The sequence below is a fragment of the Pieris rapae genome, chromosome 6, assembly GCF_905147795.1.
Source record: "Pieris rapae chromosome 6, ilPieRapa1.1, whole genome shotgun sequence".
NCBI classification, from domain to species: domain Eukaryota; kingdom Metazoa; phylum Arthropoda; class Insecta; order Lepidoptera; family Pieridae; genus Pieris; species Pieris rapae.
In genome coordinates, this window is record NC_059514.1 from 4,599,206 (window position 1) to 4,671,294 (window position 72,089).

The 72,089-nt window shown below is 31.5% G+C and overlaps 5 non-coding genes across 5 annotated transcripts; 3 read left to right on the forward strand and 2 right to left on the reverse strand.

Annotated features, from left to right (window-relative positions):
• Window positions 1-18,752: 18,752 nt before the first annotated feature.
• Window positions 18,753-18,871, reverse strand: LOC123689317. The gene has a single exon (XR_006750320.1). It is a non-coding gene; the product is annotated as a 5S ribosomal RNA (ribosomal RNA).
• Window positions 18,872-21,219: 2,348 nt separating this feature from the next.
• Window positions 21,220-21,307, forward strand: Trnay-gua. Its single transcript is given in 2 exon segments — window positions 21,220-21,256; window positions 21,272-21,307. It is a non-coding gene; the product is annotated as a tRNA-Tyr (tRNA).
• A 4,002-nt stretch (window positions 21,308-25,309) lies between these two features.
• Window positions 25,310-25,428, reverse strand: LOC123689315. The gene has a single exon (XR_006750318.1). It is a non-coding gene; the product is annotated as a 5S ribosomal RNA (ribosomal RNA).
• Window positions 25,429-28,996: 3,568 nt separating this feature from the next.
• On the forward strand, window positions 28,997-29,115 carry LOC123689307. Its single transcript, XR_006750310.1, has one exon. It is a non-coding gene; the product is annotated as a 5S ribosomal RNA (ribosomal RNA).
• Window positions 29,116-29,820: 705 nt separating this feature from the next.
• Window positions 29,821-29,892, forward strand: Trnah-gug. The gene has a single exon. It is a non-coding gene; the product is annotated as a tRNA-His (tRNA).
• The last annotated feature ends 42,197 nt before the right edge of the window (window positions 29,893-72,089 follow it).

Here is a 72,089-nt window from a genome sequence, read left to right on the forward strand (position 1 = left end):
GATTTTTATTATGTAAATGTTTTGTATGCAATAGTATCGAAGTGAATAAAAGTAAGTTTAGGTCTTGGCCTCAGATTTCTGAAACTGTTACATGATCATTTTTATATCTATGTAATAGGAAAGTAGGTGATCAGCCTCCAGTGCCTGACACACGTCATCGACTTTTTTCAGTTGGTTTCCTCACGATTCGAGCAAATATTAAATACACACATAGAAAGAAAGTCCATTGGTGCACAGACAGGGATCGAACCTAAGACCTCAGGTAAGAGAGTCGCACGCTGAAGCCACTAGGCCAACACTGCTCGATGATAAAACTAATTCATATTAAATTAACGACTGAATAAAAACCACAAAAACTTCATAGCAAAGGAATTTAGGTGTGTTCCTTTATAAAACATATGACTCGACATATTATTTACACCTTATGTTATTCTAGCTAATTTACTATGCACATAATTAATGTTGTCAAAACATAAAATGTCTATTAATATTTCATTTAATTAAGGAACAAAGCGTTTTTATAGCTGGCAATAAAAATCCGCGGATATCAAACCGAAGTAGAAAATAGGGTAATAAAATTTTAAGTAGTTTGGACTCACTCAAAAATATGAACGATACAGATCGTAAATGTGGGTAAATAATACAAAATACAATAAGTGGCAATATTGAAGACGGTGGCGTGTCCTGTCCCATAAAGATTGAGATACAATGAGCTACTTCAAGAACTAATTCAAGTTTTATTTCAGTCTTCATATTTTATTATTTTCATGGGCTTCAACAATTCCATAGACAGTTTTAAATGAAATATTGACAGACACATAGATTATTAATTTTTAATAATCTCATCTTTCTTGCTCTTCCTATCTCTCTTATGTACTTTCCATAATTATTTTGAAAATACTAATATTATTAATAGTTTAGCAGTTAGTTCATTTCAGTTTAACTTCAGTTTCTTAAAATATTTTTTTAAAAAGGCACCGGTGATTATGTAGGTTGACACAAAAGTTAACACCTAGGGTTTGAAATCGCCTGACCGCTATCACTCCTAAACATAGGAGTTACAATCAGGCGATATATATTAAAAATAATTCTAGGCCCCAATGCGGCATCACCCTAATCTACCATTGACACAGACCTAGGCGTCATAAGGCCGTGTTCACACCGCGACGAGGCCCGCTCGTAAACATTTACGACTCCCGCAGGATTAAACGTTCTTCCTTTAGCTTTTATTAAAAAACATCTATCTATAAGCTCTGATAAATACGTCACGTTATGGTAATATGACGTTTATAGTTCTGATCCTATTATTGCGATCGTAAAACTAGAAATATAAGTCAACAGATGTGTTACACTTAACACAGCTTAATATGTAGTTCTGTAAGTTTAAAAGCGCCGATACAGAGCGGCTATAATAATCACAACACTGACTTATAAATTAACAACTTAATATAGAGAAGAGAAACAGAAGCAGTCATATTTGGTCATTGCTCTAACGGCTTACTAAACTTCAGACATCTGAACAACTGGTTTAACTTATGGGTAAATAAGGTGACTTAAAGAGTCGTTAAAATTTTTGCATAATTTCAAAAATCCTTAATAGATAGCTAGCTTCTCTTTGAAACTCGATTTTGTTATGTAATAGGAGGCAAACGGTCAGGAGGCTCACTTGATATTACGTGATACCATCGCTAATGGTCAGAGAGAGCTCAGATTGCTAGAAGGCTCGCAAGTGGGTTGCTGGCCTTTTGAGTATGCTCTTTTCTTGAAGGAACCTAAGATGTTTATAATTATATAAATATAGATTTACCAAAACACATTGTAAATGCATTTTAAATTTGACGCATTTGTCAAAATGTCAATTGTAAAATTTGATTGGCGTATTTTTTATCTGCTAATTAACTGGTAATCATGTTCAACACAAATGAAATGAAATTTTTGAAATGAAATACGTTTGTTATCTGTTAGATTTAGTCAAATATGACGCAATAATTTTGTTGCATACCTTACATAGCTTACGTGAAGTATATTACAATCACATTTTATTTAAGCCTTTGTCATTTTGTATGTCAGGGTTTTATATTCAATAGTATCGTCGTAAGTGAAAGAAATCTTCAAAATATTCGTAAAAGTATAATAATAACAAAACTATTTATAACAAATCTTCGTTGTGCCTATAATCATATCAATGACCTATTAATTAACTAATGTATTTAGCTGGTAGGTATACGTTAATCTAAGCTGATAGTTAAATCTCTCCAAAAATTTAATGAAACAGAAGCTGTCATATTTGGTCCATGCGGCATATGCAAGGCTTACTAGACTCCATATAAGTAATAAAGTAACTTGTATAGGCGGTAAATTTTTTGTATATTGTTTTATATTCTGGTAATGCTAGGAGGATTTAAAAATGCAATTGGCTTCCGCGAACAAATATTTAATAAGTAACAACTTACAGCACTGTACATACTAACTCAATTTAACAAAGCTCTATGGGAAATTCAGATATTACGGTTCACACTCGCCAGTGGTCAGTTAAATTCATTTCGCTCTGACACCAGAGACAATCCAATTACTGACCACTGGTCACTCCGACAGCTATGCATTTAATCCGTATAATATTTTGATAAGGACCAATGGCTAATTTGACACGGTGATATACGAATTTTTTCGACCTGATATAGTTTAATATCCTAGGAAATAAAACCTATGAAAACGAAAGACGTTTTCCCAGTTTTTTTCCTCTTCATCCTCCTAGTGTTGTAGTCCATATATTGATGAAAATGAATGTTTCAGTAAACTGAAACCAGATTAAATATTATCCATCTAATACCATAATGTTTTAAATTATTACTAAAGGAAAACCATTTATAAAGATAATTTTCCTCATTGTCGATAAAACGCAGAAAAAGTCCACAAAATGTGTTAACAAACAAAAAAGATTTATTTTCAAGTGCCTGATAAGTTCCTTTAGAATTTCCTGTGACGTTAAATAAATATAGTGGAAAACCCAATAAAAGTATATGGCCTAATCTCTATCCAATATTTTCTTAGAATTTCGATAGAAGTTTTCCTCAAAGGATGTGTGAATTTATAAGGATACGCCTTGTAACTATTTATGAAAAAGTCGATCATTTATTTAATGTTTTAAATTTAATTCTTGATTATTATTAAAAAAAATAATACTGCAAATATAATTATACAAAAAATAATATGATTTAAAAATGTCTAATAATTCTTTTCTTTCTTCTTTCGTTTAAGTTTCTTACACGGTAATGTCAACTATTGGGGTGTAGTGAGGACAAAACCAGTAGGAAAGAAATGGAAATAGTTCAGAAGAATCTCTATTCTAAGACACTCTTGTCTTAGAATAGAGGTATAGAGACTATAAGTAGTCTCATTGATTTTTATTAGTCATAACTTAGGCTTAGATCGTTATGTAAATGGTGTCTCAGTGCAGAGACAATTTATAAATAAAAATAAAATATTAAGAATCCACATTACTCTGTCCTAAGTTTCCGTAAAAGCACCTTCTGCTTTTATCGCAGTTGCACAAGCGTTATTGTTAGCGATATTCTCTCTTATCTACGAATTATTTAGAGGTCTGCCAAATGAAATAAACACTCGCCTAATGGAAGCGTTTGTGATCTGTGACGGAATGTTACTAAATATGTATTGGTTTGGTTAGTAGTTGCTATTTGTATTTGTCTTAATTTCACTTCTTGATATGTTGTATTGTACAACCATCAGATTTTAGTCGGTAGGGTAGTTAATTAATTTTGCACATAGATAACAGCATTTTCTAAAGTAAAAAAAAATATTTTCATTATTAGCGAACAAGAATCTATAGTTTTACAAAAATCTAACCATAATGCTAAACTTCAAGCTTCTAATACTTGAAAGATGTAGTTATTATGCGTCTTCAGAGTTTATTAAAATCGATATTCACCATGTAAATAGTATCAATAGTGGTCCATTCACTGCAATAATCTCTTGTACATCAAACCACAACAAATAGAACGGAAGCGTATCGTAAAATTTTACGATAACATCCGCACGTGTATGCCGATGGATGGCCTTTATGATTCTGTACATTATGGTTATTGTGGCATTGATTGACCTCAAGATGTTAAGAAAAACTGCGGTCTGTATATTTACATTTTCGTGTTTGAAATTCGTACTGAACAATTCATATATACAAACGGAAGGGAAAATAACTCATCCAATACAATGCTATATGTACCTACGTATGCAACAATAACGTCATTTACTATGTATATATGCAAAAAATAGAAGATTAAACAAAGTTACTAAAATCCGTAATATAGTTTTAAGTCTTTTTACTAACCCAAACAGAATAGTAACAATAGCTTTTTGTTTGAAATAATTAAGGAGAATGGATAGCCGTTGAAATAATATGAAGCACAAATCACAACTTCTTAACTTAACTTATATAGATCTATAACAATAATAGCCTTTATTCAGATACATTTTATATTATATATTTTATAAACATTTAAACAAATTTCCATTTTAATTCAATTCTTGTGCATCAGTGTGCCCTTTTTTGGAAAAGGCCTCATCCAAATCCCGCCATTCCTTTTGCACTGTGCCACTCTCTGCCATTTACCACCTGCCGTTTCTTTAATGTGGTCAATGCACCTTTTTCTGTTGTCTACCTCTTTTGCGTTTGCCGTATCTTGGGCACCAGTTAAGCAGTTTTTTGCTCCACTTTTCTGTACCTCTTGCGATGTGTCCCACCCTTATGCTAATTCTATATGTTTAGTTTATAGATCTATATTGGCTATCAAATAAATTTGAATTAATCCAAACCAACCATTTTTAACGTCATAAATCTACCTAATTAAAGTGTCAAAACCCAATTTAACAAACGTGACAAATGCATGCCGTGATTATATCCTAACAGGTAAACGATTATTCTAACAAAATGCAACATATGCGCCTAATTCTGATAGCGAATGGAAATTAGCTATTACGTCGGCTTTGTCACGACATTATCACGTAAACACCGGCTATTCATGGTAATTATTGATTGTTTGATGCTATCTAAGCGTAAATTGGTTAGAAAACTTGTAACTTTCTAACTAAATTTGTTACATAGTTTTAGTAAAATTATTCAGACATGCCTGCCTTAGTGATGTATAGAACTAAGTTTCATATTGTAAATTAGAAGCATCTACAAAATTTTTAGTTGACGTAGTTTTATCGATAATATTTTATACTGAAAATAGGTATAAACTAAACTAAGAATTGTAACCCAACCATCATAGATATATATTGTTTGATACCTAATCATATAACAAGAACTTAATCAAAAGTGAAGTTGTTACATTACTAAAAGAATGAAATGCTTAATAGGGCACATGAAGTTTCCTAATGTTAGCCTTTTTCAATTACCATCGTGATATATATGTATCGATGGGTAAATAACCACTTCACCCAGAATATCCGTACAATCGAATTATCACGCCATTTCACCCACATTATGTTACAGGCTTAACTCACTACATTATTCGGAATGGAAACAAATTAGATTACAGTTTCTTTGGTTCTAAAAACATGAGAATCCCATTGAAAATAGTTTTGTTGACAGCATGAATTTTTTTATTGTTTTCATTTTGATTGATACATAAGACAACTTTTTAAATGTATTAAAAGTAGTTGGTGCATACAGTGAAATAAAAGTACATAATATAATGATTTTATGTATAAGATGTGAAAAGCGTAAGTAAAATGATTTTTTAAATGAAAATATAATAAGGAAATACTAGAAGGGACGAAAATTACTGTAATTATTTCCTCCCAGATTGGAAGATAACCAATTATAGGGGCTGTGTCAAGCGAACACCTTTTTTGTAGGGAACGAATTTTTTAATTAATTGTGTTATGGTTTCTGTATATTTATTACCAAATAAAGATCAAAGGTCCATTCAATGAGATGAGATTGGTATGTAATTTGTGGAAATGTTGAAAAATTTGTCAATTCAAGGTACATTTGATTAAAATATTGGTCGTGTTTAAGATATGGAGGGAATTTTGTCAAAAGAAATCTTGTATCGTCAGATTCGAATTCGCTTGGTTAAGCCTTATAAAGCAAGGAGTAAACAACCTTAGGTTTATAAATAAAAAGGAAATAAAAAGGAGTTACGACAGAAGTCGTTACGACATCTGGTGGACTTAATTCGTATTTACGTAATGTTTTGCGGGGGTAATGAAATTGTCAGTGTTTTACAACCTCTGGCGGGTTCTGGACAGTGATTAATAACAACAAACTTAGTAGCTTCTGGCACCGGTTTGCAATTAGCTTTGTGACTTGTAGAGTTAAATTATTATTTATAACTTATATATCAATTTACAAAATGTATACATAATTGATGTTAGTTTGAATCATAACTTTTTATTACCTTAATTTAAATATTAAGATAATAAATTATTTACTACTCTTAACATACCTAATCGTAGTAAAAACTAATGTAAGCATGGTCCCTGTAGCAGTGTACCCTTACCAATTCGTCGCTGTATTGCGATACTTATTCGTATCATAGTATATATATATTTATATATATATGTACTATATATACTATGATACGAATAAGTATCGTAAGTGACTTTGAATTATTGATCTTTTCTCCACAACGTTTTTATTTCAAATTTTTTACATGCTTAAAGAGGTAGGTTTTTAATTTGTGTACATCGATATAAATTTCTAATACTAATAATTTTAATATTTCATAATATGTAGAATGTGTTGTGTATTTTTTTAACAAAAATTAACGACATAATTTTGCTTATTAATTAATATACAAATAGTAAAATTAAAAACTTTTAAATTAAAAGATACGCTTTACTCCAGGGATAGACAGTCACATAATTTTTATGTAAACTACCTTAATGCACTATAAACAATATAAATTTTGCTTATGACGTTCCTAATTAATTTAGTAATTAAGTAATTATCAGTCAGTGCCCTCTAATCAAATAATTTCATAAACTGCAACTATACAACCCTTTCTTCGCATTAAAACCTCCCTTGGGCGAGGAACAAAGGACAATGTTTTACTGTTATTGTTACAGTACAATTATGTTATCTACAAATGTTGAGGATATCTATGGTAAATTTCACATTACTTAATAAGTATAATTGGTGTCTTATAATAGATACGATTTTGTTAATTCTGTTAAGTAATGCATAAATTTAAACACGGCAACGACCACGTTATATTTCATTCTTTTTTGGTTTTGTTATCATTTTTTGGTAGAGGCATTTGTCACTTTAATTTTATTTATTAATGATGCCCTCAATAATATATGATTGCGTGCTATGTTTTTGTACGGAAAGTCAAACCATATTTATTATATTAGTATCACGTAATTCTTTTCGTATTGTGTGCCTTTTGCGTATTATTGAGTTAAATCAAGCATATATCGTATGTATGTATGTAGTAATACATACATACGATATATGCTTGTTTTAGCCCTTATGGGCTTAATAATAATAGAAATTGTGTATCAACGCTCACCGTTGTTCTTTTGTGGTCTTGTGCAATAGTTTTAAGCTAATATCTAATATCTAAAGGTTTAAAATAATTTATCCCAAATTGAAATGTATAGTTCTAAATGCTTCTATGGATCTAATTTTTATGGTTACCATTCTTTAAATTGAAAACGTGATCGTTAGTTTACGCACAAACGACGAAACCATAACTATTTTTCTACTTTTTATATGTCTTTACTTTCTGTTCCTTATTATGTAAACCATAACTTAGAACGTTATATTAACTTCCGTTTTAAGGATTTAACAATGGCTAGTTCTTTAAACTGTCATCTAGACCAAGCATGCGTTTAATTAACTTAATGGATTCGTCTCGCTTTGCATTGAACGATATGAAATTCGCACGAGTTTCAATTATACACACACTTCAACTGTCACTCTTGCTTGATGCAATGCAAGTAGTCGCTTTGTCGCACCAACCATAACAAATTTTGACGAGACTTTGAAAAAGTTTAAAACCAACCCGTTGAAGCCCGTGGGAACGATAATAAAATTTTATTAGACGTTTAATTGTTGATAACAGCGATTTGAATTTTAAACCGCAGATGCGAGGTTATTTTTTATCGCCAATACATCACAGAAAGCGTAAACGTCATTCCTTTCATCATTAGTCGTTAACTTGTCACTTTTCTATTGTAGACCGTGATTATGCAAATCACCTATTAACAAATCAACCGTTACAAATTAATGTTTACTGTCATTAACATATTTTTCAATGAAAACGCGTGTCATCAGCGCCAAACTCCCAACTAATGCGAGCGTCATTAACTTTTTTATTTTCATCACATTTTACGACATATCGATCAATAAACGTCTCTTATGCAAATTTCTTCAAATTATTATTTTAAATTAATTCATTAGGGTTGTCTGCAAGCGTTCGATCATAAATTGCTATTTTATGCCGACGTTTGACAAAAATTCTGACACCCGGCAGTCGAAGTAATATCTTCTACATGAATGCGTTCCTTGATGATTTTAAAAGCAATATTTTTAATGGTATGTCAAATTAATGTCGATGCCATTGTGCGTTTTATATTGACAAAACGTCGATAGGGTTTAGACCCTAAGATATATTTGGTGTTGTACTCTCGAACCCTTTAAAATTTCATGCTAAGTCTTTATGTTACAAATTGAATAAACTCAACAATGCAATGTAAAATTGACAATCGTTGTGTTTTGATATGACCATGGCAAGAATATTTTTATAACATTACTATTTACAAAATCAATATTAAATGATTTCAGGTTTTAATAATTAGGTAAAGGAAAACAGTTTTTCAACGAATTGAAGCTACTTATTTATTATAGATTATAAAAAATAAATTAATAATTATTTTACATAATATAATATATACATAGCTTCAATCCGTTGCAAAGTTTTTTCTTTAAATGTGTAAAAGTTATGTTAATAATAGAAAATCAGGTAAAGAGCTATTCAAAAATTAATGTCAACATATGTACGTTATGGCTTCATAACGCAATTAATTAAACGTATTACGTACAATTAAGTAAACAGAAGCAGATTAATACAGATACAAATACAATTCGTTCCAAAAACAAGACACCATATTCTCTTGATACATAGATAACAGATGAAATGAAAGAAAAATACTTCAAGAAATGTGTCTTTCTATTGTATTACGTTATAATAACAAATATAGCAGTGTTGCGCGTAATATTTGGTATTATTGACTATTTTCTTTATTGAATTTCTCTTTGAAATGTTACTATGATATTAATATTGAGATAAAGTATTTAAAATTTTGTTTAACTCCGTATTTTCTACATATTCACTTAATTAATTTTCAAGATATAGAGTGCGATTAAGTATGCGGGCACTTTATATAATCGAATGAAGATGGTAAATGTTAAGAAACGCGTCAATCAACTTTATTAAACTCAAATGGTTAAAACGTTAAATGGAGCAATCACTACATTTTTGTATTCAAAACAATTCTTTGCAGGTTTTGTTTGGATTTAAAATCAACAATGCTAGGAAAATAATTAAAACTTTTTTCTAAGTAATTTTGGTATTTTATTTATTTATTATAATGTTTCTTTCTAAGTTTCGGTCTTGATATAGATGTTTACCGGCGTAACAAAAGAAGAAATTGTTATAAAATTTACCAAATATTCTAACATAAAGATTATTTGTCAATTCGTGTGAAACCTATAATTTAAAGTACAGTATATGTTTTACTGGCATTGGTTAATCTTAATATATATATTTCTTGTGTGCCTGTGTATGTGACTGAACTCCTCCTAAACGACTGGACCAATTTTGATGAAATTTTTTGTGTGTGTTCGTGGAGATTCGAGAATGGTTTAGATTCACAATTAAATGTTTTTTTTTTTAATTAATTAGTAGTTGTTGATTTTGGAATGTTTTACATTGGATCCGACAGACGACGCTACCATCGCACTGTCAAATTTTAAATAATATTCGAATTTTAATTTTAGTCTGTCCCGACAGTTAGCGCTGCGATCAAATTAAAAAAAAGTTTTGTTATCATTGTGTTATTGTAGACCATGTGCTGGATCGTTAGATATTGTCATAACATTTGAATAATAATTTTCATCAAAATGGTCCAGAATGTTTTAGCTTATTAAAAAAAGTTTGAAATTTTCAAATTAAAGACGTATAGACAGGACAACGTCTGTCGGATCCGCTAGTCTTAATATATATATTTCTTGTGTGCGTGTGTATGTGACTGAACTCCTCCTAAACGACTGGACCGATTTAGACGAAATTTTTTGTGTGTGTTCAAGGAGATCTGGATTCACAATTTTGTCCGCTGGACAATGTTTTTTTAATTAATTTTCAATTTATTAGTTGTTGTTAATTTTGGAATGTTTTACATTGGATCCGACAGACGGCGCTACCATCGCAGTGTCAAATTTTAAATAATAATCGAATTTTAATTTTAGTCTGTCCCGAAATTTAAAAAAAGTTTTGTTATCATTGTGTTATATCGTGTGTGACTATGTGCTGGATCGTTAGATATTGTCATAACATTTGAATAATAATTTTCATCAAAATGGCTTATTAAAAATTGAGATTTTGAAATTAAAGACGTGTAGACAGGACAACGTCTGTCGGATCCGCTAGTGTATATGTAAAAATGCTTCTGCTTAAAGAATCTGAGCACCTCTTTAACGTCAGAATTTAATACACAATATAACGAAAAATTAAATATAACATATTGAAATAATATTTATGTGCTTTTGATGTTAAATATTCACACGAGAGAAATTCTAAAGGTCCAAAATCATGGTACTTGTGAAACAAAAAACCCATATCCTAAATCAAATCTCAAGTGCGAGGATGTGACAACGAAATTTGCATACAATTTCAAAAGCCAGCATTGACGAAGACGTATGAGGGCTAAGTCAAGTATGGTCCTTGAGTATGGAGAATCTTTGAATTATAAAAGTTTTATCGTTAGATGTTTTTGAGGTTCCATTAGCAGTTGATTTCTGTGTCTAATACAGTGATAACTTATAAAGAAGGTTTTTTAACTACACAACCTAGCCAAACCAGGAATACAAATTTTTAACACAATCGTAACACACAGTTACAAACCTATATACAAAGCAACCCAAAAAGCGCACTTTCTTCGCCCAATGCTTTTACTACTTCCGAGGCTCTTTCATTTTTAACCACTTCATTAAAAACATCATATTATCATTTCAAATATTTCAAAAATGACATTATATAATTTAGTAAAAATCTTAAACAATATCTTGATAACCTGTTCTATACTGATACAGAAATTATTCTTATTGTACGAAAATAGTTTAAATATAAATGTGTTATGCAGAAATAATTAAGTGAAATAATGTTTACATGTGAAAAGGAAGAGACTGGCTACAATACAGGGAATCCTAGAGTGCACTCTACTTTATCTAAATATTCCTGTATATTGTGTACACCAACAACATTTTTATATTTGATTTAATAAAAGGTTATATTTTTTTTGTTAGCACACAAAGCCTAAAAGATAAACAGCACAAAGTTTCTGGTTTCAGTTACAGGTGAAACAAATTTATGATGGGTTGGTATGATTTGAACCATAAGACGGAGAGGCAGTTTAAAAATATAAAAAAATGTACTTGCAATTGTATATAGTTCGACAATAATTTAGTTTTTCTATCAATTGAAAGAAAAAATTGAATAAATATGATCGCATTATTAAGGTAATCGTAACGTTAAAAGGCTATGACATTATTAGGAACATTTCTTAATTTTTATCTGAAATTTAACCTGTTTGCCACTATGAGTTGGAGAGGAAAACTTTTTACAATTTATTCTTAACAGTTTATGAAATTCTATAGAATCTTTAAAAAGTATTCCCATATATGTTTAAAATCAACAATATCAATGCCTCTGGTACCAATGTGAAGTGTCAAAGGGGTGTTGAGGCGTCAAAAGCAATGTGAATTCGGGTACAAAGGGTTTGCCTTTTCAATCCAACCCGGATTTCAAGTGCGGTTAGTTTTGAAAGGAATTGAATTGTTTTGACATAGGCGAGAAATGTAATAAATAATCGAATGTAGAAAAATAGCTAACGGCTATCTCAATCCATGTTTCACCATCAGAGATAGATATATTAATCCAAATATTGATAAAAGTCTGCCAATAGCCATCTGTCGATACAAGCTATCCATGGCAAGTCGGATCGGTGTATGGATAGACCTTTGTATGAAAATGATAGTTCAACGGTGCCAATCTCTTAAGATTTTAACTTACACCAGTTTTTAAAATAATTAAAAAGCTATTTCTTAGGTTTTGAACATTGACATGTATATTTTAATATTATTTGTACGGTTTTATTTGCTTTATTTGGTTTATATTGATTATCAATCAACGAACGGATTGCATTCTATCCGTCGCCAAAAAAATTATTTTATTTATTTATTCCACTACTGGATTATCTTCGTGGGGTTTGGTTATTGGGATGCAGATATACTGCCACTGTCTGATATCAGACAACCTCACCATAAAAATAGCAAAATACATGCAAAACAAAGTCGTATTAGGTACTAACTCAAGATCGGCTGGACTGACATTAGTTATCTATTTTATATTAGATTCTTCCCTACATAAAAAGATGTTGTTTATCAAAAAGTGCCTTAACACATATCGCGAATTATAAGCGCTAGTGAGAAGAGGCCTAGTGTAAAGCAGACATTTTACTTTTGCAATTGCATGAAATAAAACATTTCTGTATTTGCAAAAAAAGTTGTATTACTGTTAATTAAACACCGTTAAAAACCGTTAATTTAAGTTACTAATTTCAGTTTTTCTTAACACGATAATATTAGACTATTAGACGGAACGAATTTCGCCGGGTCAGCTAGTTATTAATATAAGAAAATTATTTTATATGTACACTTAACAGCAAATAATTCTAAAAAGTTTTCAAATTATAATTCACAATTGCTTCTTCATTTATTTTCACATAATTAACTTGCCAATTAGCACAAGTCAAGGGTTGGTAGGGTTAGACATAATCTCCGATGTCTTCCGAATAATTATTTTGATAGGGCTTATGTCCCGCAGGAGGCCATGGGCTGAGCGTGTGTTTTAATTAGTTTCGGATTAGTACGCTGATTAATTGAGGATTTAGTTGGTTATAATTACTATAAGCTATACCTTAAAGCGAATCGCGATGAGTCTAGGTTGAAAATGTTAAGAGCGTAACTTACTAAGAAACAGTAGGTACGTATTTTATATACTATATACGTATTGTACTGTCATCTCAATTCTCCTAAGTCTCTCCGTTTCCATGTCTGGACAATTTAAATACAACTGCAATACTGGAAGTTCTTTGTGAAATATAAAAGGAAAGTAAGAAAAAAGAAAGAAAGAAAGTCAACAGTAAAAAACAGTGTAAATATAGGCAATATTTTAAGCTAGCTCTGTTATTACATAAACTACAAGGTAAACACATTAATTTAAAACTTCTTGCTAAATGTCACAGCTAGTTCATATTTATCCAAATGCGAAGTTGGAAGTAAAACAGATTCCATGTCGCATAAACTGGCGAGATGTATGAAGTTTGTTCTGTAAATATTCCTAAGAGACGAGTCTAGCTAAGAACTAGACGTTACAATCCACTACTATACTTTCTAGAAAAAAAAAACTATTACAGTAGTATAGTTAACAGTAAATTCTGAAATTGATATACCAAGCAACTTGATACAAACCGAAGGAAGAGGTTCTTAATTGCACGTGTGATTGTTTGAAAATAAATTATTAATGTATTTGAAAAAGTCAGCTTAGTTCGAAAACCTTTTTGTGTAACAGTGATATAATACTGCTCCCCGTAAGTTTATTATTTGTACACAATATTTACGTACTTAATAATTTTAATTGAATGGAATATAAGTATGAGTTAAGTTTACCCATTATTTGCTAATGTCTATAACATATATTTAAATATTTTTTTATAGAACAGGGGGCAAACGGGCAGGAGGCTCACCTGATGTTAAGTGATACCGCCGCCCATGAACACTCAATGCCAGAGGGCTCGCATATGTTAGCATTGTCGTATCGTTAAACTGATACGATAAATATTATTCATATTATCTTGTTCAAAGTTACTTTTCTCGCGCTCCTCAAAAGAACAAGAAACAAAAATGCTTACGTTTTCAGACGTTTGACGATGTTGAATGACAGTAGTAAGGGCCACCATTACCATGTGTCCTTAGGGAACAAAACGTTTGTCTTTTTAGCACATTTGTTTAAGTTGTATTTCTTAGTCAGCATTTTCTTTGCGCAAAAATACTGTATCTCAGTATTACTTCGCGGAAGCATACATTAGGTACGATATAAGTTATTGCATGTGGAATAATATTTTGAGTGTGGTTCGTGAATACATGTGAGTTCAAAATTCAAAATTAACTTTTGAAATTCGAGCTATTTTTTATTTACAATCTTTGTCTTATAATTAACAATCGAGGTTTTATCATCTATTAAAATGTATGACTCATTTTGCCATAGAGAAGTCTAACACATAACTGTCCGGATTCAGGCGCGATTGCCGATAATTCGGCTTATTCGAACTTCTTTCTTACTTACCTTGCTACGATATAGTCACAGACACAAAATTTGTAATAGCTACTGGCCTCTACTGTATTTCAACATCTTTTTCAGAATTGGCATCAATTTTGGGTCTAAGCCATGCCGTTTTTTTTCGTACAAGCGAGTGTTAAATGTGCACTATGGTGCAAAACAGATATTTGAACCTGTTTCCTATATTCATGGGACTTCAAACAATAAGTTATAGATTACAGATAATATTTAGTAGACTTAATGCGATAACCTATACATACTTGTGTACATAGGATATATCAATAACATTATTCTCCTATACTTTTACAATCATCATTAACAGTAGTCGCGATTAATGTAGGGTGACCATGATTCGGACCATTCAATCAACACGGGGACATAATCATAAACCGGACTATAAATACTCGGCGGCGATCGTCTGTCCCGACATTTATTGCGAGATATGAACGTGTGGTTGAAATCGCTTAGGGTGGATGTAATTGGAGATGAGTTTGTGTTTTACATACATGTACATAGGAAGAGTTATGTAATTGGTTTTTTACTGTAGAATTTGATTTTATTTTAGCATAATTATTTTAAAAAGTTGATAACTAATTATCTCGTCCATTCTGAATCATACTGTCTTGTCGTACGTATTACTTTGTCGTTTAATTACTTAATTGTCAATTATTTAATTCTTGTTATATTACGTAAATGATTCAAATATGTATAATAAAAACTAGAGAATGTTTGCAGCATTTATTTGTTTTAAATGTTTTTGTATGTGTTTATTATGAATTTATGTTTAGATCTCTATTTAGCCATAGTAAATAACACTTAGCTTTTACAAAACTTTTAATTTATTTAACACCGGGCCAAAACAATTTTGGAAGCTTTGGTATGGTAAATGTATAAAGGTATAAAGTATGCTTTTCATATTACGATGGATGGATATAATATATATTTATCATTAAAACTATGTTTATTATCAAAAAACTTATTGTTGCGTAAATTATGTCTATCGATAAACTCTTAAAATGAACAGTGCAGACGTCCAATAAACGTCACTAGGATAATGACGTCACGCTCCTGGCACTTCCGAATTTTTACGAATGCGCGACGCATGGCTCGTAAAAAGTTTACGATCTGAGGGAACCTGGGTTTATTAATCCTTGCTATTTATTATAAATGGTAACCCTATTGTAATGTTTGTTAATAGATTTACTGATATCAGGAGTTCCGTCATTTATTTTATTAAACTGTGACAGTTCATTTCATAAACTGTATATTGAAAGCTACTGTAGCGACATTTATAATGTACATCTACAACCACTGCGATGACATCGTATCCTAAAACGCCCTAACAAAGTTATCCGGGCTAAATATAGATAAATCATCTTGATTTTAGCCTCGTGAGCCTTCGGCGCAGTCAGTGGTTAGACTAATCGAGGAACCTGCCTTTACATTGGAGGAACTGGCTGAGCTAAGCTCGACAAAACAAAACAAAAATTGGAGGAACTATTTACTAAATACTACGTATAACGCCAGATCTGAGACTTACTTTACGATATGTATCAGGCATAATATGATGATTACTTATAAAGACTGATTAATTAGATCTATGAAATCTAAGGTCAGGACTTATATAGATTTGTTATTGTCACTTAGCGCTACTGGTGTTTATGATTTGGATTGAATCGTTAAAATACTATTTATAGATTTTGATCATTGTAAAACTGATAAATACAACTTGCCTTATAAACTAATAAAGCAATCACGGCACGTCACTAATGTAGTTTGTACAGATTTTTAAATCAAGGCATAACTTATTATTATTATTAATAATAAGTTATGCCTATTAAAAATAAGTAAACTTATAAGTGACATGTTACACATAGCTTTTGTGGCCCTAGATTTGCTGGTAAAACAATTACTGCTTGCGTATAGATTTCGATCACTGTAAAACTGATTAATACAATTGCCTAAAAGAAATAAAGCAATCACGGTAATGTGTCAGACAGTTAGTACATATTTTTACAAAATCAGACATGACTTATTATTATGAATTCAAACTAAGTAAACTTATAAATATAATCTCATCATCATCTCGACTAAGTGTTCCCTAAAGTGGAGTGGAGAATGCGTGGTCAAAACCACGTGATAAATATTCATAGGTTGCCCTTAATTACTGGCTATCAATTGCAAGATGGAAAAAATTCACTCAATTTAACCGGACCAATGAGTTTTAGGAATTTTTGTTTAAAAATCTGTGGAGTAGCACATTAATTTTTTTACAAGCAAACTTATAAAAGATTATTATGCCCTTAATTATATTGTTATCAGCGTCAAGCGAATTTTTTTTGTATGAATAGTTAATTTAATTGAAGCTATGCTAATAAAGCTAATGTTTAAATATTTTTAAAGAAATAAAAATTGGGTTACTTTTAATTATAATCTTATATTTTATTATTTTTTAGCTTAGTTATATTACCTAGACATTATATCTACAGATTTAATTTGTACACAATTAAAAAAAGCCTTTCACTAAAAAATATTCATAACACTGTCAATCCCAAACATTTATTATTTAAAATTGAGGCTCCATTCCATCACAATTCGTCAATGAAAGGGTGCGCAGTCAAATACTCTTTTGTCCTACACAAATGACCCCAAATAATCATCATCTATTCACTGGACGCTCCAGTTTCCCATAGAAGATACGGGCATTTTGATTTGCGACCGGATTTGAATACGATCATAGTCTGAATTACACTTAATTAAGCAAGGAATCGCCGGACGCTATTCGGGCAATGGCTATTTACTAATTTTAGAAGAGAAATTAAAGGGGGTTTGAGATTCTCATACAGATTGTTAATGTTAATAATTATAATTATATTTTATAATTAAAGGCACGTTTATCCTTTTGACCATATCACGGAATAGATAAATAAAGATTTGGTAGAATTATCTAATATCGCGGTCATTACTAATTGAAATTGATATTTCTTTTTTGTTAAAAATCTAGTTAGTACTCGGCAGTAGTTCGTACCTTACCTGATGACTAATTTATCGTATCTACTATCTATAAATCGTGAGGTCAAACGATGTATGGGCATCACAAGAACGGCGATGGATAAGATGCAAAAATCATGGAGAAACAGGAATATAACAAAAGCCATGAAGACCAGGTTCGTGAAGACACTTATATTTCCCATATTTCTGTAGGCAGCTGAAACCTTGCGAGATGTGGAAAGTCAGAAAATAGATGCTCCGGAAATGTGCTGCTGTAGGAGAATGCTTGGGGTTTCGTGGACCAAGTTTCGTAGCTAAACGCCTCGATACTTCAAGAAAACCAAATACCGAGTGGTTTGTCATCCATCATTCATGTTTTCTACCATGTTAAGTTTTTTCATCATTAGACTAGATGGCTAGATACACGTATGCTGTACTAAAGATAGACAAATAATATGTTTTCAAAGTTACGTACATTAATAATATTATATGGGGACTAGAGACGCATTAAAATAAATATGTACTCCAAATTATTAGATTCTCTCTAATAAATTAACTATTATTGGTTATTACGCCTCAGAATCTTCATTCAATACATATATTTCAAAACGTTTACATATACGTGACAAATAATTACATAACGCATAACGGTTGACGAACTGAACTGAAGTTTTTGTTTGCGGAATTAAATTAATGAGTAATAAAGGAAAAATGCAATAGACACAATAAAAAATAGAGCACGTGTTAGATGAGTCACAGGTCACCCTTCCTGTCTTCGGTCTGTTGACCATAAATGCACCTGGTACAGTCAAACACGTTTTTTCTTAAACGCGTGGCATTTATTATTTTATTTAAAAAATATGATACTCACTTAAAACGAACTAAGTAATTTATTTGTGCATTTTTTTCATGTGCCAAATTATTCTAATACTATTTATAATTCAGTAAACCAATGGCACGCGTAAAATAATCCAGGTGCAATGAGAAAAAGTTTAACTGTCTTCTACTCGTGCGTAACCAGTGCAAATACATCGCAGGTCAACCGTTACAGTAAGCAATATGGTGTATCTGACATTTACAGAAAACACCTTTGAAATGAAAAAAAAAACAAAATGCCAACATCACGCGGTGTTCCCAGGCGGTCACCCATCCAAGTACTGACCGCGCCCGACGTTGCTTAACTTCGGTGATCGGACGAGAACCGGTGTATTCAACGTGGTATGGACGTTGGCGATAAATTTATCAAAACACATATTCAGATTTTATTTGGTGTATGAGAACACTAAAGTAGTTTTTCCTAATAATTATTATAAATATTAAATATAAGTTGATCTCTGATTGACTCCAAGTTAGGGGTAGGACTTCGGAAGGGTCACCATTTGGTTTGAATGCATAAATTTCCTAGCATTATTACGTACGATTAATTAGGTTTTTAATTAATTTTGCTAATGTCATTAACTGACAAAACCTAGGTGTACTGGAGCATACCTAGGTAACATTACTGGTCCCTGCACATCTGTCGTCTGACCTTTAAGTGACCACACCTTGAGGGTGTTGCCCGTATGTGGGCAAAAAATAATCAGAGTAATACTAGTAACGTCGCTAACTGTATAGCGTAGTATAGGTTAAACAATCAGATGATTTTCAAAAATCCTCGATTTTATATATCTTAAAATCACTCACTGTGCCTAAAATGTGTAAGGTTCATATCTAGAGAAATAGTGTTATTATTTCGATCGCTTTTTATATTATGATTGTACCAGTCTTAGTGGATTATTTACGACATTTATTTCTGGATTTTTAAAGGAACCATGGCTCTTATGGTGTAGGAAAAGATCGGCTGATCACATGTTGCTCAATTATTAAAAAAAAAACAGAAATCAAGGCCTATTTCTGTCTTTGTTATTTTGAACAGTAGAAAGTATCTGGAATTAGTCTATACTAGTTAACAGTAAATGCAAAACAGCAGATGTGCATAGTTAATAACTCCGTGACTCGCGATTTATGCGGGGTCCGCTATTGCATAGTTTTACTATGAAACATTGCCAATTATGAAGCCGTATTTATTAGTAGTACACTATCATTAATTCTAATTCAACGTTGACGTGTAGCGAAATTAATCTTTCTAAAAGATTAAAATAAATTCTACATTAAACTTAGAAATTAAATAAACATCCAAATTCTTATATGAATCTTTTGTGATTATAATTTCCATCGCGACTTATATTATGTACATTAAACAGTTTATACAATATATACTTGCTGTTGAAGCTCTGGATAACCTCTAAAACGGGATGAGGTAACAAAAGTACGAAATAAGTGGACAAACCTCTTTTCATTGCAATTTTTTTTCACATAATCGAATATCCCATTTTTAAACATATTAAACAACAAATCGTAATATAATCAAAACCCCAAATTCCATCAAGATTCGCCGAACAATCAGCAGTTCCACAGATTATCCGCTCGGCTGCGATCCTAAATTAAATCCAGGATTGTGACAAACGCGATCTGTCATCCGAACCCCTCATTTGCATGAGAAAAACTGTTGAAGAACAACTATTTATCAAACGGCGAGAGGACTTCCGGCGTCCATGACAGGCGCGACGCATTTCCGCTTTGTCTCTCTAAATGCTAGATTGGGCCTACTGGTTTAGAGAATAATAATAATTCTACCATAAAAACCATACCATGTTGCGGCTTCGCACTTAGGCTTCTAATATCAATACCATACCAATATCATACCAATCTTACAAGTCGGTCCAGTATTTTTAAATTTATACAAAAAATAAGTTTTTCCTCTTAATAATATTAGTATGGTATACACATTTTTTTAAATATTGCTGTTATGTTATGGTCATGTGAGCTGGTGGGCTATTCTAATAAGACCTGAACTGTCTAGGTAGTAGGAAGTACCAAGAGTATCTTACTACTATGATCTGATATTATGACGAGTGGGTTCCAGTTGGAATACTTACTATCCTTCTTTTCAGTATAATTAGTTCTAGTATTAATTCCATTAATATTCAAATATCAAAGTCTGCTATTTTAAAATTCCAATTTAATTCAATATATTATCAACCAAATACGCAAATAATCCCGAATATGAAAGAAATCGATAAAATAGATAACTACGACTCATCTAGTCTACTAAATCCTTGAAACTGATTCCCGTGATTGTGAGGGTGATCTTTCAGATAATTTAGTGGTTCACTCGAAATGAAATATTTCAGTCCCGTCTTCTCATTATCCTGATAGACGCCATTTTGTTTACCTGATAACCTTAATCGCTACAGACAGATTTCCTAGGTAATTTACTTGATTGACATATTATTTGGGTTAAAAATGAAATCTACTAAGCCCATTTAATAAAGTTACACGGAGAGTAAATACAAACTTAGTTTTTATTCTACTTATTATTATTCGTAATATTTATGTAACCAAACTTGATTACATATGTGATACGGTACAGGCATAAGTGTGCGACATAACAAATAATCTGTAATCGCATTATGTAAAGAATTTCGTAATCATAATTATGTTTTGGAACTTCATTGTTAATTTGGACCATTTAACTGTACCTTCGATAGCTCAGTTGGTAGAGCGGTGGACTGTAGAGGTATTCAGCTGTCATCCATAGGTCGCTGGTTCAAATCCGGCTCGAAGGAAACTTTTTATATTTTAGAAAAGCATTTTACTTCTTGTTTATTATGTTTTAAACAAAACAAGATCTACAAAAGGAAGTTAAACGCTAGTAGCAAACTCAGATAATTGTCCTTCATTATTTATTTCACCCGAATCTAATATTGCTCAAAGAAAAATCTACACTTTGAATGATATGGGTGGATAATATTTTTGGAAGAAATATAATAAACCGTTAATTTAAAAATTTGGCACCAGATAATTTTTTGGACCAGAAAATGTAATAAAGTAAAATTCAATTTGTATTCGGATACAATTGAGGGCCCTTGAGCACTGAATCAATTACAAGATGTCTTTTGTGTGGTAGACAACAGGTAAAAAGTACAATATTTTTTAGTTTTTAGCCGTTTACAAGAAACGATTAAATAATACATTTGCTGATTCTTTAATTTTATTTAGCTTACATAAAAACTTTATGTATAAAAAGAAAAATAATGCCATGACCGCCTACTTTAATGAAATATTATCTACATATAGGTCTAGTGTATGTATCAGTGTATGTGTGGGTGTTTGAGATAGTATATTGTATATCTTTTAATAAGTCGATAAGTCAATTCTGTGTATCTTGCTGTTACGTTCAAAACTTACATTACTTATTAAACAAGCAACTTCAATGACATCAATCCAAAATAAAGTAGGGCTTCACTGGAATTAAAAGCTTGTCCTTGCCACAGTGAATACTGACCATGCCGTCCCTGGAACCAGTTCTAAAACTTTGATATGTACTTAATATGATAATTATTGGCGTTAGTATATACAATATTCTTATTAATTGTAATACACTTTCATTACGATATCGTAATCGTACACCCAAAATAGTCTTCTAGTGGGTGAACAAGACCAATTATACGCAAATAAAGTTAACCCTTCAGCGCTGTGGAACTTTTTAATTGACGCTAAATCGAAAAGGGATCACAAAAACGACTTAGCCCATTGTTGCTCTGAAATGTCATTAATCTATGTGGGTGGTGTATCTTTGCCAGCAACTTTACGAGATTTTATTTGTACAAAACTGACAAATAAATTGTGGCGAGCGTTTTTAAAGATTGATAAAGATTATTTAATAAGTCTGCGAGGTATGTTGCCTAATATTATTTAATAAGCGACGTGTATTGCCTGTTGCGGTAATACGCATCTTCGGTGTTTTCTTCTAATTGGGTTATCTCCTTTCGAACGTTGGCGATCGTCATGGCTAGTTTAATTTTGTAAGCCGCGCTTCTAAACAATAATTTGGTGCATTTACTAAACCATTCCACATTCGGTGTACTAATTATTAAAAGCCGGCAATGCACTGGCGAGTTCTAGCATTGTGACCATGCGTATGATATAAAATAATATCATCTGATTTTTCAAATTTATAGAAAAATATTTTTACGATACACTTCCAAAAAACCAATATCACGCGGTGTTCCCAGCTGGACAACCATCCAAGTACTGACCACGCCCGACGGTCCTTAACTTCGGGGATAGAATCAGTGTATTCAACCGGGTATGTACGTTAGCGATATAGTGAATTAATAATGCCAAAAATATTTGAGAAATCATTTTACTAATAAAAATATTAGAGACCTATCCTCTTTTGACTAACTGAAGCGAATATCGTAATTAATGGCTTAACCCTTTGTGATATCAAATCAGTGTCAAATCTCGAGGGTTCTCAAAGATATTTTATATACAATTTAATGTTATTTATAAATATATTTACAGTTCCAGATCTTGGGAGGAGCACCGATGAATATTACACCAAGTCATGCCATAAGGGTTTGATTTCAAATATTGTTTTGGTATAGAAAAGATCTACAAAAAATATGACGCAACGTCTCTAATCGCACGTTTATATTGTATCATGAAACTTAAAGGGTCATTGTCTCATCTCCTCTCTTTTTCCTTTTTAGGTAAGTGATTTAGGATAACCGTCATAAATTTGTGCTTCTTCTTCTACATAAACACCTCTTATCCATATCCTATCCTGCACAATCCTGACTTTTGCAATTGATGCATTTTTCTTGTTATTTTTTATTGTATTTTGATCATGATGCAATAAACTTAAGATTATCTTTTAGTCCTTTTTTATTTAATTAAATATTTTATATTTAATACAAGTTTTCATTAGGGTTGCCTGGAAGAGATCGCTCAACGGCGCTATTCGTTGCATCTGTAATAGTTTATATTTTGCTTTTATTTGTAATACAAAAAAACCAAAAAAATATTTTTCTTGTTGAGGTGTCGGCTTTAGTTTGTAGAACATACTTCTCGTGTACGTTTAGAATTTTATTACGAAAGTGCTTCAATTCAACGCTGCTCAGTTAAAATCTATATCCTTATCTACAATCGTCAATCACAAACTAATACCACAATTTAACATATGACTTAACTTTGAATACCCTAACCCTATGACATTGATTCATCTTAACCCGTCAACTGGTGATGGATCAAGTTATTAATACCGGGAGCGTGCCGAATCTGCCCACTAACCCTTTCTATGCATACTTAATTATTCTGCGACCATTTTTGGGCTGAGATTTTCCTTAAATGTGAGCGTAATTAATTGTTTTGTTTCGCTGATGATGCTGCGTTCTAAATTATTTTTTGTAAAAGTTAGTAAAATCTATGTTTCTATTATGGAGGAGTTGCTTTTCTTCTGACCTTTCTCGACCAGCATCACTGGCCGGCCCAAAGGCCCCAATGATTAAGATCTATATATCTTTAGCAACACCTAAAGATACAACTTCCCGTTAGATCTTCCGTTAGCACTGTTTAGGGTATGACGTCATCATAACTATGAACGTTAATATTTACCGTTACAGTTACATAAAGAAATTAATTTAAATTGCTCTTACTACCAGTTCCCAAATCAATGGAGCAGGACAGGCATGTAGAACTAGCGTTAAACTCTTTGATACATTAGTATTTGTTCTTCAATTCAAAGTTCTTTGTTTGTTTAATTATCTGAAGCTATACTGAGTATCCAATAGTCAGCAACATGAAACATCATCGGTGACTATTATTAGATTGAGTAAAATTAATAGCTCCTGTTGTAATATTCTTAGCAATACAGGAGCTAGATGTAACTACATATATTATTAAAAATAATTGTGACCCATTTCATGGCTTTTACAAGTATTAAAAAAGAATTAAAATATTCGCACGCAATAGTGACCACCTCTTTCTGATTCATAATTGCCCGCATAGCTAATAATTTCGAGATCAGATACCTCTTGGTATTCCAATTTTGTACAGACATACACAAAAGCGCATAACAATATTTACGTTTATAGTATCTAATAATTAATACTTTTATTATAATATTTGTTTCTGGTTTGCAAAAAAAATGTAAATTGGAGAGTTTTTAGATTTTGGACACATTTATAGACCATCTTTTATCAACAATGTCCATTTATGATGCATAAGAGAAAGAGAATCATGTGCATGATATAGTACAGGTAGTAGGTAGGAAAATCCTAATAGATACTATTTACTTATTAAGTCCGGTTTTCGTAAATAGAGAACGCTACCGTGAAAATTTTTAAAATGTTAATATTAAACATCTTTTTACACAACTGTACAACAAATTTAAAACCCTTGCTTATTAAGGCCATGCGCACAATGAATTAGTATGCAGATGAGCTAAATTATGTGAAGTTTGATCGATTAGACGCTAGACGACTGCGGTACAATGTGCCCGCATCGCATTCGCGGGTTGAGTGTTAGGTGTCCACTTGATGTTGAAGGAAAATTGTGCGCAGTCTTTAACTAATAAAAACATAATTATGGCTTAACTGATTAATAAAATATCTCAATTTCAAAGAGCTACTAGAGCTAGTTAGTGACGCCATTTAGCTATTTTTTTTATTAAATTAAGTTTAATTTTCAAAGGAAAATAACAAAAATTAAAGAGTGACAACATACTTTTAACATTTATAATTATTCATAACATAGTTATTTTCTAAGACTAAAAATATACAAAAAGCCAACATCACGCGGTGTTCCCAGGCGGTCACCCATCCAAGTACTGACCGCGCCCGACGTTGCTTAACTTCGGTGATCGGACGAGAACCGGTGTATTCAACGTGGTATGGACGTTGGCAATAGCCGTTATTAAAATTATAATTTGTATCAATACAAATTAATATAACAATAGTATAGATACTTTTTTAATGAGGCATTCGCCACAAAAATCTAATTCAATAACAAGCAGTGATGTCTTAGAGCCTGCAAGTTAGATAAGATTGCTTAATTAGAAGCAATTAAGCGTTATCGCTGAACTAATTAGCGGAAGATAACAGTGTTGATTAACAATAACGTAATTACACATAATAATGTACGCGACGGTCACTGGCAGTTAATTATTATAGATTCTATTACGATTTACGATAAGAGATCACTAAATATATGCAATATATACAATGTACATACTATAGGAAACTACATGTAAGTATAATATGTAAATGTATGTTATAATCGTAACATTATTACCGAATGAAACTTTATATCGACTCGATTGAGTTTTTAGTTTCTATACTAACATGTATTACACACACTTAAATAACTGTAATATATTGTATGCCGTAGAAGTATGTTTCAGGTTCATAGAATTAGATTTAATCACCATACATTTACGTGTTTCTGAATCTTCTTAGTTCATATTATATTCCCATAGCAAACACTTTATGAAAGTTTATTTGTGTGTTCTTATAACTAAATAATGTTAATTTATTGCCACAAATTTGTAAGCATTTATAATAAGTAGGTATGTATTTCTGTATTTCTTACATGTGGATTATTGGTTTTGACAATTTTCAAATTGGAATATATTCACCCCAATTCTTATAACATGGTGTTAGAAACGATTGTAAATATGTGAAAGTTATACACCTCAATGCAAATATTTTATTACATGCAATCTGTGCGCTTATCAATATACCTTACCTTAAACAAATAGAACTAGAGAAAATCAAAACTGATCTTACCATATCGGCCGTTACTAGACTAAAAACCAAGCCATTATAATCTAACTAATGATTACTTATATATTTAGATTGTATCAAAAATAACGGAATTAGTTAGATTTTAATACCCGATTTTCTCTTCTACGCCCTTGATTTGAGAACTGCAGTAACGATAATTTTTAATATAAGCATAATAATAATTTAAAATAAGCATTAATGTTTTACTAATGATCATAAGTTAACATTAAGTTACATACAAAAATAAATGATATTTTGATTTGAAGACTGTTAATGTGCAAGTATTAACGATAGGCTCATGTCTTTAGCCGAAATCTTTGATATTAACCCTTCCATGCATCGCGGGGTCTCTAAAGCCGTTCGGGGTATTAATTACCGAATCGTTCACGCGTTGCTGGCTTCGACGCGACACTCTTTCAATGTATTCACCCCTTTATCTGCTACTCGACTGAATATTAATAATTTTCACTACAAGGATAATCTTTGACAATTAATATTTTGGCTCGCATTAGGATTATGTTTTGCGTTTGTAAATTTGAATCTGAAATTTCTTTAAAATATTTTGTGCAAAAATTATCTTAGATATATCCAATACTCTCATCACTTATAGGTTGAAATAAATACGATAAAAATAAATTAGATAATATAAGTTCTTAAATATTTCCAAGGCTATAAAACCTTAATAAGTTTTCACGAATGTCCATATGAGACATCTCTGTTTATTATAAACAATAAGAAGAATATCACCTATAAATTTTACGACCGCCATTAACACAAAGCATTGTGATCGGTAAAAGTGTAATCAAATAAAAATATCGCAGACAGATCTTCAATATTCATGAAGACATAACCACGAATCATTGGAACGGGTACGAGAGCAATATTTTTCCCAATCACCATTAGTACGTATCTGCTTGCCTACCGACCTTTACACAGTGCTCGATAGCCACATACTTCCAGCTTGTCACCCAAAAATATATCATCATTCTCATCTAGGTTTATGGAAATTTATACCCTGCCATCATTTATTTAAGAGTGACATTTGTTTATTACAGCACCAACAATTTGGTCAATCATTCTTGCAGTAATTTCGCAGTAGAATGCGGAATATGTCGACACTTCACTTTTATTGTATCAAATAATAGGGGTGTTCTTATAGCAGTTATCGCGTGTTTGATCTAAAATGATACTTGCCTCGCTCACTTCGAGGGGTGTATTTTCTATAGAGCATGGTGCTAAAAATCAACCGATATCAGAAATAGAATCGCTCAAATAAAAACGGTAGGTTCGAGCTTGATTTGTCTTCTTTGTTCGCGGTTTTATAATACCGTGGCCGTCAGAGTGATGTATATGATGATATGATTCTAAAAAAATCTAAGGGGATCTCTAAGCTCGACTATCGTTCAATCTTTATGACAGGTTGAGATGATTGAAGGAGTATTGCAATTGAAATTGTCAGATACAGAAAAATATTACAGATTACTGGTAAGAAGGAATTAGCAAAAGCATGGATTTAAATATATTTTAATATCTTAGTTTATATGTATATTCGCTATCTTTTCGTCGTAAAATTTTCACATCCAAAACACTTTCCGCCGATTTACCACCCAAATAAATCCGAGTGAAAAATATTTCGTGTCTCTATAAGACGTAGATTTTACGCTTGAAGGATTCTTGAAGACAATAAACTCAGCAAACGTAGCGAGCGATAACAGCCAGCCATTTGGACATTTCAAACTTAGCTCGGATCTCAAGACATAACCATTTCCTATTCTCGTATGAGTATCATCCATCGAATACAACTAGTCTGCGAACTGACGTGCACAATCAAAACACAATACGTTATAAATGGCTCACATTATATTAGAACCAGAATATATATGCCTTTGCTGTGAATGAGTTTCAAACAATTTTGGCTTTATTGGCTAAGAAATAGAGTTGAGTATTTTATGAAACGATGTTTTGGTATTTTTGTAAATTATATGTTCTGACTTCTCAACTTTGGCCCATAACCATCCCGCTGTGATAGGTAAAGAGAAGCAATGGCTTTCGATAAATTTTGCTTTATTATTTATGCCGGTAGCTTTTCGTGGCATCATCTACGTCACAATAAAATATGAAACTGCGATACATTTATAGTTCACGTATCAATTTAAAGTTATGTTAAAATGCATAGTCATTTTAATGAATACATGTATATGTTATAAGTGATTTTGTTATCCTCCTATATAAAATGTATTTATGTAATACATTAAGATAATGTCTATTATATCTATAGGACATGGTTTTAGTACCCTATGAATGTCCGAGTCTTGTTTAAAATATCTTTGCATAGCATTCTTTAAATTGACAATTATTTAAATGAATTAAAAATAAAACAGTTGCGCTACGACCTTTTAAGATCTGGGCCCCAGATTTCAGTTTTATGTTATTTTGTAAATCTAATAGGCAAGTAGGTTATCAGCCTCCCGTGCTTGACACGCGCCGTCGACTTTTTAGTTCTAAGGCAAGCCGGTTTCCTCACGATGGTTTCTTTTTTAATGTTCATGCGCATTTAACTTTCAAGTGATGCTCAATACTATACAAATACATATACAAAAAGCTTTTAATTGACAATTATTCATTTACATTAAATAAGTTTAAAATTCAAATTTTATTATAGTTATAATATTTTTGATTATGTCTTTCGCCAACGTCCATACCACGTTGAATACACCGGTTCTCGTCCGATCACCGAAGTTAAGCAACGTCGGGCGTGGTCAGTACTTGGATGGGTGACCGCCTGGGAACACCACGTGATGTTGGCTTTTTATCGACTTTTTTATTTTTAGCTTAATTTATTTTAAGCATTTTGTTATTAATTGCATAAGTACTAAAATTAAAGCATTGTAATTTCTATAAATTATGCTTCACAATGTCTTACAACCATAAAGTATTATTACTACAATTGGTCCAAAAATGTCATTAAATTATTTACCTGACCACACTAATGAAGGAAATTACGTAATTGTCGACACAAGCACCGATGTCAACCAAAATATATTATTGTTTCATGTTTGACCAGCAATCAAATCGTCAATTACTGAAATACAACATGGAATAACAAGGGACTTTTTAAATGAATGAGGTTTATAACAAATTGATGGGGAATAAGTGACCCAGACTGCACGCGAACGGTTAAATAATAATTGTTACTTTAGAAATATTAGTCTGGTATTTATGTGGTAATAAGATAAATATTATTTTTTGTAAAGTTCCATTTAATGTAATAAGATTCTTAACTGTTCTATTATTAATATTATAGACATTTTGATAAATTATCTTTATGTTATATATTGAGTTCAATGCTTACAGGAGACAGTTAATTAAATAAATAATAACATATTTATGCTTTTGCGTACATTAGGATTTTTTATTTAAGAATATGAAAGTACTATAATATTATCGTAAATGTAATATTATCAATAAAGTAACTATATAAGTATTTCAACTTAGTATGCATCGCCTCGATAGCCGTGATCGTCTAGTGGTTAGGACCCTACGTTGTGGCCGTAGTAACCCAGGTTCGAATCCTGGTCACGGCAGTGTTAAACACTGTTACGGCGGGGCTATCTTTTTGTTTTTTATATATTAGATGCATTATAACTTCAAAGTATTTTAATGTTATTGATATTTTTAATTTTTTGAACAGTATGAAAATATTTATGTATTCAAAGTATATTTACTAATAATAATAAAACTCACTTTCATTATAGTCATCTAAATATTTTTTTTTAATTAAGCGCTCATACGGTTAAAACAATAACATTTAATGTCAAACCCATACAATAAAACTGGACGTAAATCCTAACGTATTATCCTCATTGTATTATTAAGCAAATTGTGAAATTACTGTCCAAGTTTCAATAGTACCCAAAAACCAAAAACACCACCCTAAGGAGTGCTTTGAATAAAGACCAGCGTACATAAAATCTTACGACGACACTAAACAATTTAAATATTTAAGCTCATACCAATCATGTAAGAAATTGTCAACCTTATGCCTTTCAAATAAAGTACAAAAGTCAAAAACTGACGATATAGTTACGTTTGCCGTAATTATGCGAAATCATTACAACATTCTATTATCTAACAAAGCACAAACACAAAATTGTATACTTGCAACTGTGGCAAATCCATTGCAGTTTTAATACAAACATGTAAGCGCCTTTGAAAATTAACAGAGCAATGTTTGTGCTATTCATCGCTGTCTCGTTCAGTGAAATTCACGCAGGATACTCTAATCAATTCACCGAAAACGCTCCCTTTAATTTAAACAGGACAATGGTCAGTGGTCGGTATAACTGCCTTGATCCTAAGTTATGTTAGGATTAGCTCTATCTTAATATCTGGAGCATTAACAGGGGTCAACTTGGAGATACGGGTGTGATTGAGTTAATAAAGCTGTCTTGTTTTGTCGCCTAGAGGCTATAATGTGTTAAGATTAAATTTTGAATTTGGAAGCATACATCGTGAATATTTTTTATTCTTAATTTAAAGGTACATACATGACTTCTCGTGTTGTTATTATTGACATTCAAGACGAATTTTGAATTAATCTGACATAAACTATAGAGTATAAAATATAGAAGCTGTCTGACATGGCATGAGCCTCCCGCAGCGCAGTCATATATTTTTCTCAAGACGACGAAAATCCAATTGATCTGAAATACTACTATTTCACTATTACAGATACAGATTACTATTTCCTGATTTATTAAATTAATAAATACTTTATAAATAAGCCTATTTGTCTAATAATAGGGTTTATAAATATTAACGTCTACAAGAAAACTCTTCACGATGCTTTTATTATTCAGATTTAATGTTAAACTTAAATTAAACCAATGTTATCTATCACATCCTCTCAACCATTGCATATCTCCAAAACATCAGAGTCCTTATTAACATGCTAACGTGGGATTTGTACACAAAAGCCGCGCGAAACAGATATTAATGAGAGCAATTTATAAACCATTGTTAGTAAATGTCATCACTTTTGCAGTAGGGTACAAAATATAATTTATGCTCGTAAGATACTGTCCAGAAGTTAATAATCAAAATAACAAGTTTCTTTGAAGCGAAATAAATTAGTAGCATATTTTATCTCTAAGTGACTGTCAGTGAAGCATAGATTATCTTGGTAGGGTAAGAATGTGGGGCAAATAAATACATATAGAATTCTTTTTCATAGGAAGACCTTTTATTCGCAGGTATTAAATCGTACTCTTTGAAGTGACTAGTCTTAGTAACATATGTACAATATAACCTATAAACTATAGAATTTGGCATCGATTTGGAACTCAGAAGTTAGGCTAAGAATAATACATTATTTGGTAACAATGTCCTTCGTAGTAAATTTATATAAATAGAAATGAATTGCAAAATATGTTTCTAAGCTCAAAACTAGAATCCGAGTAGTTTTTTTATTTAGTATGGTGAGAAAATTTTGAAAAGTACATATTTAAAAAAAGTTAGTTAATAGTTAGGCTATTTCTGAAAATCGAAACGGTCTGTATGGGGTACAATAGTTAAATTTGCCACAATATGTTAGTATGTAACTACTATAAAGTTGGTTTAAAATATAATATATTAAGACGAAAGAAAGCGGAAAAGGTAGAGAAAAAAGCTGAGAAGGTAGCTAGTACAATAATAATTAGTTATAATCTGATTTTCTTCGCATATTTAGTCATACACAATGCACATGAGGCGTGTAAAGTCTTATTACAAATTATTTGGTAGAATTTTCAAATGACGTATGACGTATATCACATAAATTATTACATTATTTTATAACTACAAATGTTTTTTCTTACTTATTTCGTCTTTTGTATTTTCAAAGTAAAGGTGATTTTCACACGATGCTTCTAATCTAATCTGAGGGGATTAGTACACACAATATGACAAAATAAATAGTTTAATAAATAAACAATTATATACTAGTACGACATAGCTGATTTTTTTAAATTCATTCATAACTATTGCCACTTTTAATGGAAATAATGGATTTATTTATTTAGTCTTGCCAGTAGCGCGACAATTTTTGTAACTCTCACTTCACATTTATGTGTTTGCTGGATGATCTTTCTATACATAATCGCTGTCGTTCCGTCAAAATTTAATCCTCTTATTAGCGAGTTACAGTTTTAGTGAGTTACAGAGATTGTAAAATCACCCCAAGATAGAGACGTACTGATAATTCAGTAATCCTGGTAACAAATGGTGTTAATAAGAAACCTGTCGCGAGATTAGATTGCGTTAATTGTGGTTGTCAACGCGTTGCTAGTGTTGTGCTATAGCCTATTATAGATTAAAATTTAGTGAATATTATATTTATATGATTAAAACTTAAAAAATTATTTCCCATAAACAATTCGAATGGAAGTATCAATAATATATGCCGCGTATGAAAAATATTAACATGTATCCAATATCCTAACAAAAATATTATTTATATTTGTAAATACTTATTAAATACTGAATTGATTAAGGTTTAGATTATGGACTGCCAGTGTTCCCTGTGCTGTGCCACTTTGGTTTAACTAATTATATATTATTATTTATTGTAATGAATAACAAACATAACAGGTACAGATTATTATCATACATTACATATCTAAAAAAGTAATATCATTTAGGTTACACACTTTCGCTACAAATCGATATTAATTTGGCACATCACTACTATTTAATACGACTGCGCTATTTCGCGGTGTTGTAAGCGGATTAGTTTTAAAATTAAAATGGCTAACGCGGTTCGTAATTAAAATATGTCATAATATTGAGGGTTGGGGTGTTCAAGAAAATTATATACATAATATAGCGGCATAGAATAAAGCGGCTTCCTAGTTTATGATCGTCATCAATAATAATAATTAACTTTTAAATAATATGAGGATTAATGAGGTATCTGCGTTGAACAGTAATATCGAAAATACTTTTGTTGCGTAGCCTTAATAGTTTAGAAATTATTTTATTCTACTACACTTAAGTAAGTTACTTAACGTGTATGTAATGTAGTCAAAAGTATTACTTTCTACTTTTTATATGTTTCTCTAACTATATTTAAAAAGTCGGTTAAAACTGAGTCGTGTCTGAGAGCTGAGTATGCTCTCAGACATCACACGTGTTAAAATGAGTACAGTAACATACAAAAAAGTTATATTCACGCTTGAATATATTTATTAATTTATTTGCAAAACACATACATTATTGTATGTGTTTACAATCCCCAATGTGTTTATTTTATGTTTATATATAAAACATAAAATAAACACATTGGATGTATCCACAATAGGTTTCACTAATATAACTTTATGATACAGAGCAAAGCAAAACAAAACAAAACATGACAACGACACATATACATGTACGAGTTAGATTATTTTTAAATAAAGCAGTAGAGGAGTGCGAAAAAGGGTCAATGTTTTTGACAGAATCATGACATGACACCATTGACATGAGAACTAATAAGGCGCTGCGCTACCAGATCCATGCAACTTCCTTACAATCGAGTTGACCGAAATATCACAGCATGCAACTTAACTGATTTAATCGCAGTTTTTCTAGATAGTTGGGAGAAACATTTAGGTTTGTTCATAAAGTTCGTCAAACAATTACCTTAACTGTGTTTTAATAAAGCAAATGCTCGGACAGCAATGAAATCTAATTGTCATGTGAAGTATCAGCTAAAACAAACGATTTCATGTAGTTTATGATAGTAGTTAGGCCCTACTCTGAGACAAATATGTCCATTTAGGTTTCCGAGGGCGGCATTTATCTCGGTCAGTGAAACAGAGGCGCTCATTTGTTATTAAGATGGTTATGCCTTCATTAATTCAACAGATTGCGTATTTGTTACCGCTAATAATTTTAAAGTTGATCTATATATCTTACATAATATATACTAAACAAAATGTTGATTCTAGTAAAGTTAATGAATTAATACCTTTCTTTTGTTAAGAAGTATACAAAAGAATGTAAGCGCTACATTCTACTACGCCGTAGTGCGCATTAAAGGAATTCTATAAGTTGGAAACACAACAAACAGAAATTGTGTGTGTACATGTAAAGTGTACGTAGAATTAAAATCAGTGTAGAATCAAAACCAAATTATTTAAATGATATCAATGCTCCAATCGTCTCATTACCAGGCTTTCAGCTTCGTCCAGAATTTATTTTAACTAATACAGCGCTATAAGTTGTTCTTCGCAAACTAATGTAATGATATTTTTCGATCTACATAAAAAAACTACATATGTTATAAATAATTCATTTTATGATATATAAATATGCGTGCATTCTTTGCGTCTTTTTAAAACGACTGCAATCTTAGTTTAATTTGGATTTTCGGAAGTGATTAAACATTTTAATGATTCTACGATTTTATACTTTTGTCCTTAAATATTTCAGTTTATAGTGTATTTTCATTAACACGGACACTGTACTATAGAGTATCGTAGTAACACCACAAAAGTTTCTTCTACCATGTAAACCCATCTAATTCAAGTTAATGATGTACCAAACTGGACATTGCATTGAAAAGGGTACAAAACAAACTTTCAATAGGACACGGACCCCTGTCAGCGAAACAAAACACTTTAAGAATGAAAAATGAAATCAAGTGGACAGTGCGTATGTGATTGACTGCTTAAACTTTGAACTTGAAGTAATAAACTTAATTGAGTCCGTATTATTGCTGCTATGTGTATACTTCAGAATCGTAATTTTAGTAAGGCGATAGATATAAATACTGAGAAGAAGTACAATTTTTGTAACCTCACTATAATTTAAGAAAGAGGGTGTGTCCATGAGCTGGCTCTTTAGAGTACTTTGGGGATAGTAAACACGAATCTAATCTATAAATAAAAGCAAAAAATTACCCATAATTTATGGCATACAAATAAGTTATTAAACATGACACGTAATCTCAGTTAACTAATTCAGAAACTTTTGTTGATAGTATAGATTCCTCCCATAGTAAACGGCATAGTGCGAGTCCAATAAACTTAATAACCTTAAAAAATAACAATTTTTACCCAAAAGTGGGCTCATTATTAAAGGAACCTAACGTACAGTTGTCTAACTACTACTACATCTATGTTTGTTTCCACGGTGACGATTTTTTATTAAAACACATAATTATAGCGGTCAACCCGGTACTTGCCCAGAATCTTTGGCCTATACGTATTAATACGTCACAGGGTGAAAAAGTCATCGTATTTTGTTGATTTTGAAGAATATTTTATTGTGTTAAGTTCACGCATATCGTGGGTACAATCATGGCTGCTTGACCATCCATTTATCAGTAGCACTTAACCGAATTTACATAAAATCCGACGCATGATTAATGCCCGCGCGTGATACGGTGCCTGAATGAGGATTATTCTGTTTATTTAATGTATAGTTGATAAATTATACCGCGAAATAGGACATGAGATAAAGCTAAATTAACCACTGGTGTCATGAAAACCTGATAGTGTAAATTCTCAAATCTATTGTTCTAAATGTTACTAATGTTTTTATCTGTCTGATTTCAAATAAATGTATAATCAGAAAAGATTCATAAACTGTTTACCCCAGTGATATAATAATATAAATATTGATGTTCCTGTCCACACACACATAATTCGTGCGTGCGTGAATGAGATTCTAAGTGTGACTATTCACTTAATATTGATTATCGTGTACATCATTCCTATGGAAAGCCTTTGATTTAATAAAAATCTCAAGAAACGTAGTACATGTCATAAGTTAAATAAACTTTTTTTTATTAATAAGATAAATAAATAATGCAGTGGCTTCAGCATGCACTTTCATGCCTGAGATTGTAGGTGCGAACCCCGGCTGTCCGTCAATAGTCTTCTATCTATGTGTGCATTTGCTCGAACGGCGAAAGAAAACATCGCGAGGAAACCGTGTTGCCTTAGACAACTTAGACCTTAGAAACAAATACGACAAATACGACATCATGTCTATTTAGTAACTTAAATAATAAGGGTAACACTTAAATAAATTTATTGAATTTGCTAGTGCTTTTATTGATATTAATATAACTCAATAATTAAACTTGATTCCAATTAATTATGTTTTCGATAAAATTCTTCAGTATCTTATACAGATAACTCATAAAAAGTGTCAAATCCTCGAACCCGACGCGTCTGTAAAGGGAAATCGTAAATCTACCGTGAAGCCTTAAATAATGGATGAGCTTAAACATTGAATTATCGAGATGTGCGATAAGAGATATCCAATATAAATTCCTGATTTCTGTGGATGTAAACATATTATCATATTTTCTTTCTTGATTTTATAATTTTACATTGAATGTAATTTTTATTAAAAAAATGCTTATTAGGAAAGGCTGATACTATAGTTTAATTATAAGGATGTCACAGTCACAGTTTAAAGTTGTGATTTTTTAATGAGTCATTGAATAAAGAAACACATACATATAATATTGTGGAAGTGATAATTGATTAGTATCGAAATAAGGCACTATAATAATGTTTTCTTACCGCAATGAATGAAATTAAGGAAACTTTTTTCTACACATATTCTAGAATACGTAACAGGTATGTATGGAATGAACTCTACATTAGACAGATTTGCTTCATTGGCGCAGTGACCCAAAACGTCTTGTCTTTTAATTAGATATTTGTACTGTTTTATATTCATTGAGGAATACAAATAAATTAAACGTTAAGAAACAGTAATCGTTTTATTGAAATATTGTGGATTAAAAGATCTCTGGATCTCGTTTCATAAAAATTACCAATTAAGCGGCAACATAATGAAAACTAATCCGCGTCGCCAGAAAACAGATGACATTCGTTTTTCCCATCCGTTCTGTATTCAAATTTGACATTGACAGATCTTTGGTCATTTCCGGTTGCGGTTCGGATGTTCATATCATTTGTATTCATTCAGGGCGAGAAGATGTTTTATATTTGGGGGTGTAAATTTAATAAATTCAACTTTGACTGATTGTATTTCTAGTTGTATTTGGTATCTGTTTTTCATCACTTAAAATGATAGTAAATCTCTTTTTACTTAAAATAAAAGATATAACTATAGAATGGTTTGGAGAATCACTAATATATTATTCATTATATATTGGTGATTTGTTTTATAACTAAGACAGACCAATTTTATTAATAATTTGATGATTTCGTTGTCATAAGTGATTTTAATTAGCCGTTAAAGGTTAACCAAAAATGTAGTCAAAAAAAAAAAAATATAGTTATTTTATCCCCTTTAATTTATATCTGACAAGCTTGGCATCTTTAATATTCCAACACCTGACCAACAAACCAGCTAACCGAAATAAATTCAAAAATATATTGTCAAAAGCTGGTCAAGTACTTTCAAAATAATCAATTCATTTTTCACAATACACTTAATTATTATAAAGAACAATACGTTTTCCAGGCACTTCATCATAAGAAAACAATATGGCAGAGCGCCAGGCTTTCTCATAAATCATCATTAGCTTTTGTTTCTTATGCACCAGACTTGCATTTTGTCAATTTACTTTAAAGTTTAAGAGACTAAAATATTTTTACTTCATGTATTTTAAAGATACTGTAAAAGTATATAATTAACTGTATTATATGTAGAGTAGGTATGTAGTAACAGTAACTTTTTTACATTTATTCAATCAAATTATAAACATTTGTAACAATAGGTATTGTAATAGTATTTATTTATAAAAGATTGAAATGAAACTTTGAAATACAAAATTCATAATGTTACGCGCCACTGAAACCTAATAAAAATGTATAGAATTCATCTTTAAATAATTATTAGGACAAAAAGGTAAACTATACAAATTTAACTCTTGGACTATATCTTATATTTATTATTACGTCAAACAAATACCAGAAATTAAGTTTAATAAAGCAAGCAACGTGGATTTCTCTTCGTCTCGTTCTCTGCAATCAGTTTTCATTTAGCAGCATATTACCTTCAATTTCTAAATGAAAAGCAATCAGAAAATACGTCTTTTGTTTAATATTACCAACCAAAATTAATTGAGCTTTCGATACTTCAAAGTTACAAACGAGTTGAATTTAGGCAGTCGTTTATCAGGGGTCTTAGTATTGTGGACGTTTTGGAGGAAAATCCTCGAAGCATATTTTGGGAAACTGAGAATCTTGGATATCACTTAGAGTTATAACAATAAATTCGCGATAACATTTACATGCGGGAGTTGTAGGGCGATACGGATGGCTTGGTACGCTAATGTATCGAGGCTTTTCCTGTTTGTCAGATTCTTACATTTAGTCATGAATATTGAAGCTATATATATATTTTTTCCTTTAATAAAGTTCACAAAAAGATTGCACTTTACATAAATTAAAATCTAACCTGTACAAGAATTATTGGCTTATAAGTATTATTATGATGACTTCATTTTATACAATACTAATACAGCTTAAACTAAGATAATGTTCGTTAACTGTCTTAGTGTTCTAAAATGCTTTGACAATATGTTCTTGTGTCTGATATCACACTTGCACTTATATATTCACTACACTAGGTTTTTTAACTCAAAAGGTTTAGTTCTCTTTAGGCGTCATATTTGTGTCGTGTCAAGAAGTTGGATTGCCACGGTATTCACATTGCTATGTAGCCTGTTTAAGTGATCTACGACAGATTGTTTCGTCGTTTTTAGGACAGTATCCATATTAAAACCCTTGAGGATACTTTCTTTTTTAATATACCATGTTGTATTGACAATGTCCTGAAGAAACTTATTCTGAAACCTTTATGTCTTCACTGTCAAGAACAAGATGCAAGAAGCTATGAAGCGAATGCTCTATTAAAAATATTCATGCTATAATGCTTTTTGGACTGGCAAATAATTATTTTTATGAATAGTACATTATTATTCTATTGTAATGTATATATGTTTTATATCGCGCATATAGAACAGTTACATATACAAAATGACAATGAATTCCTTTTTTTTAAGTAAATCGAAGATCTCAAGCAGAAGTTAAGGTATTTTATGGTCACAATCTTAAATTTTTCAATGATTATAAAATATGACCGGATATTTGAGTCGTCGCAAAGAAGTCGTGATCATTATAATGCCAAACGTTAAAAAAACGCCCAGCCTAAAACTAACTGCACATTTTACGATAACCTTAAATTTGAATGCCTACGGATTGAAGAAGTGAATATTGAAAACATCAAGTGCTATTTTCCTATGAATTGCAAATAAAACGCTTTCAACGAGTTTTCGGCAATAAATTAAAGGCAATACACATGTTAATAGCTTAAGAAAATCTAATACTTCCCCTTTGCGACAATAATTCGGGTATGAAATGTATTGGAGAAGGTATTGAAAGCCTTTAGAGCAGTGTTGGCCTAGTGACTTCAGTGTGAGACTCTCATACCTGAGGTCGTAGGTTCGATCCCCACATAGAAAGAAAGTCTATTGGTGCAAAACCAATAGACTTTCTTTCTATGTGCGCATTTAACATTTGCTCGAACGGTGAAGGAAAACATCGTGAGGAAACCGACATGTCTTTTATGTTATTGTATATCGAAATACAAACAAATATTTTGGTAGATTCAATCAATCTAAGACATGTTTTTTTCTAAAAGATATTAATAATAAATGAGTGCTAATGCTTAAAGTTTGTTTATCTTTCCGTTAAATGTTGACAGGCTCATATCGTAATTATGATACAATTGACTACTACAAAAATGTTTGGAAATATTATTAATTAGAATAACTACTGGAGAAAAGCCGCTCTTAAAAACAACTTCTATATATGTATCTCAACTGTATTTACTGTGATAATATCTTAACCTCTTATTTTACTTTTAATTATATGTAAATAATAATACATGTATTAATAAAAATCAGTTTATGCCGTATCCAATATTACGACGCAGTCTGAAACGTGTGAGACAGTCACCGGAGCGAGTCTAAAAGCATTGTAAATTTCATACAAACATTGCATTTGAATCCCGCCAAGATCTACTGCTCCCTGATGTGCAGTTTTACACTTTAAACGGTTTCAATACACTTAGTGCAACATCATATATTATATGATTTTTTTATTAAAGTTTTGTTTTCTTAATTTGTACCTTTTTTAAGGTTTAATTAGGGTACTTTTGGTGTAGAAGTCTAAATTTAACAACAACAAGCCTTTACCTCATAAGAAAAATGACTAAGATAATATCAAATCGTCTAAGATTCTATATGGGTTTTAACTTATATAGCAGAATCATGTTAATACTTTGAAAAGTATTTTTTAATTTAAAAATCGGTTGGTTGGCCTATGCGTCAAAATTAAGGCATATTTCAAGGATAAGCCTGACTTTCGCACGTCAAAAATTAATTATATTTTGACATATGGAAATAGTTGTTCGCCCTAAGTCTCGTTTGTGAATCTTTCCTTTAGGGTCGATTCGACCAAACTAAAAACTAAAAAATCTAAATAAAATGAAATAAAACTAAATTACTTGAATGACCCTTAGCCTTAGCCCTAAGTATGACTCTCGGATACGTCTTGTCATATTGTTACATATAGTCTCGATTCTGAATAATTTATTTATTTATTCACACTTCGTTGCTAGAAAGAAACACAGATAACACAATACATATAAATTACAAGGGATGCACCGGGCGGCCTTATCGCTAACAAGCGATCTCTTCCAGGCAACAATAATCGTTATGCATATACAATATTTTGTCTCGCTTCAATGCAAGTCTCAATTTGATTTATTTACGCAACACTAATTAAAAGAACACGCCAAAGACAATATCCATTGGTGGCCATTGATGCGTTTAGCCGCCAGATGTCAGCAGTAATTACGTGTCGCCGGTAGCATTCCGACGAAATTGGTTTGCGATTGGTGAAACTAATCCATTTAATTAGTGCGTATAGTGCTGATGCATGTGGCAGGTGCATGGCCATTGTAATCAAATTAAATATAAGTGAAATACAAATAATAACTATAAATTCAATAAGAACGGTCATAGCTACCAAGTTAAAAAATAGACGGGTTGCACTCCGGGAGTGCCGACAGAAGTGAAAACTTGAATATTAACGTTGTGAATTTTTGATATTTTGATATGGTTAGGGAAATATTTTGCACAAATTGCTTTAGTTATCAGTATAAAAGTAGTAGTATAAAAGTACTATCATTTATGTGGTAGAATACAATATTCATTTATTGCGCTATCGTATACAAACATGACAATCTATATTAAATAGGCTTGAGGCATTATAAGTACGACGAATCATCGAACTTCGTCTTCGTGAATGCGTTACCGACCTTTTAGGCATCAAGACACTCTTATACATTTTTTGATCCAAGACATCGATATTTATACGAAGTTTGAATAAACAATTTATTCTACAAATAACATAACACATGCACCATCACTGGACACTATTTAGTAATTCATCATATGTAATAGAATTGCAGCGAGAATGTACACAATTAGAGATGTATGTATGTATGTCAGTAATGAGCTATCGACACGTCACGCTATTACTAATGAGATCAATTGCAGGTAGCCGTTTCGATTATTAGGATAATGAATGTGTTATTGGATGGAATTGCATTAAATATTTATACATCTAAAAATATTTTAATACATTTAAAATTAGAATTAATTATTTTTAGATGGCATTTCGATGACTCGAAGTAGAAGCTGTCCCATCCAGTTGAGCGATTATATTTAAAGTTGTAGTAATGCATAAAGTTACACTGTGTTACATGTAGAATAATCCTGATAAAGATTTACTATAATTTATTGGTTTTCAAATATTTACGCGTGTATTTAGTAATTTATTTTATTTAATCTAAGGAAAATATATACATAACAAATTAAGGCACATTGTGACGTTGAATTAGCGGTGATAGAAATGAACTTACTATTTATTTTGAAATCATTGTATTACTTTCATAAAACCTAAATTAAGTTTCGCTTCTCCGGATCAGCTAGTTTGTTAAATCAATATTTATAATATCAGTAATACTCCTACTTATTACAGCATTATCCTACAATCTTTTCTTGACCAATAAAATATATGAAATAATATTTTCCGTAGTCCTAAACCATATAAGACATACGGAAACAAACTAAGTATGAATTACTTTAGCTACAATTAATCCTCGCCTCAATAAAAGTAGATTAACAGACGGCCACTCGGACAAATTGTGTATTAATATTTTATATGTTCACAACATCACGCCGGGTGCGTGTCATAAAAGTGTCATCGTGGAAGATTCATGGCGATGGGAAATAGTGATTTAGGATTAGTAGGCTATAGTTTTGGTAGTACTTACTGGATGCTTTCGTCATAAAAATAGAACCTTCAGTTTTTTCAAATACTATGCATTGCTATGCAACATAATGTACATCTATAACAAGTATACTCTATTTTTTATAGAACCGGGGGAAACGGGCAGGTGAAAAAATTATTTCCCAGTTATTGATTCTTTAAACTTATGTAGAAGATTTTAAAGAAGATGATGATGAATTTTTAAACATGGTTCAGGAAACTATTAAAGCAGGCGACGTTCCAACGATGTCTTCCGAACTACTTGAAGGTAAAAAATAATAATAATAAAATATGTTACTATTTAAATCCACGAGAATTCAAAGTATATTAAATCAGTCATAGTTAAATAGCGAAACATAATACCGTAGAGCTTAAAGTGTGATTCTCAACTCTGAGGTTATGTCAGAGAAGCAATCGGCGAAAACATGAATTTTCATAAGTATTCTAAACTGATTGCGACAAATTTAACAGAACTTTTTATTATTAAAGTTTACCACATCATGCATAGTACTAAAATCTACGGCATTTGTTAAAACTCTTTTATATAAAATGGATGACAATTAAGGAGAATATTAATGTTTTATTAATATTCTCCTTAATTGTCCTCAAATAAATTTTAATTAAATAATGCAATCAAAAAAGGTAATACATGTTTTATGATGTTGTTATTACATAAATAATATATTTCATATTTACAATCAAGACTACAGTAATTACAATTTTCATAAACTACAAAGTAATCATAAAAAATATTAAAGTATTAAAAAAGGCAAAACAAATTTAAAAAGTTAGGCCCCTTTGGCAATGTACCTTTAACGCTGGCAGCATTTCCTCGCTGTATTCCGATACTAATACTGTAGTGTACTTGATTGTAAATATGCAATATTATATCTCTAAGATATTATATGCTATAAGTACAATAAAATAAAATAGAACCAATTTAGCCAAACCTTTGATGGGTGAATATTTTTCATTAATATTAAAGATATTACGTATTTAAATAAACATATTTACTGTTACTAATAAGTTGTACCTACCATCGGACATTACCCTCATACGTTTCTTCCCATCTTCCTATATTTACCCCACAATTATCACAAATCGATGAAACAAACGGATGTCAATTACGCCCCAGGCGTGACGTTAATTAAATGTCTCTACACAGTACCTAATGCACTATTCTCCTGTCTAGATTTGTTCCACCTAACTAATATCTAATGAAGGCTAAGCTTAGGCCCGAAGGCATACAGGCTTCCAGGCATGTAATAACGGTAAGCTTTGTTACATATGAAGTCACATAATTTAATGATAGTAATTATAAAATTATGAAAGTTATAAATATAACCAAAAGAATTCGTAATGTTAAAATTATTTAGAATCTTTAGATAATTATATAATTTGTTTTGGTTTTAAAACAGTCTTTTATTACAACGGAACTTTAATTCCGTCACACTTTAAACAATCTAAAGTCTTAATAATTAATGCCATTAATACCAATACACACTACAACAACTCTAAGTATAATTTAGTGTATTTATGGAGAATTTAATTGTAATAAATTGATGGACAATTCACGAATATTCCTAAATACTTATTAAACCAATCAAGCAGAAACATGCCCATAACAGTCCAGCGTATCAAATGTCTCATACACGAAAACCACATTCTGTTCCTATTCCATAATTCCCCTTACATCTGGTACGGACCGGATATAACCAGCTTTACCTGGTATCAGCCGATTCGTACTTTACGAACCGAAATGAACGCTACTGGGGGTAATAAATTGAATGACAAGGGTCAGTTTTAGCTGGTCAAGTTATTGTAGCCTCTGGCTAAGTGGACAATAGTTAGGCTGAACTGAAAGCACGCTTTGAAACAAAGCAGCTTTATTATGGATTTCGATATGACAGTTGGAATGAGCTTAAGGAATGTCTCTTTGTATGTTTTGTACGGATTTGATTAAAGGATGAATGGGACTTACCTTTGTGTCTGTTTTTGAGATGACGAGATTGGTTTTGTTTATTAGTTGGCGGCTGTGCGGTCTAACATAGTTGTACGGAGGATAATTTCGATGACACAAAAGCATATGTCAGTTAATGTACGAGCTAGGGATATTAGTGTATTTCTGCATAGAGGCTTTTAAGTATCTTCGACATTTTCATCGCCATCGTTTGAAACTTGAGCCTATCGCTAGCACTCTTCATAGCATTTTATTAATTACTATTGTTTTAGAACATTTTTATATTTCTGACATTTAATCAGCTTCCTGAACCACGATGACGCTTTATTGTTAAAAGAACAGGATTTTAATCCTGTTCTTTTAACTAACATTAACATTTATAATTTACAGTCAACCAATAACAAAATGATTGTAATAATAATAATTAATAAATAAATAATAAATTTGCATGTCAAATATGTTTGCAAAATATACATACTTTGAATTACTGTGCTACCTCTTTATAACGTCATGTAGTCCTTATAACGCAATAGCCATTATTTATATTAACATATATTTTCAGACTCCCAGAACCAACATTGGGTTCCGCCAGCCTCTTCACAGGATGTGTTCTTCTTTAGATTCTATCAAAAACATTGACCCTTTTTCGCACTCTACTACTGCTTTGTTTAAGGAGAAAATAAAGCGACTGTTAATGTCTTAACTCTGCCATGTATATGTGTTGTTGTCATGTTTTGTCTTGTTTGTATCATATGGTTGTATAAGTGTAACCTATTGTGGATGCATCTAATGTGTTTGTTTTGTGTTTTATTTTTGTTTTTATGGTAAGGATGTTTCTGTTTGGTTTCCGAATAAATAAATAAATAAAATAGCCGTCTCGTCTTTGTTATTGTTAATTGCATTAACAAGTGTGCTATTCTTAAATAGATGCATTAGAAGTAGTTTTTCCAATGAGTTATGTACTTGATGCTAAAGTTTTTGTTTGATCTATTTAAGAGGTTAGGCGCTGTTTGCTGAAATACAGATTCACAGTTAGTTCTGCTTCAGATAAACCTGACCAATTTTGTTTATATAACTAGCGCAAGAGGAAAAAACAAATCTTAAATTACATTGCCTGTTGCAAACTTTGGTCTCAGTTACGAAACGCACCATCGCCACCTAATGAGTATTATCAGTTGTAAACAAACTTTGAGCAGTGTTGGCCTAGTTGCTTCAGCGTGCGACTCGTATACCTGTGGTCGTAGGCCCGATCCCGGGATGTGCACGGTGAAGGAAATCATCGTGAGGAAACCGACATGTCGACCAAAAAGTCGACATATACACGCCGTATTTGCGTTAATTTCCGTTTATTTTCGTGTATTTCCGTTAATTTTCGTTAATTTACGTTTATTTTCGTGTATCTTCGGTTATCTTCGTTTATTTTCGTGTATTTTCGGTTAGCTTCGTTTATCTTCGTTAATTTCTGTTTATTTTTCTTAATTTCCGTTTATCTTCGGTAAAATCCGTTTATTTTCGTATATTCTCGTGTATTTGCGTTAATTTCCGTTAATTTTCGGGTATCTTCGCTTATGTTCGTTAATTTCCGTATATTCTCGTGTATTTTCGTTAATATTCGGTTATATTCATTTATTTTCGTGTATTTTCGGTTATCTTCCTTAATTTCCGTTTATCTTCGTTAATTTCCGTTTACTTTCGTTACTTTCTGTTTAATTTCGTGTATCTTCAGTTATCTTCGTATTTATTCAGATCTACTTACACATAAACAAACAAACATTATATTAAAACAAAATTAAATTAAAGAAACATTTTAATATTAAATTAGATATAAGAAGGTTGAAAAAAACTATTGTAATATTTGAATCTTCCTTGATTTCTGCAGATCTGTTTGCCAGTCGGCAAAGGCCTCCTCCAACCTTTTCTATTCATATCTTTCTTGGGCCAGTCTGTTCCACATCACTCCTGCCACTTGTCTGATGTCGCCTTCCCTTATTTTTTATTATCAATATTTAAGTAAGCACAATTTAACCTATATAATTACAATTTAACACCCCCCCAAGTACAGTTAAAGTGAGTTCACTAAGTGACCGTGTTTCACATTTGCATCTTCACGCAGTTAGTGCGGCCGTTATTGAAATTTTATGCGATTTTGATTATTATTCACTAGACCGCTCTTAGTGGACAGGGATCCCGTGGTTGGAAAGTGTGGAAATGATTTTGTAATAAAAATTGAAACGTAAAGAAATTAATCTTTGATATAATTTGTAGTTCAATTTGTAGACGGTTTAATTGTTACGGGGTCGTAGCTCGACATAAGTTAAGGACTGATATTTATCAAAGGCAAACAAAACAATGTATTAAAACAAAAAATAATTCAATAATTAGCACTTCATTGGATACAGAAATATGAAAAGGAGGGTAACTGGGGGCTTGTCGCTTTGGAGCGATCTCTTTCAGGCAACCAATTAATAATTAAAATGTTAAAGTAATAATGTTTAGCTTAAACAATTAATGTAAACTCTTACATTCTTATTCGAAAATAATATAAAAATTTTATAAAATAGGTTATGTATTTTATACTTATATAATATATTTTTTAAACTATGAATGATATATTTAGATAATATTTTTGGAAATTTGAAGAAAAAAGTGCGGTACATTTAAACAATAAAAGTTGACTCCATATTATGTTATCTCTCTATGTGTGAAATCATCGCTGAGTTATGTAATGGAAACCTGGTAATTGCTTTCAAAGTGCTAACATACATAATTTATACTCTGAATACATAATAATATATGTAGCGTGAGATCCGGATTAGTCATATATATATTGTGTATACGTCCTATATGGGTCTTTTTGTTTATGATTACGCATAACTAAAAAATCCCTCCGTAATAATATCATACCCATATATAAATTGAGTAACCATATTCCATAAACAAAAACAGCGGTAAAAACCCAAATTAGGACAATAAACATTTTTATTTTAATGAGGGTATAGAATTCCGTTTTAATTGGCAGATTACCCTGACATCTGACGCTTTTGAATTACAAATAAAATCCTTATTCTAACGAAAAGCCAATAGATAAGTCTGAAGTAATTGCTCTCGTTTTTTAAAATTTTATCTGATTTTTCCACAGTCAAGATTGCTATCTCAATAGAACGCAATTTATTGAAATGTGATCCTTATTTTAGTGAAATAGGGTTTATAGTAGATTGTTTGAATGTAGGATGTGGTGTTTTCAGCGTTTTTGAACATGTGGGCATCCATCAGGATGGACAACCGGTTTGTGGAATAGGAAACGGATGAATCGTTTATATCTGGACGATTTACGAGTTTACGCTTTTCAGAGATTTTCCCATTTGTAAGTACTTAAACGTCTTCAATTGCTTTAAATCTATTTCAGATTCTTTGAACTTAGAAAAATAACAAAACTCAATTATTACTAACTATGTATGTATTTCTTAAATACATACATAGCTAGTTCTATTATTGACGGTATAAAGTAAGTTCTTTAAGACTTTTCTAGAAAAAATAATAATTTCTGTTATAAATTTTAATGCATACAAAATTCCCGCATATGTTTAAAGGACAATGTTGCATGAGTGATGACCGCGGACACATAATAATGGATGACCCACTGGTTCGCTAGATGTATTGAAATTTGCATAGCCAAGATTAATGACACTGTCCATGGTTTTTGTTGCTTAGCGACTTAATGGTTGTCCACGTCGGATTGGGTGGACATTTTTTGATGAAATGTTACAATGACGTATTTGACTTTTATACTGTCAAATGGTGTTTGTCCGTATACAAACATATATAAAGTGTTGAATTAAAAGCACAAAGTTGATTTAAAATTGTTGATCTTGAATATATAACATTCGAAAGTCAAATTTGTGAACACTGAATTTTTTATTTTCATATATTAATTACTGAATTTAACCTCCATTATTTGCTTTGCTAGCACCCTGCCTACGCATTATATATTTCTGTCTTTTTCTAGTATCAAATACTATGGAACTAGAGAATAATTGAGGGGGTTAGGGCGCGTAGCTTCCGGTAATATAATATAGGTAATATTATAATTAAATAAATAAATTTATTTTTTTATAGTTATATAAAACTATCTTACTTGCTGAACTTCACACCGCCTAACATGGCAGTTACAAAATTTAGTATTAGAATTTTTTTACCTCGATTTTTCAATATTTTTTTAGTTATTGGTAGTCGGGATGGAACTTTACATAAATAATGAAATAATGTTATGTTAAATTTATAATATTTGTATATTACAAATTAAACCATTAAAAATCGTCCAGCCGGTCTCGACTATATACGATGATTGTTTATGTAGTACGAACAAACCCACCTTGTTTTATATTACGAAAAAGTAAAAAGGCAGCAAAGATGGAAGAATGCAAATTTTTATTATTTAGCGTATTAAACGGAAATCTTTATTTTTAAAATGAAGAATATTTCTCACAGTACATGCATATACTATCAATTATTGAATAAAACAATTACAGATAGAAGCAGACGCCCGAATAGCGCACATTCAAAGACAAGATCAAAGGATACACCGACATTCCACTAATTGGATTATTCAACTGCAATATTAGTTCAATATCCTGACGACAACGGACAGTGACCTATACTACAGAATAAAATGAACAGTAAAAAAGATTATATAAACGTTATCCGTTTATCTCCAAAAAAAATTACCCAAAATTCAATATATTTAAGTGAACAGTTAAAGAGGATGCAATTAATTTTGTAGAATATAGAAAAGAAACATATCTAAACGACGATAACGACATAATTATGAACTAAGCTGTCTTTTCTGTGATATCGTCAAATATATGCTTTGTAATCAAGTATAGAGCTTGATACTTTTAATATTGTCTTATCTAACTACAAAGACATTTAAATAGGAATATTAATTACAAAACTAAAAACAATTAAATAAATCTCTTTAGTGTATAACACAGTGCAAATAAGGCGCGGCGTTTTTTTACAATATAGTAACTCTTAACATTATTCTGCGCCGGCACCTTCACAATCGATGACACCCCACAATGGGGTCCGGTGAGGGGTGACGTTACTACATATTTAGAATTATTAATCTTACGACATGAATTGAGATTTTCATACTATAAACTGTATCATTACTAACCTATAATAGATTAAGTTTTTATGTAACATTTTGTCGATGACAATTGTCTGTGGGTTACGCTATTACAATTATTATTATTAATACAATTTACAGCCTAGGCCCAATTTGAGTTACCTAGCCAAAGGTTACCTTTATTTATTGCGGAGGTCCCGTATGCCATGAACATTTTGAAAAGGGTATAATTATTGTTGAGTAGTTACAGAACTGCACATATTAATGGCATTAATTATGAAATCCACATGTACCTATGAACCTAATCAGCAAGTTCAATGACTGTACATCCTTATGCGCTTTAGCCTCCGCAAGTATATTTCACCATCGCTATTCGTCTCGTGCTTCTAGACAAACTTGTCTAAAGTCAAACTTCGAATACTTATTGTTTCGAGGTCCTTGACAACTCCATCCCACCAACGCATCCTCTGTATACCGAGTTTTTCTCTTGACACCAGGATTTGAGGACTTTGGAGTATTGTCGTCCGCCAATCGGTGTAGATGTCCCATGCAGATGTCAGATTATTCAAAGGCTTATCTTATGTTAAGTGACCACCCCTAATAGATACTCACATTGCCCAAAGGCTCGCAAGTGCGTTGCCGGATTTTTAAGAATAGGTACGCTCATTTCCTAAGTCGTAGTAGTATAAGATACTGAACCGATGTTCGATTCACTTGAATTTTTTTCTGAGAACTTAAAGAAACCATTACTAAGTAAAGTTAGCCAAAGTAGCAGCGATTTGATATAGTGTGCACTATTCGCCCAGCTGTGATTATTATAACTAGTCACCATTAAACCCATGTAAATAAACTCCTCATATTGTTCTAAGCTTACGTTTTTCTCCAAGAAGTTTCTTGCTGCCGCTTGCCTTATCCTCCATTTACTTTATTTGTATATAGGTTAATATAGGTTCATACTAACATATATAACAAAGAAACTTGATCACTCATTATAACGATATTATTTTGATATAAACACAAGTATGAGACAAAATATCTAACCCTCTTCTCACGCTAGCGAAATAATTGTAATTTAACTTTTAAATATGACAAACGACACAAATCCACTCATCTGTGAAGACGCGTGTCAAACAAAAGAAAGTTTTGAAACCCAATCATACGAAAACGACCCTTATATACAATAAATTAGGGTCTGTTATTAAAAATAGTTTAAACGTAAAATCAAATTGAAATGTAAACTACAGGGCGTGTTGACTTGTATTTAGTAATGTTTAATGGTTTCTATAACACTCAATTGATCACGCATGATTACAGAGCTTAACACGTGTAGGAAGTTTTAAAATACAATTTGAAGTACTTATAGTGTGAGAATTTTTAGGCAATTTAACTAAATGTGCGAATATTGCAAACGTGTTTCTCATGTCGCGGTACTAAGGTACGGGATATTATTTGCATCAAGAGACATAAGGTAACAAATGCAGCCCATCGGGTAGGATCACCACGACAGTTGGGGGCTTGAAGTAGTCTTCGCCACTTTGAGAGGAAGCGAGAAATTGGGCAGAGCAATATTCAAATCTGATTTATCGTGACCAAAAATATCTTTAATACTAATTACGGTGTCGGTAAGTCGGTATTGCGTATTGCGCATCTTTAGCTATTTACATTTAGAACAACCATGTGAGCCGTTGATCAATATTTAACATAATTTAAATAAATATTTAACATAATTTAAATAAATATTTATAATAATTTTTATGATTTGGAACACACGTGAGTCGTGTCAGCAGTTGGTCACTGTTCAAATGGAAAGATAGCCTTTATTCTTGATTATCCTATCCTGTTCTTAAACTATTAATCTTTCTTCTTGTCTTATTGCAATAATTATTATTAACGTTTTACGTCATCGCAGCACATGAACACTTAGTGTGTGCATTGAAGGCCTTTAAATTTGTATAAACCATTGTCGTCTTATGTCCCAAATAGTATTGGTATAATCATGTAACCGTCCTCCTGTTGTCTGCGTATGATTATTAGTTTTGATTGTGTGAAACTGTTATACTTAAATAAAACTTTATATTTTGATGTTTTTTTCTTTTTCTACTATAGTGATGTATGTTTCCCTAATACAATAACCGTTATGTTTGCAAAAAGTATTTTAAGTATGTTTAAACCAATTTGACTTAAGTCCTTTAAGAGAAGGCACGTACTTGCCGTCTAGAGAGCCTTCTAGAAGTGTAGTATGATGTGGTAACACTTAACCACTTTCAGCACCCTGTTTTATAAATCAGTATTCTTATTAGTACTTTTATTCTCTTGTTTAAGTAGTCAAAACAAAGCAATAAAAAGAGAGAATCAATCCAAGTACTTAACAGAGTAAACACAGTATAAAAATAAAAATCCATTTCATCCTATTAACCACAAGCTATCTTAAACCCTCTCACGTCCACTCGAAAACTATTTGTCCCGATCCCAAATAATTCGCAACGGGAAAAACATACGATGTCACGTTCGCCGTGTTTAACTTTATCGTGAGCGCGTCCGAGAATTAGTTGCGACATTGATAGATGTTCGACGAAGCCCGGACGGTCTAATAGACCGATGTACGCATTACAGGGTTGAAAATTGTTTTAGATTATGTGAGATTAATTGCGGGTCAGATTCATTTGTGTAAAGGTTCCCAATGGGCAGACGACTAATGTCTTTTGTAATAAACTTTATACTTACGTATTGTTTTTTTAAAACTTTGTTTTATTTTCTCTATAATGGTGATATGTCCAATGTACAGAAAATGCTGTAAGAAGATACATGAAAACAACAGGTATAGTTTTATTCCCTTGATTAAAAAATTGAGCCATAGTCATAGACGTTTCTAAATTACTATTCAAATTACTAGTCAAAAGTCTTCGGGGATTATCACTGTAGATTAAGGTGAAATCGCAGAATAGTTATACGCCCAAAACATTCATGATTTCAGTATGAATGTTCAGTTTCGTATATTAAATATTAGGCCTACGAAACCGAAATCAACATCATATCCAAGACAAGGCATTTTGTATCAAACACCTTATTATGACTGATATTTAAAGTATCTATTTGCCTAATTTATATGCAGACTAACGAAGCATTCTAAAAGCATTGTAGCAAATACAGAATAATAAACACTAATTTCGCCCCGTAGCACGAGATAGGCAAATCCTCGTTCGATGTATCGTATCGCAATTAGTGTAAATGTAACGCGACGGCGACCGTGCTAAGCCGCTTTGATCCGTACTTCGGCTTTGCGACAGCTAAATCCAACATTACAAGGAGATACAGCACTGAATGATCGAAAAAAATAGTCGTTATTGAATAAATGTACGGCTAAATTGTGTTTGTAAATAGTCATTTAAATACTTTGGTTAATTCTACTGTTTTATTTTCACTTGTCAGTTTAGCTTTTGCATAGTGGACACGACTCAATGGAAGTTTTTTTAACGTTTATATAAAGTTAAACCTATATTATTTCCATTTTAATTTTATCGTATAAAAATTAATTGTGAACCTGTATAATATTTAAAAATCTTTTCTTTACAATATTATTTATACAGTAAAGCGATAGACCCCTAAGGATATAATGATTTATTATTCAAGTATAACAGTAAAAATTGATATATTAATGAATGAATTACTAACCAGACTACAGTATTTACGATTTACTTAATCTACAAAGTAATAATAAAATAAATAAAAAAAAACAAATTTAAAAAGGTTTTCCTCATTTCCATTCTCTGTATCATGTTATACTTATATAACAGTATAATTGTAGTCAATAATATTTTTATTGATTCACCTATTTTATTACACCTTTTCATCCAGTTTTCTATTTCTATGTTTTGCATATAATTTATTTGTGGTGTTTTCCCGTGTATCAAAATTAAATTTCCCGCTTGTCTTTTGTTTGAAATGGAACAGGGATTCTATATCACTCGGCTAGGATTTAATTCCCTTCAAATTGTCATTTGTTTCACTATATTAAAGAGGGTTTTATCTGGTCATTGGTAAGTTTTGATTTATTAAGCTAACTCTAGGTTACAACTAGTCAAATAATACGTTGGTGTATTTATCTTTGTCGTGTAAAAATGTGACAAATTATCTCGAATCAAATATAAAAATATTTTTGATAGGATCTAGTTTACAGAAGTGTTTCTTAGCGTAAGTAGGTCTGCGATATTGAAAAATATGATGTGTTTAAAAATTTAAAGTGTTAATTTAGTGAGTTTAAAATTACTATTCTTGGCACTACAAGGTGTATATCGGCGCAAATTTATATATTGTTACGAAAAATATTAATAATGTTTGGGATTCATATTTTATGATAGTCTGTAGTAATTTTATATTCTTTATTATTTATGTTACAGCAATGGCGTGTTAGTGTCAGCTGCCACTGTCATTATCATTTAATGACATCGAAGTCAAATCTCTTTAAAACCGTTAATATGACTAGTTCATTTAACTTGTCAATGTTGCTAGATTTTATAATTAATCACTATTCAATGATCGATAATAATTCTGACTCCATAGTCATAATTATTATTATGGAAAGTTATTTATCATAATTTTAAATATTGGAGACTAGATAACAATAAATATTAAAGTAATCTTTGACACTCGTTCTTATGACTCTGTTTGACTCTGTGGTCTATTCGGGTTCGGTCGTGGAACGAGTACCCGAAATGTTACGAAGCTTGTTTATTACAAATTCTGGTTGTTATAAATACAGGAACTGATTGGTGCGAGCCTCAGTTCGATTGAGCGGTCAAACCAAGCAGAAGCCTTTAAAGTGTAGACTCTAATGTCGAAATTAAATGGCAGATGCCAACAAACTAATCTATGACACCAGTATTACTGACGTCATTATCTTCAATAATTTAATGACAGTTTTAATTAATCTGGATTCGTTATTTACAGGCCCTTCGCGCCGACAGCAGCGGCGGGATCACACATCTCCAAGAGACTTCGGGAGAGCTGATCCATACGTAAGTGACGTGTAGAGTTTCGGTACTCGATTGACGTGCCGAAATGGCGCAACTACACTTCGGACCAAGCGAGCCGTTACGCAGAGTATGCTACAATGGCACGGACGTTTTTTTAAGAGGATTCGACCATATGCTACCGACGCCGACGCCGAGGTAATGGTTGCGGTGATCACAGGTATTTACCCTGAGTTTTTTCGATCTGAGTAACTGAGAATTACCTCTGATTCACTAAATAAATTCTTATCAGTTCTTATAATATTTCGTAGGCGTAAAATCGAAAGTAGAGTAAATATAATGATATTACAAAGATCCCGTGTTATAGTATCTTCAAAAGATCAATTCGTTCGTTTCACTTTCTTAAACCGGGTCGTTTGTCGTTGTCGCGTTACCGGGACTGCAAAGTGAGAAATCCGTCTAAGCATAACGTTATTTCGTCATAATTCAGTAACAATAATACCGGTTTTCATGGCACAGTTTATTAAATGAGATTTCTGCCGTTGTGTGGGTCATCTAGAGTAAAATTGCTACTACCGTCAAAATGACGAATGTAACTCGCTATATTAAACTATTAAGTATTGTTCATTTATTAAACTTACTACAACAAAATATGTAATTAATTGTTCAAAGAAAGGTATAAGACTTTTTAAAACTATTAAAATTGTCAATTAATTCGAGAAAGTCATAATAAGATATGAATTTTATGAATCGAGAAAAAGAACGGGACGGACCAACTTTGCGTTGATTTTTGCGTGTTGAATTTAAGTACGGTTAGACATATTAGCAGACCAAATTTAGAGATTAGGCAGAGCCCGATATTACAGATGCTTAGATATAGCATCTGGCTTTCACGGAATTCCCTAATCAGATGACACTATTAAAAAAAAAAACAGCTTTTGTGTTTAATATTTACGTATGTCTTTCGATAAATTTATGTATTTTTACTTTTCGTCATCGCTGAAAGTGAAAAGAGAATTTTATATCGGTCATTATAAACATTCTCTAATATTTTGCACATATGGCAAAGTAAAATCCAAATCAAAGTTGTAAATATAAATTTGAACATTCAAATATTTGGAGACGTTAACTGCTCACAAAAAAAAAATTAAATTTGATTTGAGTGGTTTAGCTACTAATTCTTTTTGGGAAAAAGGATTCTCTTCTTTAATATAAAATCCCAGATGCTCTTGTATCTTTGTCTTTTAATAAATTTGGGAAATGTATTAAAAAGAGGAGCTGTGTAAAAAGGCTTACTATAAAGTCAGCGATTGTCTAGTTGATGAAAGGGCCTAGGACTAGTGCTGGGCAAGCTCCTTCTAATTAATTTGCTATGAGCGTTGTAGTATTGTTTGATGACTTATTTTATTTTAAAAATTACCGAGAGTTTTTTACGTCGGCTTTTTCTCTCGGCCTACACCCTGTCTTCTTTGCCAATGAGTAGGGATGCCTACGGGATCGAATTTGGTGACGTGGAAAATGTGATACCTTGACGATCTTATGTTCCAAAATAAACGTGTTTTATTTTAATTTTATTCATAGTTGTCATGACAAATATCAACTTTGTATGAATACTCAATCCAAAACGCTTTCTCTTCAGCTCAGTTACATTCTACACATCAAAATGCAGTGATTTTTGTCTACCGTACGTTGCGTATTCGTTCTACCCACTTTTCGTTCTTATTCTATTTTGCTGGGTTTGGCCCATTACTAAAAACTTAAGTGTGCATTTTATATCAACCATCATAAGCGAAACATTCCATACGTTACAGATATGAGTAATTAAGATTTGAATTTAAGTTGTAAATGTAACTGTAAAAGTAATTGTAAAATTAAACCTTCTAATATTTTTGACGAACATCAGGTGCATGAATGTAATTTGATGTGAATAACTAATGTGATAATAGTGTGATGACAAAAAAAAATATATCAAGTATTTTGTGATACCATTTTACTGTGGGTTTTAATTTTTAATATATCTTTTTTTAAAGAGAACGGGTATCGGTATATTCTGTCATTAGACTGCTTTTGAGAAGAACTGCTTTATAATTCTTAGTCTAGATGTCAGCAGGCCGAGGCGGTTTACATGTTGTGGTTGGTTGAGTAACCAATTGGAGCAATTCTTTGAACGCCATGAGTTTATACTTCAGTCGAATTGACCGTATCGGCGGAAGATTTGTCGGAGAGTTTTATGTGAGGAGGCCTCGACCTCTTCTACTGACGTTTTTGGATCTAGGTAATTGCATTGAATTACTGAATAACTAATCTAATTAAAGGTAATAATTATTTTATGTATATGCATTGACATGTTTATGAAAAAATAAAAATGTGTTTTACCTTTCCAATATCCTTCCTAAAACGCTGGCTGGCCACCATGCGTATCCTTGATCCTGGTCTTGTTGGCTGAACCCAGGATGGGTGATGCCTTGTGTGGGCTAGATCTCTAAATGAGTGATGCCTTGTGTGTGGGCTAGATCTCTAAATGAGTGATGCCTTGTGTGTGGGCTAGATCTCGTAATGAGTGATGCCTTGTGTGTGGGCTAGATCTCGTAATGAGTGATGCCTTGTGTGTGGGCTAGATCTCGTAATGAGTGATGCCTTGTGTGTGGGCTAGATCTCGTAATGAGTGATGCCTTTTGTTTTCCTATCCAATATATAATAACCTTCCTAAAACGCTGGCTGGCCACCATGCGTATCCTTGATCCTGGTCTTGTTGGCTGAACCCAGGATGGGTGATGCGTTACGTGTTGGCTAGATCTCGTCATGAGTGATGCCTTGTTTAAAGTTGTTGCAATGTAAAGCAGCGCAAGGGACGCGCTGGAGTCAGTATGGCCGTATCGGCGCAAATTTATATATTGTTACGAAAAATATTAATAATGTTTGGGATTCATATTTTATGATAGTCTGTAGTAATTTTATATTCTTTATTATTTATGTTACAGCAATGGCGTGTTAGTGTCAGCTGCCACTGTCATTATCATTTAATGACATCGAAGTCAAATCTCTTTAAAACCGTTAATATGACTAGTTCATTTAACTTGTCAATGTTGCTAGATTTTATAATTAATCACTATTCAATGATCGATAATAATTCTGACTCCATAGTCATAATTATTATTATGGAAAGTTATTTATCATAATTTTAAATATTGGAGACTAGATAACAATAAATATTAAAGTAATCTTTGACACTCGTTCTTATGACTCTGTTTGACTCTGTGGTCTATTCGGGTTCGGTCGTGGAACGAGTACCCGAAATGTTACGAAGCTTGTTTATTACAAATTCTGGTTGTTATAAATACAGGAACTGATTGGTGCGAGCCTCAGTTCGATTGAGCGGTCAAACCAAGCAGAAGCCTTTAAAGTGTAGACTCTAATGTCGAAATTAAATGGCAGATGCCAACAAACTAATCTATGACACCAGTATTACTGACGTCATTATCTTCAATAATTTAATGACAGTTTTAATTAATCTGGATTCGTTATTTACAGGCCCTTCGCGCCGACATGTACGTAGGTACTTATTATATATTACGGACTATATTATGGCCTGACTATACTATGTTATGGCCGAAACCAACGAAATAAAGCGTAACATGTTGCCCATGGGCTGCGGAAGCTACCTTTTATGACTTGTAAATATACTTCCAATACCAGATATAATTTTTAAGATATAACAAACATCGCGATATGTCAAATTGAATTAAAATAGATGTATCACATTTGATGGATCGTGGCCACGCGATCTTCCGATGACGCAAATAAAATTGATGACTAAATAGTAAATGCAATAATTCATAATAGATTTGATACTTTAATGTAGCATGAATTTTATTCGATAAGATGTGATCGATTATTTCTGAGATGCGTAATATATGATGAATGTGTATTAAGAGAAAGAATTTAAGTATCAAGACTTCTTCACCAGTATATACGGGTAATAGAACTAATTTGAGTGTGCGACCAACCAGGCTCCAGAATATAAACCACTCATTATATGAAATTGTATTCGTGTTTACAACAAACTTCCAAGCAAAATTAGAGAATTATCACTAAATAAATTCAATGCCCTCGTTAAAAGTAAATTAATTAATAAAGCCTTTTATAAATGTGACGAATACTTAAATTATCCTAATCCTTGGGATTGGTTTTCTCCAGTTCAAACAATTTGTAGTAAAAAGTTCGCGATTGAAAAGAGTGGCGGAAAGTTTCTTGCCAGTTCTTCTTATCCGCTCTACGTACTTGACTTGCGAAGTGGTAGTAAATATAAATTTACAATTAATTTAATTTGTTTTTTGACGTTCATAAGTGTACATGTTTACCTATATGAATAAAGATATTTTTGAGTTTGAGTTTGGAGATTTCTTAAAGAAAGTGAAGACTACCACGGGAAAACCAAGAGACGTAAATCACTAAAACTCATTTATAAGTATATTGCATATTGTACTCCTAAAAACATTTGTTTAACATTCGTTTTACATGATCGCCGTTCCCGCCCAAACTTCAACGAGAATGCCATGACCATAGAGTTGAAATTAATAGGTAACCCATAGGTTGTTTAAGTACATGAACAAAAACACTGAAACTTTTATTAATAAATAAAGGTATAAATTATATAATATGCCTTATTATTTTCAAGCATCTATTAATGCTTAACAATAATAAGGCTGTCGATATTGAGAAAAAAATATTTCAATTGTAAAAAATATACTTTTTACTTTTCCCATTTTTACTGCATAACTAAATACAATAAGCCTTTGCGGATGAGAATAAATTCTTAAAAGTGATACCAAAGAAACGAATGTACCAATTCTTAAAAGACCGGCAACGCACCCGCGAACCCTCCGGCATTGAGAGTGTCCATGAGCGGCGGTAACACTTAACATCAGATGAGCCTCCTGCCCGATTGCCCCCTGTTCTATAAAAAAATCATTCTCTAGCTAGGTCTGACGATGAGCTTTATAAATTATTTTCATTTGCGCGTAGAATATTATATCTGACTTGACTTAAAACAAGGGTTCTTAGGTAAAAATATGATACATCCGATAGGACTTATGAATGGAATTAACTTATGCAAAGTTTAACAATCATAATAATTGTTCTAAGTTTGAACCCATGTTACTGATCAAGTTTGAATTATTTAGTGGAAACGTTAAGCTTCCATTACTTCGTCCAAACAGTGGCTAAGGTAAGATCTAAATCATAGAGACCACTTCAAACTATCACAAAGCCTGTTCATCACCCTCAACAATGTGTTGGGAACTGTCAAACATTTTAACTGGTAATACATATGCAAATGCGGACCCTTTGGCTTTATTGTTATTGCTTGACACCGGAGTAGTGCTTAAGACATGTGGTGCACACCGGCGGAGAGAATGGAAATCTAAGCTTTGTTTTTAATGTTTACATGTATACTTTTAAGTTTTTCTTCTTCAATAATATTTGATAATGCACAAAATATAGATTTTGAGATTTGTACCTAACATAAACGGTAAATACATATAAATATATATTTTTTGGCTTCAGACTAATTATCAAACACATTGGGAACCGACATTAAATATAAGCTTTAAGTGGCTATTGCCGTGCACAACAATAAACATATTTTAAGTTATATAGGCAACACACCATGCTCGCTTTCTCTACTTAGCCAAGAAACCCATACTAATTTATGAAATAAATGAAGAAAGAACAAGGCAACGCCCTCACGAGTCAACCAGACATATGCGTCCTGCTCTTTTGTTTTTTGTTCTATAAAACATCGAGAAATAAAAGCGGTATATGTGCTAAGTTATCTTACATAAATTGATTGCCTTAAATTGAAACCTAAATGTTCCATAATGGGATGAGCCGTGTGTCAGAAAACTGCCGAAGCGTATCTAAGAGCTTCGGATATCTACGGCTAAGAAATTCAAAACAGGCTGTTTGTACGTCGATTACTATTTCGACAATTTATCGAAGTGATTTTAGCGAATTTGAGTATCGGAGTGTCGAAATATCTTGAGATATTAAAGTCTATTTTATCTACTTTACTATTAATGAGGGATGATGTTGTTTTGTTTTTGTTTAAGAACTTTGCGCTTGCCTTTATATTGAATCATGATGATATGTCATATAATATGTAAATATTAATATCTAATGATGATATTTAATTTTTATTTTTTTTTAATAAAAATTAGTATGAGATCTTAGTTTACGCTTAATGTAATAAGCTATGAGTTAGTAGATTTTGACTTCAACAAGGTGTGTCTAAAGCGCATTGTCTAAAAATATGTATTTCATATGTAAGTGATATTAAGGGTCTATAAACATCAAATGGGGCATGGGATAGCCAAAGATATGTAAGGAAAGTGTAGGTGATTTCCCAATTCATGATTGAGGAACGAGGAATCGAACCCAGGATTTCCACCCAAACACTAAATCATAAAGATGTACGTAGAAAGTAAAAAGATTGTTATTCAAGTCAAAACCAACATGTTTTCTTATAGTCTCTCTGGCATTGACAGTGTCCATGGGCGGCGGCATCACTTAACATCAGGTGAGCCTCCTGCACGTTTGCCCCCTGTTCTATAAAAAAAAAGTCTAACAATATTTAGTAACAAAATATATCAAGTACAATATTCTAGTAAAACAATGTAAATGGTTACATCAAAGTCGTTGCTTTGACAAACTGCGCTATTAGTGAAATTAATTATTAAGCATTTGCTGAACCAGCGTCTTAAGATCGACAATCTGGTAAAAGCCAAGTTGGTTCTATTAATTACGGGGAGTACAAGTTCGATTTTGAATTTGGAATTATAGTTGCGATTGAATTGATTTAAAGAATAATTCTATTGAATTTCATTTTTCGTTTTTAGTGTTTAATGTTTTAGTATTACCACAAGTATGATTTTATCTGTTGAAAATCAGGCTTGAAAACAAAATTGTTGATGATGTTTAGCCTGATAGAATGAAATGTTAATAATGTGCTTGTAGAATTTGAATATGTAGTAATAATTTACTATAGTATAGTATAATTACTATTACAGTTTACTTATAGAAGAGCAATATTGATCCAGAGGATTGAGGATGTAACTGTCTTCTCTAAAATTATTCTTTCTCTCTCGCTCACACTGGATATGGAATCTGGTATGAACAAGACCTCAAAAACCACCAAAAACCATTCAAAATAAGATCCACACAAAGATAAAACTACTACATATATAAATATATATTGTATATACGTTACTAGTTATAGAATATAAAGCTATCAGGCAGCATCTATTTGATAGCAACATTTATAATACCGTCTGCCACGAACAATGCATCGGAATACATTAAGTTGAAGTCACCAACAAAACATCTACCTTCAAGCCTTTGATAAATATACAACATCATTTGCGATGTTATGAAACTGTGGTTGCTTACGATGTTTTATGTACATTGCTCCTTTCTTGAGTTGTTTGATTTAATATTCATAAGGTTATATATGGGTGTTATAAAATTAGTTCTATTCGTAATTCTTTTGCAGTTTTCATAAGAAATATACTATATTTAAATATGAATTGATTCATCAAAGTAATGTAGGTAATAAAATTGTTGAATTAGGATAATCATATTTGACTCCGTTTAAACTAAGGAAAAATTGTAAGCGAATGCGATACGAAAATATTCTTGTCAGTGTAAGCAAATTTGTGGAAACAATATTGCAAGCAATGTAAAGCCAAATCATAAAATTAACGTTACAAGACCGTAACAAGATATTTCTGAAATACTAAATTACCCTACCATTTAGTTGTGCTGTTTGTATCGAATCGTGGGTTGTCTTTCATGTCTGTTGCAACTTAATCCAAGCTATGAACGATTGTGTATTATATTTTATATGTCGGATTTTTTTAATGTAAAACATGGGGTAATAGGAATAGCGCAAAAAAGTGCTCTATTTCATTTATTTTTTTAATTTTCAATCAATTCATAAATAGTAGATATTATAAGTAGTTTGGAACATTTGCCACTATTGTAACATGTTTGTAATTAGTTAAAGTTAGTTAACAAGTTAGCAATATTTTAATTACATATTAACGTTAATAGTGTTAATCTTTGATTTTAACGTAAATTCCATCTTGCGTCCTCCATTTCCTACCAATGTTGACTGTTTTTAGTTTTCTGCAGCAAATTTTTTCTTACAATGGATTATAACTGCTCAAACAAAATATAAGCTCAATAAACCAAAAGAATGCTTAATGTGATGAAGAAAATTAATCCAATGTATTCATATTTTGTTTGCCATTCTTCAACAATTAGACTTTTAAATATTTAGGTTACTAATAGCCTTCGTAAAATTAGACTAGACTTCGTAAGTATTTTTTTTATGCAACAGGGTCAACCGGTCACGAGTCTTACCTGCTGGTAAGTGATACGGCCATGGACAGTCACACTGCCCGGTTCGCAAGTCTGCTTTATAAATTAGTACGCTCTTACCTTGAAGAACCTAAGTCGAATTGGCTTGAAACCACTTCAGTGGACACTTGGTTCCACGCGGCAAGAAAGAGTACCAAGCAATTGCTTTGTACAAAATGTGGATGTAAATATTAATTTTGTAATGTTGGCTGTACAATTCTATCTACTCAGGTTTTCTTAGTTATATAAGCGCGGCGATTACGTATCGTCGGAGTCACGCCCCGAGAGAATAGCCAGACGCAAGCACTCACTTCAGCATTTTAAACATTACATAATTTATAATATAGCAAAAAATATTCGCTATATTTTAAAATATACCCGGACCCAGGAATATATTTACATAAAATTTTATATTTTCAAAAACTTGTTTACTTCGTTATTCCAACAATATTCGTAAATAAATATTGCTCTTGGCAATACTGATACTTCTGCTATTCCATTGGGATAAAAGTCAAATAACTTAAATACGATTAAACCAGCGTTCAATTCAATCACAGTATTGAACTTAAATGTAATCCGCATGCAGTGTTGTCGGTCACGTGTCCATAAATGTATGCAAATTGAGTTATTTGCATACACACTGACACTTTGTCACATGTTTATTGTAATCTGCGCTGACGTTTAATTTATAAAATACTAGCTTTTGGGCGTAAGCCAATGTTTGCATGCCTGTTATGGTATAAAAGGATTATGTTTTAGGGAAATAGATTTTGACGGTAAAGTATATAGCATGATATAAGTTAATGCATATTTAGTATTTACGGGAAATAACAGTACTGTCTAAGACATCGTCTCTTTTGTTACATTGAATGTAAGTTATTAGATTCTTCTTATAGTGCCATCTTCTTGCGATGGTGGACGAATATTATGATTAGTTTAATTTCGGATGCCACGCGTCTAATCAATAACTTGGTGCTTTGACCAAACCATTGCCTTCAAGTTTTTTCAAGTAATTAGGTCAAAATAATTCATTTTTCATTTTGTTTCTCTTTCAACTTTCTACATTAAACAATATTAAATGTGTTTCATAAATCAACTACCGAATTATATTGCATACAGCAAATACTAACACCTATTAAACTTTATTTTGATAATTTTTGTAATACATATTTGTATTAAAATGTTTGAAAAACATTGTTTATTGAAACGTCGCTAATAAGCTTCAGTATTTCATATTGCAAAGTTCAATCAGCATCCAGACAGATATATTTTTAAATTCCAACAAAAAGAATCGCATAGTCCCTTTGTTTATCCAAGGGGAAATAATTAGAGCAGATTCGAACGGAGGTACGGAAGGAAATGAGAAAAAACAATAATAATTCATCAGGTAAAAGAGGATAATCCTGAATTTTAACAATGAGATGAAAAAGGAGTCCGGGAAATAGGGAAAGAAAATTAGCAATTATTTAATAAAATATTCATTTACGTTTCAATGTAATGTGATATAGAGGTATCGTATGTTCGAATGGTTGGGGTATTACAACTCGAGTTTTTGGGATGAGTTAATTCAGTTGCCGAATATTTTTTACTACACTTTAAATGTTCTTGATGGTGACCAAACTGCATAAAAAAATTTATATATGTAGTAAAATTTGTATTTTAATGTATCTGCAGTTTGGATCAGTGTTGTCGGTTAGCTGGATAATATTATATATATTACTAGCTGCCCCCGTGAACTTCGTTTCTCCATGATTTGATTTTATCAGCCTACATTTTTAGTACATACCAACATGGAAAAATTTTCTATGCAGAGATTGTTGGGTTTTAGTGTGATTTTTTTCTCTATTTAAAACTCAGAGTTCATTCATAAGTTTTTACTTAACGGTTGTATGTATTTTTTTATGCTGTATCATTAAATTTTTTTTTTTCGAAAATTGAAAAAAAACGTAGGGGTGGTTTCCCCTTAAAATTTAGGGGGATAAAAAATAGATGTTGTCCGATTCTCAGACCCACCCCATATGCACACAAAATTTCATGAGAATCGAGAAAGCCGTTTCGGAGAAGTTTAACCACAAACACCGCGACACGCGAATTTTAAATATAAGATTATATATATAATAACTTCAATTATACCTAATTGTAATTTATTGTAAATAAGTTGCAGTATAAAGCTATGCCAAGTGTTTTGCTACAAATTGTGACAGATGGCGTTCATCCAGCATTTGTGAGGGGAGTTGCGGATCATATTTTGCTTAATCCTCACTTAGATTTTCGGTGCATCATTGCGTTTATTAGAGTGACGTTTCAACAATATTATTTAACTACAGCAGTCGTAATTATTTATTTTAGATTGAGATTTGCACTTCACGTTCTCAAAACGTTACGTTAATCCCGTTAATAATAATTTTAATTCTTAAAAGGCCCGCAACGCATCTGCGAGCCCTCTGGCATTGAAAGTGTCCATGGTCAGTGGTATTACTTAACATCAGGTGAGCCTCCTGCCTGTTTACCCCCTGTTCTATAAAAAATACGTTTGGTACTTGCATACAGAATCGTAATGTCTATTTGGATTACTCTGTCACTTCTATAGCGATTCCGGCTTTAATGTTGAGATTACATACTATATAATTCTGAAATTACAACATAAGTGACACTTAAATAAAAAGCAGTAATTTAGCTAGATAATATATATAATTCAGCTAGATAAAATAGGGAAGATTTTCTTGTACAGATATTTTATTAATACGTATGTTACAATTTAAAGTTATAAGTGATTTGAGAGCCGGATACATCCGAATGATGTATCGTTGTAGACCCTCCCTTATTATATCTCGACCCTCGAACTTACTTCAGTCAATGAAGGGGACTTAGCGCTTGTTTTATTTTAACTGTAATTATAACTCATCTATATTATAACTTATGGCATCTAGCCAGCTTTTCTTGGAAGGAACCACTTTTTAAGCAAGTGTAAATTAAATATATCGGTTTAAAAATTACTTGTAGAAATGTAGAGTTTACTTTAAATCTTCTGCTAACATTAAAATTTAAAATAATAAAAGCATATCGGAGCAATATGCGCAGCTCTTAGCTGCCATTGTCACACGTCACAGAGCTCATAAATTAACAACGCCAAAGTTTAAACAATCTACCAACTTATACTTGTGGTTTATTCAATTTTCCAATATTAATCAATTAATATAAAATTTTAGTTTAGAATTAATAAACAATAGAAAAAGAATACCTTTTAATTATTAACCCCTTTTATTTAACAAATTAATCATAAGTTTGGTAGCCTTGCCTAATATATAATTAGTCTGCCCCAGTGTTTTTGTAGCATTGCAGGTCGTGACCGAATAAGGCTATTGTGCCTAGTTTTCCACTACCATTTTGTCTGTCTTATACTCTTTTCTCGTCATTTGTCTTTGTAATTTTTTTCTTCTTATTGTATCTCACCCCGCCGAGCATTATTGTGCACTGTATGACATTGACATGTTTCATAATATATTTCTTGACGAAATATGATTAGTTTAATAATAATAAATAATCAAATCCGACTTAAACACTGTATTTCATCATTCAAAAATGTCACAAAAACAATTAGTACTAAAAAATAATAATATTATTACTAAAGTTTGAAGCACCATTCTCAGATATTTTGCTTAATTCATTTTTTCAAGACAAGAGCCCTTTCAGATTAACATGAACCCAACATATTGTCTAAAACACAACACAGAAACAGCAATCGAAAATATAAAAACAATGATTTTATTGTTCGTAGATGCATTCTTTACTGTCCAACAGTTTTAATATAAACGTAATGGGGAGGGTCAAGCAAAAAAACGAAGTCCAGTGTTCAAGATGTCGGCCGCAGTTTGTCTTCATTGGCGACAGGTTTATTGCGGGGTGCGGTAAATAATATCACGGAATATCATGCAACATTCATACATGCTTTATACAGGCTGATACGTAAATTACTTAGAAAAAACATAGTTTAATTATATCTTAACAGATTTGTTGCTCTGATTTCAGATCTTGTTCTTGATCTTAAAATAGTATTTTTGATGTCTCAAGTTTTAAGTGCGTAGGGTATTGATAACATTTTTTTTTTCCTTTTATTCTTATCGTTTATTTTATCAATAATAATAACAAATTCATAAGAGTACAAAGTATTTTCTTCTTTTACGAAAATCCTTTATGAAAATCATAAAATGTGGCGTAAAACTTATTTTTACGTAACTGCAAATATTTCTTACAGCACCACTCTGTACAAGAAAAGCTCCCATAAATACCTCTAGCAAAATTATCTGTGTCTATTGGGCTCTAACAAGAATTATTGAAGGGCTGTCCACTGAAGGAAATAGAAGCTGCCCCTAAATTGCGTTCATTGATGTAATTATATCGTCTTTGTGCTCACAATAAAACACACTCATTTTATCATTATTAATGTTCGTATAAGTTATAAAGATTTAAAAATATTTAAGGGAACATATTATTTGCATCAAGTATAGAATATAAATTTGCCATTTAAATATACAAAATACAAAATCTTACGAATTTATCTAGGTTGTTTCGTGTATAAATGTTTAATACTTAAACTGGGAAACATGTAAGCCAGATGTATGCTATACTAATATTTATTTATTTTCTTTAATTTATCTGTAATATGTTCACGAGTTAATCAAATAAATGTTTTAGTAAAGTTTAACTTTCTGTTTTTTTTAAACAGAAAGTATAATATCATACGATAATTTACCCCATAAATACTCTCTATCCACAAAAAATGTAAATTGAATCATTATATTGGATTACGTGCTCTTTATTCGATTACTTCGATTTAGTAGAAATATTGGGAAAGCTACCAAATTACACATTACTGCAGTTTTGGGGTGAATAATATTTTCCTCGGTAATTCAATTACATTGATATGTAATCTGCCTGTTTTGATCGATGAGGTGGATAAGGGTTTTTAAGTGTATATCAAGAAAAATATTATAATTACTGTAATTTTTAAATTATTACCCAATCACAATGTAGAAAGTACCATTGTACCGTACTGGTAGATATGTACCAAACATCAACCTATATGTTCTATAGGATTGTAATAAATGAATTATTCTTAATAAAGACACATGATAAATACTATTAGTAGATAGTACTGGTGTAATCAACGCTGGTGCTTTCTTTGCTCGACGAATAGGTATCGCAATACTGTACCAAACTATTTAAATTTATTTTAATTATAATATAATTGAATTTAAATGCAAACGTTAATTGATTAAATTTTTCAATTGCAAGGACTCTTTATTATGTTGAAACACAATGTATAGTGCTACATGTCCAGTGTACATTAATTTCCTGAAATGTAACAAACTTAGAACACGTTTTTAAAGCCGTGTGCTACTTTTTATAAAAAAATTAAAACAGTTAAAAACTAAAGTTATAATTTTTCTAAAGGTTTAATAATATACTAACATAATAACGAACTAAATTTAACAATGAGATAAACTACATGGGAACTATGCAATCTTTAGACGAGATTGCATTTTTGACATGACTAGATTTAATAACGAAATATAACTAAAAATAAATAGGATAGCAACAAGAACAAAACAGTGAATGGCGAATTGATTAAAAATTTGATACTACTAAATAGTTAGTGGTCTGAAGCAGTAATAATAGTATATAAAAGCTTTATTAGTGCATAGCCGATCTTAACAAAGATATGGACAATTTATATTTTCTGTAAACTTCATAAAAAATATCAGCCCGACCTACGTCATCGGAAATTCATAACCGGATGCGAATCGAATGATCATTCCGCTTTTGAAAACTAGACAAAATTCAAATGCAATATAAAACTGGTGAAATTCTATTTGCGATTCATAAATCATATATTACCTGGCAAGATTATGGTGCAAGGGTTGCGACAGGCAATTTGTCATGAGCTCGCTGGAGCGTGGAAGACGATTGTACCCTTTGGGGCTCAGATTTGTTATTGTTACGCTCACGTGCTTTTTGTTATTAGATAAGTTGAGAGGTTTTTGTTTATGAAAAAATACCATGTATGAAAAATACCATGTTTCTTTCCTAAGCCACCTGGAGGTAGCCGTTAAATTTTTAAATTAACGACGCTGAAATAAAATTCCATACCAGTAGGTTTATGTAACGGAAAAATGAAAATATTTACTGTGCTGTAAGATAAAAAATAAAATACTACTAATATAAATAAAAAAATTAAATAATATACCTTGTTATGTTAATTACACTTAAGCTGATGTCTAGCCTCTACGCCAGTATTGAACTGAATAAAAAAACCCTTTGACCTAAATTTCAAAACCGATGAAAATATTTTTTTGTTTACAGCCTCATATTTTTCCATGGATTAACACATCATTACGTTGGGTAAATCGAAGCTTTTCCATGTTAATTAAAGAGATTAACAACATATTCGCACGACCTATTTTTACCCCATACCCCATGGTGTTATTTTACCCCATGTGGGGTAGCGATCGGCTCAGAATAATGTTAATTAATTAAGGAATATTGCTCCCGTTTTAATTGGACATGTATATTGTGGTATGCTTATTATTTTTTCTATTAAATCTATTGTGATGTGTAGATGCCATTAGTCGGGAGAAAAATCTACTGACATTTTAGTATCGTTTGTTTTGAGTTATAAAGACTAGAAAACAAAGCAACGCAATGTTAGTACATTATTATATTTTCGTTTTTTGTGTCTATTATATATTGAATAAGACGAATGTTTTTCCATTATTTAAAGAGTAGAGGAATTTAAAAAATCTTAACGATTTTCTCTCATAAATTGTTATTGATATATTTTATACAAGGATTTTATTTCTCAGAATGTTTTCTGTAAAATCATTACATGAGCCAGTAACTATTTCTAAAGGAAGACAAAATTGAATTTGAATTGAATGAAGTAATTAGGCGTTCACAGGTGTCTATTATCCATTGTTAATATTGAATTTGTCTCGTATTTTAATTGAAAGCTAGTCACAGCTGTTTGACAGTTAAAGGCCCGTTATTTTTAATTATAATGCAAATAATAAGTTATAAATGACGACTTGTAATTTGGTTTCCTCTATAGTTTAACTGTACTGCAAGAAAAAAGCGAAGAACGAGTTCGCGCATAACTCATATTGTCTATGACAAGACCAAACGGTTTCCTTATGATGCTTTTCTTTCAAGTAGTAAGTAAGTGATTATAATATATATAACGGGTTTGTCTTAATATTTTTAAAAAGCATTCTAGTTGATGTTTATCCAGCTTAGAAGTATTGATAAGAGGCCCGTGATTTTGCTTATGAAATAGCTACTTTTCCCGATATCAAAAAATTACTTGATTATCACAATTGTAAAAAGAACATCTAATACTTTATAATTTGTTTTATTATTAGTTGTACATTTATTTACAAAACCAAATCCTTGACCATAATTCTAATTATTTTGAAAGCTTTCGACCCAACTTCTTAAGCCTGTGAAATTATTCATTCAACTGTAAAACAAAGGTTCTTTGAGAAACATACGCAAACAATAACTAATGCAGATATTAAATGCATGAGTTATAATATTTAGAATGTCTTTAATGCAATTTGTAAATACCCGTAGCCTCAGTCATCAATAGATTACATTTAACCTTATATGATTAAAAAACGCTTTCAAGGTTTTGATAGTTCTATTTAAAAGATTAGTAGTTCTGGCATTTTTTCTTAAAGTTGTAAGCGCTCTGTTAATAATTAGTAATGAAATTCCTACTCATAACATTTTGATTTATTTATGTAAAGGAACTAAAGCACAAGAACAATGGAAGTTTCCTCAAAGCATCTCTGTAGATCAAAACAAAAGCGAACCGCACCGTTCAGCCCCTAATATCTGTGATAAAAAACAAATGATTACTAAACTTATGTAAGAGTTCTTCAGACAAATATTTTAAGCATTTTTCTTTTTTAAAGAACCAAAGCGTGGTCACATTAAAGATATTATATTCAGTGGCGTTATCTTTTTAATCTGAATCACAGAAAACATAATTATCATAATTATGTTATGTTTTCTGTGATTCAGTTGTATATGTATATACTTTATATTTTTCCATTTCATATTATATAGAACTCTTCTTTAATAAAATAAATACTTTGAAATAATTAAATCTAAAAGCTTGTAATAAAAAAATATTTTTGTTGTCTGTTTTAATTTCATTTATCAAGATAATAAATAAGTTTTATGTCTATTTAATTGTCACTTACCAACCATATAAGCGTAGTCGCGAGTAAAACCTATAGTTTTTCGTGTGATGACGCCAGAATGCCGTGTTTTTAGTTCATTAAAGGTGCGTGCGAGCGGAAACAGTCTCCGCCGGATGCCTTTTCTCGGCGGCTTGACTTTGGCGGCGAGATCAATGAAGTGACGAATGGGTGACTATGATTTCAAGTATTAATTAAAGTAAAGTCTTAGGTTAATAAAATCACAGACTTACGTACAATATATAAAGACTACGAAAATGAGTATGTGAATTGGTATGTGTGCGTATGTACGTGATAGGAATAGCATTTTATATTTTTTATTAATGTGTATTATATATTCATTTGTACGCGCGAGTGGTAACAAATTGTGAAAATGTATATAAATAATATTTTCTATTATTTAAAACATATTCAGATATATACGGAAACGAATGAATAGTTTATAGTAGTACCAATACCATGACCCTTGACCTATATGAAGAATATGTATTTGTTACTTTGAATGTTTATTGATTTATTATAAAATATAACTGATACACACCCTACATTGTTTGATACGCCACCGCATAAACAATTACATACGAAATGAAAGCTTTCCTTCCTCAGGGAATATCTTTTGTCAAATGATCATTCTTAGGCTCAGTTATTTAACAAATGGCAGTACTTTTATTCGCCTTTTGATCATCTTTATG